The sequence below is a fragment of the Thermobia domestica genome, chromosome 17, assembly GCF_964235325.1.
Source record: "Thermobia domestica chromosome 17, izTheDome1.hap1.1, whole genome shotgun sequence".
Lineage (NCBI taxonomy): Eukaryota > Metazoa > Arthropoda > Insecta > Zygentoma > Lepismatidae > Thermobia > Thermobia domestica.
Window position 1 is genome coordinate 101,095,144 of NC_137470.1, and position 72,089 is coordinate 101,167,232.

Sequence of the window (72,089 nt, forward strand, 5' to 3'; positions counted from 1 at the left end):
TGTGGTTGACAATTACAACGGCTGATCTCTTTCTTCATCTTTCTACGGATTTCTCCCCGGATTTATACATTTCTTGGTTATCTTATTCTCTTTTGCGTATACCTGTTCCCCAACGTCATCGCTGGTTTGCTCAGTATTATCAGGCGATCTATATTTTTTTTTTGCTTTAACTACTGGTATGTTTATTTTTTGTATTTCTTGTTATTAGTTGCATTTTTCTAATTGTTATTATTGTAACTATTATGTAAGTGCTCAATAAATACTATTAAAAAGTGGTTAGCGTTGTGGTTTTTTAAACTTGTGATCCGAGTTCGAGTCTATCCTTCGCAGTTAACAACATTTTAAAACGTTTAATTTACAAGGCTGAGCTCCAGTTGGATGCTGCTAAATGAAAGATAATCTCCAGTGGAGAAATTCAGTGATGATGTAATCCTGAAAATAAAGAAAGAAAAATGAATGGAGAAAACGAGTTTCAGAGTTAATTCACTTAATGGTTCTATATTTGATATTAACCGTTAACTTCGTGCATTTTTAAATTGTTGTTTATTGACACTATATTCTCCTTTTTTGTCCTTGTGTCTCAATGTGTAAATTTTCACAAATATTATTCAAAACAAGAACATTCAGTTTTATTTACAACCTAAGGGAAAATACGCTTAGTACGAATAGGTTCTCCAACTCGTTTGAGTGTTATCGAACTTTGCATTTTTAATATTTACAAATAAATTACTGAATACCAATATTTAACAGTTTCAAAAGTCATTTAACGAATAATGAAATCGGACAAGCTCTTGTTTCGAAGTAATATTACGTATTAATCAGTGGTGCCGGAACGTATAAGCTCAGGCCCTATTAGACACCCAAAATTTTCATTGGAGGCCAGGCCCTTCCCCCTAATGGTCGACCCATGTTTTAGTTGATTTGCAGTTAGGACTATTGTTAATATTCTCAAAACTCAGCGCAAGGCTTTGTGTTTAGTTATAATAATAACCTAATGCATATACCGCATAATCTATCCGTATATTATTTGATACGCATATATGTATAGTCATTTGAAGTAAGTTAACTTATTTATAATCCCTCATTTGAGTTAATTATAAGATTATTTATGTTCCCCGACTGTTATCTTCTCATCGATGCTTCTGGTGTCCGTATACTTTTTTCTGGTATTGTGCTGTTTACTGTGAGTGCAAGTATCCAAAAACTCCCTCTGTCATTTCGTCAGCCAGCGTTTTTCCTCACTCCTGCACAAAAACACACTTTACGATTTGTTCTTTTAACAGATGTGGCAACTTCTTGCTGCCGTTCTATCTAATCTACCAGGCGTAAGTAATCTTGGAGCAGGCGTTAGTTGGGTTGCCTATCTCGCGGACTTTGTACATCAAGAATTCCTGTGGACCACTGTACACGTACTGTCCTATTTTAAGGTTCCATATGCAGCCTTCTTTTGCATTTCAAAACTACGAAATTAACTCAAATGCCACACAAATTGTTTCTTAGGAGGCAAGTTCCATTCATGGAAGATAGGCGCAGATTCCCTTATGACGGCTCAAGCCTTATGAGTATAAATACAGCATGTAGATATATGCCATAAAAACTACAATCGAACAAAACAAAATACCTGCTTTAGGTGACCAAGAAAAGCAAGAAATCCGATCTAGTCAAGGTAAATGGAACCTGGTGGTGCATGCAAGGGTGCATCTGAAGTGAGCAGGCGCGTAATAAAATGTAATGTACAAAAACACAATTAAATCTGTGCTAGGTGGCCACTAAAAGCATGAAGAGTAACAGAGTCAGGACAAGGCGAAACTAGTGGAACCACGCGGAGTGTCTGTAGGGAGGAGGCCCGTTAACAAAGGAGGTAAACAAATATAGTGTAAACATACTGTTTGAAATAATATTCCATAGTTCTTGTATAAATTATGTGTGACATCTCATTCCGTAGCCCAGTTTAACTTTCAGTTTAACGTCTCGCACTTACACTAAGGAAGACGATGATTAAGATATGTGACTCACGATGGAAGAATTGGTGTGATGAGAATATGGGATGAAACGAGGGTACCCGAAGAACCCACAGACACGATGTTATTCACCATAAACTTACTTAGCCGTGAATCGAATCAGGGACCCACGCACCTGAGGTGAGCGCTCTGCCAGTGAGCCACGATGCCTCTGCAGCTTAACATCAGGAAGGAATAACCACACAGTTCTCCTATGGTAATTCAACCGAAACCACCTTTAAAATTGTTATCCGTTTTTTTGCTTTTTCGACAATGCTTCACGATACTAATTGCATTTAGATTTGGGTGACAGTTTTGAGATGCGGAACCAAAACTGGCAAAAAAGGCTGATTTCCAGAAGTGGGTTGGTAGTGGTGACTATGACCTAATTTAACCTACCCTAACCTAACCTAATTTAACGTATTGAACCATACTAACCGCAAAGGTAAGTGGAAAGTTGTTGTAGCTGATACAAAACCTAACCTACACTATCCTACCCTAACCTAAACTAATTTAACGTATTGAACTATAAAACGATCAAATGTGAGTAGAAAATGGCAAAAAGTAGATGAGAAAGTTCGCCCCCATCCCTAAGTGGAAAGTTGTTGCAGCTGGTACAAAACCTAAATTAAATAATTTAACATATTGAACCATAAAACTGCCGAATCTGAGTACAATATCACAAAGGGTAGGTGAAAAAGCTGGTTCCCCATCGCTAAAAACATAAGCGCAGATTTGTGATATGCTGCAAAATGAAATATTGCAAAAACGGATACCAGTAGCGGATCTAGAAGCCAAAAACTGGGGGGAAAGTCATAACCCAGACTACAATAAGTAAACCATGAATTCATTAAAAACTTTCCAAAATATATAAATAATAGTGGCAGATGCATCAGATCGCTAGGCGCCTCATATTTTTGGATCTTCTTTTATTAACTTGAAAAAAATTACTTTATTTACTACTCTAGCATCTGCTGAATTTATTTCTTTTCAGTTTATATAAACTAGACAGTGGACTTACGAATTTCAGTTGTTTAATGCTAAACATTTGAAAGTTTTAACATGTACTTGTGAATACAAATCATTTTTGGTATACGAAGTAAATTTTGGCATACGTTATGAAAGTTTACTTGAACTAGATCATCTAACATTTTAAAAGTGTATATTAATTAAATAATATTAGTAAAAAGAAATTTCTGTGTTGACCATCTTAGTTTATATGTAAAAACGGTGTTACAACATCTCAGTTCGGCAAGCACCTAAGTGCTTGCCTAGTAGGGGAATGATGCGTGAGGTTTATTAATACCGTTTCTGGGGAAACTCCTGGGTGTTCCCTAGTTGGGTAACACCTAGGGGAGGAACTTAGGGGACATTCATAAATACAGGCCTAAACAGACAGTACAAGATTTTTCAAATATTATTGAATGCATACCTACCTCTTCGGATAACTCTGCCTCAAACAACTCCGAACAGGTACCGTCTAAATTATCATCTGTGTCATTTTTTGAGCATTCCTCAGACAAGCAACCTGTCCTCGATAGAGACACAGAATTGCCTACTATTTTCAGGTGAGTACCTCCCACCTGATTTTCCGCTGCATTATCATGCTTGTGAAACTGTGAGATGATATCTTTCAAACTAGTAGGCCCTTCTAAAGTAATTGTATGATCGCCAATAGAAGTAAGAGATTGAGTTGCATCTACAGTCTTTTCAAAATCCTGCAAAGAGAAATGAGAAAAGTGTCTGTTCATATATGTCTCTTGTAGAATAATTCGTTAATCCGAAAGTAACAAAGAAGTATGTGTGCAACATCCATTAAGGCAATGAGTCATAGAAGAAGTCAATTGACAAATTAAACAGAATCAACTATCACTTTTATTCACTTTCATGCCAGTTATTATCATTTCTTAAGCATGGAGCGCAATTGCTTCTTGGAATGAAATACTACTGTAAATAGAGATACATTGGGATGCGAAACTCAAGAACGAGATGGAATAAAGTAATACAAAATAATGCATAGTCACTGGAAGCTATTAAAAGCCGAGCAGTATGTTGACATAGGTCACACACTTGTGTAAAGGGGGCAAGGCGTTGCATAGCATGATGTCAGCGTGACCATAGCGCCTAATGGGTCTCCTTACACAAGACGAATCAGTTGAATGAAAAGGACGGGACCGTGTTATCAGTCAGAGAGTTAGTAAAGCGATTCTGGTCACGTCACTCACAACAATATTGACCGAAGACAACAGTTGGATGGCTTCATATGGGGGGAGATTGTCCAGAAACTGGAAGAAGGATGAAGTGAAACGAGTCTGGTCGATCATATTCAGGAGCGGCAATGGTCGATCATATTCAACTACAGCACAGGACAACCCAATATTGGGCAACAGGCAAGAAGGTACGGACATTAAACACCAGGTGAAATTGCAAACACATCTAAAAGAACTCCAAATCTTCCAATATCACGTTCTATAATGACACGTCGCATGACTTCAGTCTCTTTGCCCAACGGCTATTACGTTGTGTTCCGTGGACACCTGCACATTAGTGGCACCATCTGTGGTAGTGCCAAGAACATTAGGACTGGACCATGGAGTAGTGGGACCGCGTTCTTTCTCCAATGAGAGCACATTTATTTTGAATACTTATTTGGATGTACACTCCTCTGGCAAGAGGTGGAAAAAGGCAATAAACCCAGAAACATTTTCGAACATGGACATTTTGGTTATACTATGTTATTTTGTGGGGAGGCGTGTGTGTGTAATGTTGCATGGGCATACTGACCTCCCAATTCTTGAACGTGATACATTCACCGGGTAACGTTAGTGTAACGTTGTACTCCTTTTCTACGTGGTCTTCTCAGAGATGCAATCGGCCATAACTCTTCTTTATCAATAATAATGTGCAATCGCATCGAACAGAGCAGTTTGCGGAGCTTGTGGAACAAGATTATTTTTGGTGAATTGACTGACCTACCTATTATCCTGACTTTAACCCCACCGAGAACGTTTGTATATTATGGAAGAACGTCTTGCAGCACGTACAGATACATTAAAAATAATCCAGGGATTATTAACCCACTGGTGGAGGAATTAATCTCCATATCAAAACAACTCAGTGGCTCCAAGTATTGTAAAAATGAAAAAAAAATGAAATGAAATCTTTAAGGTTTACGTTCCACGGTTATGCCGGTTAGGCTAAAGGAGACGGTGATGAGAAGTGAATAAAATGGTTGAATGAAGAAAGTGGGAGGAAACGGAAGAACCCCGGGGAAACCCACGAGCACGGTGTTTGTCCACCACAAAGTCCACACGGCGCGAGCTGGGATCGAACCAGGGACCCCAAGCACCGGAGGTGAACGCTCTACCACAGAGTCACCGCGCCCCCTCCACGTATTGCAGTCGCAAATATTTTCATCTTTGGTGCGAGCGGTCCCATGTTTGACTTCCTGTGGGAACATTCGGTCGAGAAAATGTAAAGGCTTTTTTCAGGTCAGTCATGCTTTTTCATGGGATTTTCTCATTCGCACAGGAAGAGGTCGGGATGATACCTAACATAATAATCCCAGGCCGGGTACTTTATTCCACATTCCTTTCTTTCACCAATTCCCCAAGTAGTGTGATCGCTATAGGACATTCTCTCCCATATATGACGGATTAATATGGTCATAAAAGCAGGTAGGAAATGTAATTTCAAACCCTAACCCTACCCACAGCAACTTACTGCCAACTTTATAAGTTGCATGGGAGCATGTTGCAGGGCGTTTGTCGCTGTCCATGGTGATCACACACTTTTAAGGATAAGTTTACGCCTGGAATGCCAGTGAAGGTCATTTCAGTGTAAGTTATTACTTTTTATTCCTTCCTGCATTATAATGTGGCACTACTATCTATGTAAGGTGGAAGTTTTAACAATCTAGGCCATTTGAGAGTGATACAGCGTGCGAAAGCTACTTTTGTACTTAAGTTTTGCACTCCAGTGTATAAAACCAGTGCCTTACGTTGTTTAATGTTTTACTTTTATTTCCATGTTAAAATTTAGTGTACCTTTTCACCATCAAATCTATTTGAGACGTAGATCTATAGACAAATGTGAAATCGGAGCTACCATAATGCGTTCAATGCAGTGTCATTGGGAATCAAGCACGGAACCACCATTTTTTATTTACATTTTTCGAAAATAGCTTTGTTTTCTTTTATTACTCAATCCCTGAATTTTATATAATTTTCTATAAGCCTATTCATTTATTAAATTCGAGAACAATTCAATATAGAAGGACAAGTCAAAAAGTTCGTAGAATGTTGCTGTAGTTTTGGCATTTGTGGCGCAATTACAATAAATTTTGTACAGTACAGTCCATAAGTTGCCTAATTATGAATATGACGACTGTGAACAGGCCATAATAGTCAGTTTACGAGTAGTACACCTAAACATGTTGAGTGTATGGTGCATTGTCGCAGTTTGACTAACGCGCCACATGAAGTTTTTATGCAAGTTGGGGAAATCTGCTTCAGATCTACTTAATAGCCTTAAGGTCAGTTTACGGTGACAATGCTTTAATAAAAACAGCATCGGTACCTGTTTCGTCACCGCAGAAGGCATCAAAACCAATACGATTGTTGAATTTCGGAAGATGCCTAAAGAGGACTTTCGTCGGTGTTTCTACCAATCGCAGGAGTGGTAGAGCAAGTGTGTTCTAAAGGTGCCTACTTTGAAGGCGATTATGCAAATGTGTACATATATTGTGGTAATAGAGAGCTACAACAAAATTCCGGGAACTTTTTGGCTGCCCCTCGTAGACCACATTTACACGAACCATTAATATTATGGTCAGCAAATACTGCAAAAGGTCTTTAAAACTTTCTTTCTGGGTGCGTTGTATGTACCTACACATTAGTAAGTATCCGACGTTTTTAAAATCTCAAACCCTGTGCTAATTCTGGAAGGCCCGGGTTAACTCTGGGAGTACTATATAACCCCACAACTTCTAACTTTAATTAGTTTCTGCGATATAAATTTTTTAACCTCAAGTATTTATTATCATTACCTTTTTGAACAGCATTACATTTGTTACAATCACCGAAATACAGAAGAAAAATTATGCTAAATTGATATTTTCAAAATTCGTGGAGAACTGAAGAATGCACAATTTCTGCATTGCATGATTATTTCACGAAATTTCTTCGTTTCCTAATATGATGAAGTAATGTACAAAATTAGAAAAAATACAGAACTCAAGATCCAAGGGGTTATACACCACGATATTTGACATAAACATTAAGCTTTTCAAGGTTTGCCAACATTTCAAATTTGGTAAAATGGAAATATTTGGTTCAAATTTATTGACTATCGAATTGCAAGCTTCGACATAACTAAGGCCCGGATTTATATGTAAAAACATATTGTTTTCCAAACACGTACAAGCCCAAAACAAAGTTTAATATCCCAATTGAGAGTCTACTAGTGTAAATTACAAATTTTATTTCACATAAAAATACATATTTTCTGAATAAAGTTATGTAAATAAATGTTTTGGACATTTTCGTAATAAATTCATATTTAAAATAATTTTCCGTTATTTTATTCTAAATTTCACAACGATTTTTTAAAAATTTCTCTTGAAAGAAATTAACATAGGGAAAAGAATAGGCTACATAAATCTATCCATCGTATTTATAAGCAATTTCCTACCTGCAAAATCAGCGTCGCCATAAATTCTCCTTATCAAGGCTGGGATAACTTGTGCCAAATAAAGAGCTTCTAAAGGAGCGCTTTTACTAAAGTGAACAAGGTTGTGTCAAATGGGAAAAACTTGTTTCGCAAAATCGCCAAGTAGAATTTAACTTTTCAAAGAAACAAATTCCAATCTTTCATTTCCTCCAACACCAGTAATCACAAGGTGGGGTGCCTGGCTTAATGCAGTACTATGCTCATGTGGAGAAATTTGAAGCATTTACGTATCTGTAGTAACTAAACTAAAACCAGACGATGCTTCATCCATTGAAATTGTTTAAAATTTAGTAAGTGACACAGTGACAGTGTCTTGAATTATAATTTGGCTTTCATATCTGCCAATTTCGGTTTCTTGACTCACTCTATAAAGAAATTAGAAACTACGGGAGATTTATTGTGCACTTTCGTTAAAAAAAGCACAGGAAGTACAAGTGCATTGAAAGAAAGCTGAATGTTCTTTCTGTTTCGAAAGCTGAAGTCATAAGAAAAAAATAAAGATTTGTTTGAGAAAAACATTGGCTATAAAACCCTATGTAAAATATCTGAAGTATTGGAAGGTCAAAATACAAGTGAACTTGATGGTGTGAATATTCGTGATATGCTCCTTTTCAAATATTGTATGATGTGTAGAACGCTCCTTTTTTCAATATAAGGCATTATTCCGTGACAATAGGTATGACTTTTTGATATACAATTTGAAAAAGACGTTAGTTATTCACTGCGATGCCTATTCGATTTCGACATTTGATGAATAGGATCTATTGGTGAGTACCAGTATTTATTTTTCTTACGTTGGGTGTTTTCCCGTACGTTTCATTGTTATTTTCTGTTAAATATATTTGTTTTAATTTTTAGCAAATATCATCATTTTTAGCACATAAAAGATAAATATTTTACAGTTTTTATCAAATAAAAATCCGGGCCTAGACATAACAAATTTGGTAAGGGAAATAAGTACAGTGCTTATCTATAATAAAGATATGCTCAAATCAATGGACGATTTTATCCGCTATACAAAAAATTTACTACTTCCAACACTTCATTGTTGTTTTCCATTTCCACACAGTAAACCTTACTGCCCGCCCAACATCAATATCAAAAGGAACTGCATTAGAAACCCTATATAAAGAAATGTTTTCTGTCTCTTACCTGTCTACTCTTGGATAACACAGCAAAATAGCTTAATGAAGATATGTTCGTTGAGGACAAAACATATTCAAAAGCGTATGAAATATTGTTTATGTTTGTTGATAGCATGATGCCACACCACATAAGCCTCAGTTAAGATGTGAGAGGGTAGTTATGTTTTGGTTATCTCTTTTGTTATAGAATTCAGTAAGAAGCATGATTTGTCGTCAATATTGATCTAAACTGCACGTAGCCTTAGGAATCATAAACCTGAATATTTCATAACTAACTCTATGGTCTATGGAACCCGGAGGTTCAATGCCGCGTTCACAAAAGCTCTCCACTGACTTCTATCCTTAGCTAATTGGATCCAGTTCCTACTTTGTATTCCTATCTCTGCGAGATCCATCTTAACATTGTCCTCCCATCTGCGCCTAGGTCTTCCTAATGGTCGTTTTCCGATTGGTCTTCCAGTAAAGACTTTGAAAGCGTTTCTACTTTCTTCCATTCTAGCTACATGATCCGCCCACCTAAGCCTCCTAGACTTGACGACCGTAACAATGTTGGGATTTTAAAGGATGTTGACAGAAGAGAAATGCCTCGATAATTATTACAGTCATTTTTGTCATATTTCTTGGGGATTGGGACAATGATTGATACTTCCCACTCTTGTGGCAATTCTTCCTTGTTCCAGATAAGGAGAATGAGATTGTGTATCTTGTTCCACAATTTTTCGCCTCCAGCTAAAATTAACTCAGCCGGAATTTCATCTACACCCGGAGATTTGTGTTTCTTTAATTTCTTTATAGCGGTTTCCACTTCTATTCGGTTGGGTTCTGGAATATACGGTTCTGCGGTGTGTATCACCTTTTCTCCACGCACAGTAGTTTTTGGTTGCGTGTTAAGCAAATCATCAAAGAAATCTTTCCATCTATTTAAGATGCTATCCGTATCAGTGAGAACTGTACCGTCAGATTTATTTAATATATAAGCACGAGGTTGATAGCCTTTCTTAAATTCGTTGATTCCCTTATACATGTTTCGGATGTTTTTATTTTTACTATTATCTTCAAGTTCCTTAATTTTAGCTTTCAGAAAGTAGCGTTTCTTTGTTCTAAAAGTTTTGGAAGTTTCCCGCCTGATATCTGCGAAATTTTGCGTAGTTATTTCATAAACTTTCAAGAAATATAGTAAGTTACGCTCTTATTTTAAATATCGGATCATAATATTTTGAAGATATTTTTATTAAACACGTATTTACTATTCCTAAATATACTGTAGCAGCACTTTCAGATTTTATAATACGTGCTTTGAAAAGGCTATGGAAAGAGATTAAATTATTTAGACTATTTATTGCAGATGTGATAAAATAGATTTATCGAAAACGTTCTGTTGTCAAAGCAGCTCTTCAAATTTTTATTTCTAAGTCAGGAAACATTTAATGACTGGACATACGAGGGTTCAACTTGTAGGTGGAGACATCGAGATTTTGTTCTAAAAATTATCTCCTGTTAATTTTCTAAGCAATTATCATTGTATGGAAATGATGACAATTCTCTGCCTGTACATATTTCATATTCAGAAACCGAAACTGCATTAAATTATATAACCATATTCGGCTATATCTATATTGATTAAAACTAAAGTAAACCCCTGAAGTAACAGCACCTAATGAGCTAGGGAATACCGACCGATTTGTGGCACTCATTTCTTTGGAATTAGATGTGGTCAGCACATTGGCTCCTCTCACTATTATTCCTAGCTTTCTAAGCCAGAATTCGTTACTTTAATTTTTCAAGTAGCTTCTCAATTGTCATCACAATGCTGGGTAGACATCAACTTCCAACACCATTTGGTAAATACGTACAGTCATCCATCTTTCCTCTTCCAAGACCTGGCAATGTCTGACTTGGCTGATGTCATGAGAAGCAGCATTCCAATGGGACTAGAGCATTGCCTCATTTGACATCTCACGAGGAGCAGTATTCCAATGGGACTAGTGCATTGTCTCATTTGGCTGACTTCACGAGAAGCAGTATTGCAATGTGACTAGGACATTGACTTATTTGGCTGAGCTCACGAGAAGCAGTATTCCAATGGGACAAGGACATTGACTTATTTGGCTGAGCTCATTAGAAGCAGTGTTCCAACTTGACTAGGGCATTGGCTATTTATTTTTATTATTCTACATGAAATTGTGATTTTTCAAGCAACTTTAGTACATATTCACGTTTAAAGCAGTCTTGAATTTATTTCAATTGATCAACATACACACAAGGTCATACAACACATGAAAGTTAAAGACTAAAGATTTGGACACAAATGATATAGCGTGATTTCTTTTTTAAATACAAATCTAACCAGCAAGAAGTTGCTAAGGAATAAATTTAACTAACTTACCAGGCGTGTTGATTTAATGTTTGCAACATACATATGTATGGTGTAATATCTTTAATATAAAATTAATATGCTATTAGCTAATTGCTTTTGAAAAATAAACCTTACGAGTATCAGTATAAAAATTTTGTATTTGATTAGACAGTTTCCATGGACCTGTCTCTCGACTTCACGTTTACTCAATGCTGTTGACGTTAAAGCTTTTATAGGATCCAATTATAATTATAATGTGTTATCACTACTTTTAAATTATTACAATAACTAAATTATCTTCCTAAATATGTGCTACAGATATGGTACTTTGGAAACGATACCAATGTTATATTTAAATTTTTATGGCTGTGGGGGTTCTGTAGATTCAGAATATGATTTATCAAACCGATTCAACTATACGGTACTCTGACAGTAGTTAACTACAACTACAACATTAGTAGTTAACTACAACATTAAAGAAAAACACTGATTCTCTGGAGTCATGCTTGGCTATATCAAGCACGTTAATTTCTAAATGCTTATGATGGTCTAGAATCATTCTTGTATATAAAAAAATGCCTGCTTTGTTTTTATCATACCTCAAGTAAACAAATTAATTGCATTCACTCCTTAAAGTTTCCAGGGGTGGAACAAGGGCCGGGAAACCCGGGCAACTTCCTGGGGCGCCAGAGTGAGTGGAGTGCCAAAACGAGCCTCAAAAAATAAATTTTATAACGTGTTCTTCACTGACGTTTTGGTTTATGTTCTTGTAAAATAGCATCAATTATATTATATTTTCCATTCCACCATGGAAGAAGAGAGTTTCATAGTACAAGGGGGGCTGTATCGACAAATGGAAATATGGCATGTAGAAAAAAGGAGTAGACGGGGAGTTGGTATTGTTTATACCGGGCCATGTTTTTTGTGAACATTTCCCAGGCAATTAATGTTATTAGATTTTATATATGTTAGTCTTTTAAAGTGCTAGTGGAGGAAAAACAGTACATACAACACTTACTTTTAATTTCTTAGAAACGACATCGCCGCGCCAAACTGTCGCCTTTGTTAAAAGTAGTGTCAAGGAGATGTTATTGTTTCGCTATGTACAGTTCCTGCCAAATCATTCATTTCGGCAGTATTTGTGAAATCGAATATACTACTCTGCAACAACATAGGATGTGGTTACAAGCGGCACTACGAAAAAAAAATGATATACTAATAGTATAGTAATAAAATGTAAAATATAGGCTAGGACTGATGGGGCACCAAAAAATCACTTTGTCCAGGTGAAAAGTTTGCCTTGGTCCGGCCATGAAAGTTAATTACGACTTGATGGGTTAGAAATAACAAGAGCGCTATGTTTAGTTTTCATTTATGTAAATATATGTTGCTACAGAGAAATGAGAATATATCATGTTCTTGCTACGATATAATTAATTCGACATTGCAAGTGTATTTCCTGACTATTGACTTGGAAGAAGAGAGTTTCATAGTACTAGGGGGGGGGGCTGTATCGACAAATGGAAACTGTATCACTTGTCACTTTCCGATTAGAACTCTGCAATGATACATTCTTACCGTTATTTCACTATATCTATAGATTTTGGTCAAAAGGAGCAATTACTATACTGCGGGATAAATTTCACAAGTTATAGTATTAATTTTCATTGCGATATTTTTTTTATGTTTTTATTAGTGCGCCATCTCTAGTCCCGCAATACCACTATATAAGTTGCTGAAGTAGTTGATAGGTTTCCTGCTCTGGCTGTTAGGAAAATCTTGATGAGAAAGTAGATTCTCCCAAAACACAGTGAAACCGACCTTTCACACAAATGTAGCAAAAGTCAAAAAAGCATTTATTAACTATTGTCATAATTTGTGTCTTTGCGTCCATTTAATAATATATTAGTTATTAAATAAGAAATTAGTGACTCACATTCATGAGTTCCTCGAGTGCAGACGATAAGCAACTGTTCTCAGGAATACTTAATAGCGCTGGATCACCGATTTCTTGCTCGCTCCTCATTATGTCCATAGGTCTTTCCATATGATGATTGTCCATTCTAACGGCAGAGCCTATGAAGAAAGATAGAAACATCAATGAAAAATTATATATATATATATATATATATATATATATATATATATATATATATATATATATATATATATTTGCATATTGTTCAATCACGTGCTCAGATACTTAGAGTGCGTAAGAAGCTTTCGTATTATTTTTTTTAGTATTGACCTTGAAGAACCTATAAATGCCTTTCCATGGAGTCAGAAGTCCCCTTAACTCGGTGATGTTGATATAGAAATGACTTATGCGTTATTATCCCGATGTAAAATAGAAAGATTTATGTTGGTTTTACCTGAACAGCCATTAATCTGTTATACCACGGCGCAAATCCCACAACTGGTTCCGAATGTGGCATAATATCACGGCTAACTTTATGAACTATACAAAAAAGTATCTTTGGTACGTTATTATTAATAATGTTTTTGAGACCAAAGACAGATTTTCATAGTTTCAAACCATTCTGTTCATAAATATCGGAAGTCTTCTAGACTGATAAAACAATCTATATGGCGAACGTAAAATCGTATGTTACATTTGTAAATCCTGTAGTTTTTTGACTTAACGTACAGCAAACGTATAACTAAAAACGCATGTTTTATAATACTTTCTGTATAAGTGTTCCATCTATACGTACTTTTCGTATGAAACAATACAAACGGTCAGGATCTCACATGCAATTGGACGTATATATCATATAGCTGACGAAGATAACATACATACATATATGTAATATAAGGAAGACTTAGATATCAGACATCCCGCAACGGAATGATGTAACATCTAAGAGCAGTGCCTATGTAGCATACGGATAACGAATGCTCCGTACTGATTTCTCTAGTAAGCAAGAGGATTCCGTATATTTGTACAATATGCCACTGTCCGGAGAACAGATTTTTCTCGGTGTAGAACGGATTTGCCCGTCCGTCTGTCGAGAGATATCAGAACAAAGACAGTAAGGAATATCGAGAAGCTGTTTTCTGCCGTTGATTCAGTGTCTGAAGAATAGGTACCATGCCATCCGTTAACTCTACATTCAAACCGGAAGTTCTTCAATTTAGCCATTTCCTGTTTCAACGTTTAATGCAATAGATGAAAACGACACATACAAGAAGAAGCGGTTTTCTGGAAATAATTCAGCGTGTAAAGGCCTCATATCATGAACACTCGCAACAATCTACAGAAAGTGGTTCAAATTTACTATTACTTCCGGTTTCAATACCAATTTAAACTTTTATCATCATAGAACAAAACAGTAATATAGCGAGAACCGATATTTTGAAAGCGATTCAACGTTTTCAGACAAATATATCATGGTTATCCAAAATACCCTACCGAAGCCGTAAATTTACTATTACTTTCGCTTTCAATACCGTTTTCCGTACAATAGAAACAGTAAATGCTTTCAAGATGCACTATTTTGCAATTAATTCAACGTCCAAATAATATATTTCTCTTCTATATTCCCTTCTATTCAACCTGGAGTTAACCTTTTATTCAAACTGGAGTTGATTCCAATTAGCAATTTCCGATTTACGCATTGATCAACATACAACGAAAATAGTAAGAGAGAGCGAGATTTTTTCTTACAAACAATTCAGCGTCTCAAGACAACCTACCATCATAGACAGCAAATAATAGATTCCATTTCCTCAGTTAACCTTCTACTCAAACAGAAATAGGTTCAAATTAGCCATTTCTGGTTTGAACGTTTGTTTGTCATAGGGTGAAAACAGTAACAGATAGCAAGAAGGTGTTTTATCGTAACGATTTGGAGTCACAAGATAACATGAAACAATTATTGCGAACACTCTACCAGAAACGGAAAGTAATTCAAATTAACTATCAATACTTATTTCTATAGTTCAAAGACAGTAAGATGCATTAAGATACGGTTCTTTGCAATCAATTCAGCGTCCCAAGAAAATGTTCTATAGTTTCCATCAATGGCTATTCAAACCAGAAATGCCTGAAATTAATCGTGTCTGGTTTCAACGTTTATCGTTATAGTACAAAACGATAACAAACAGCGAGAAGCATCATTTTGTAAACAATTCACCTTCCAAAGACAACGTATCATGACTATCCTCCACATTACCAAAACCGGAATTGGTTCAATTTACTATTACTCCCGGTATCAATACCTTTCTAATGGCTGCCAACGTAGAACAAAACGGCAACCGATAGCAGGAAGCAGTTTTATGCAAAAAATTCAGCGTCTCAATACAACATAAAAGGTGTTTTTTTTTAAAGATGGAGAACTTTAAACTGGTAAGACTGTTTTCTGTGACAGCTGATATTATAGTTCTTGGTTATTTTTAGGTTAGTTTGGTTTGACAATCCATCACTAATAGACTCACGTTGAAGCAACGTTGTCAAATTGTGCAAATTTATTTAGAAAACCATGGTTCAATTCCACAACTTACCTGGCATTACATGTATTTTACGGTGTTCATAATCGTCCATCAGAGCGATTAATTGAAGAAACGATAAATCATTTTTGCACTACGTTTACACTAAATGATAAATACGTATCCCGAAAGACGTTGTACAGTGCAGACACAACAAGCAATTGGTGACGTGCATCGTAGTGTTGATGATGATCAAAATCTTTCAATTCGTCGTCGTGCTCAACAATTAAACTTATGTGCAGCCTCTTTATGAAAAATTTAAGGTAAACATCTTGGTTTGCGAGCTCACAAGATTTAACTGGTACAAAAATTGAAGCCATAGTGCGCACCACAATTAAGTTACTAAAAGAAACATTTGATGAACGAATAATGTCACAAAGTTAATCTGTTAACTGGCCACCTCGTTCGTGCGATTTCACGCCATTAGATTGTTTTCTCTGCAGATATGTAAAGTCGCACGTCTATGCCGAGAAACCAGAAACAATTGAGCACTTGGAAACCAACATTGGATACTGCCGAAATACAGCCTGATTTCTGTGAATATTAAGTGAAATTAGACCTCCGGTTTACGTTAAGTACGCGCCAGCCACGGTAGCTACAGGCCCTAAATCATATTCAAACATTAATACCATAAAATGATCTGTCAAATAAAGCCAATTTCATGGATATTTTAATCTTTTTTATTTATTTATTCCAACATGAAATTCTCCGCCTCTAAAACAAACATCTTTTGTAATGGTCATCCAGTACGCTTTATTTATAATGGAACTGGTTGACATTTGCTATTACTCCTAGTTGCAATACTGATTTCCTTAGATAAAAATGCTAAAAATAAAAGTATCAAAATTTTGTTTCTTGCAATCAATTCAGCTTCAGAAGAATGAATTTTATTCCCTCCGCTAATCCTATATTCAAAACGGAAGAAGTTCAAATTTTTTTATTATTTCGGTTTCAATGCTTATTTCCGCAGAGCAAAAATGGTAGAAGCTATCAGGATGTGGTCTTTTACAATTAATTCTGCGTCTCAACAACAGTTTTCATCTTTTCCGTTAAAACTCTATTCAAACCCTGAGTTAGGAAAGTGGTTAAAATTACCCATTACCAATTTGAACATTTATAAACATAGAAAGCAAACGGTAACAGATAGCGACAAGTGTTTTTTTACAAACGATGCAGTGTCTTATGTGAACATAAAATGACTATCGACAACACTCTGCCAAAACAGAAAATGATTCAAAATTACTATGACTTCCGGTTGCAATACTTGTTTCTATAGAGCAAAAACGGTAAGAGATATCGAGAGTTTTTTTCAATCGATTTGGATTGCCAAGAATAACCTCCATAATTTCCATTAACTCTCTGTAATTGCAGAAGTGTTTAAATTAAGCATTCCAGAATTTATCATTCCAGAAGTGGTTGAACATACTAATTAATCTGGTTTCAGATTTTCATAAGGCAAAAAATGTCAAAGATGTCGAGGAGTGTTTTTTTGTTTTTGTTTCGGAGATCGATTTAGAATCCCAAGGATACCCAAGGATCCCAAGGATCTACCTTTTCTCTTAACACGGAATTCAAATCGTAGGTGCTTCAAATTGACGATATTTCGTTTCAACATTTATCTCCATAGAAGAAAAAGACTACGTTATGGCAAGTAATGACTTTTTGATCTGGATTCAGCGACCGAACAGGTCGTTTTACTTTGTTACACCGAGTAGACATAGATGTATTATCTGTCACAAAATAAAACGCTTGTCTTTCATGAGATATTATTTTTGCCCCTTGAAGCAATGGAAGATATCAGAATATCGCTTCGTTTAATAATGTAATTGACCTTATCACAACTTTTAAAGCTATGGATTCTAGTAAAATAACAAAATATATTACGGTTGCAAATTCAATTGACACAATACATAAGACAATTAGTGTAAATGCAGAAAAAACAGAGAAACTGTTATATGGTCGGACATGAGATACAAAATTCACAAGCTCCATGTTTAAAGTTTACAACAAAAAGCAGGACATGAGTATACGGTGTAAGTAACGTTCTCACCTATCAATCAGCTGGTCCATGTTCGAATCTTCATCATTTTGTTTCGTCTAAGGGACAGCTATTTAATTTAGTATTCGAGTTTTAGGTATGGTTTCGTTCTTAGATTTTTATTTTTCTAAGATAATAGTATAAGGCTACTAGTACACTGAGAAAAAAAAATGTAGGTGGCATACTTAAAAACGTAGGTTACATTCGTAATTCCTGTAGTTTCTGGACTTAACGTACAAACGTATATAACATCCTGCAGCAAACGTATAACTGAAAAAGTATGTATTATACGTACTGTCTGCATAAGTGCAATGACGTCATTCGTGTGACGTCATCTGCAGTAACAAGTATATACGGAGGTGATATCTAGCTTTGTGACGTCAGGATCGTATGTAGCATGTCGGTTAATAATGACGACACTCACTGACTATCAGGACGGAGCATAATTTCAAGAAGTATGCAATATACGTTCTGTACGTATGTTTCTTGCGTTCAATCCCGAGACAGCATCTAAAATGTACTTGTGCCCCGTACGTACGACTAGATACAGTATACGTATTGTACGTATGTATTATACAGATTTTCCTTATGTCGCACACAGCTTGTCCCGATACAGCATACAGAATATCCGTATGCACCATACAGAGTGCACATATGTAGCTTATAGACTGTCTGCATGCAGCATATAGATTATACGTATGTCGCGTACAGGTTGGCCATATGTAATGTATGGATTGGATGTATGTAGCTTATAGATTGTCCATATGAAATATACGGATTTTACCTGTATCGCATACGTATTGCCTTGTTGTAATATATGGATTGAACATATTCAGGATCTATATTGTACGTATAGTGCACCATTATTGAAGTGCTACAACATACTGCAAAATGCATGATACATTCTTACTGTAATGTTGTCGCATATTGTTTTTCTCTGTATGGAAACAAAAATAGTTTAAAATATGGTTGATCTCCTTTGTGCCAATAATAATAAAATTAACAATACTACACTTTTCAAATCTTAGTTTGGAGCAGTGAAACTGTCAAAAGAAATGTATTTACCTGCAGGGTGTCCTGTAAGTTTGGGCTTCCTGCTAATTCGTTGGAAAGCTACTGCAAAGCCAAGTGTTGAAAAGTGACACAAGTGTTAATTTTAAAAGTATGGGCACAAAGAAGGTTAACCATATGTTAAACTATTTTCGTTTTCATACAGAGTAAATCAATATGTGATATATTACTGTAAGAATTTATCATATGGTTTGCAGTTAGTTAGTTGCAGCACTTCAATAATAATGCAAAATGCACAGCCATATACAATCCTATATTCAAACTCAAACAAGATTTACGTACAATCATTTATTAAGTTGTTATCATCCATTGCTTGTACGATATAAAGATTATTTTACCTCATTCTTTTCCTTAATAGTATCTTCTTCTAAAGTGCAGTTGTTACCACAAGAGGCCTGAATAGAATTTTCCAGAAATAACTTCTCTGTACATTTTAATTAACAGGTATGTTTTTTTTTATATCGCAATAATTAAAAGTATGCTGACAGCCGAAAACGTGTTCGCTCACAAGATGAACTCGCCATTAAAAATGCGACACCAAGAAGGAGACTGGGTAGCTGCACCAAAGTTCCCAGGCAGATACCTAATAGTAAGTGCAGAATATTCTTAAACGTCCGCTGTATTCGCTGTGACAACGTGGTGACAGCGGAGGCGTTGTGCAGCCATCGACTAAACATATTTATCCTTCCCTGCTCTAGACATTCTGCAAATTTGGACTTTCCGGGATGCATCCTTCTTAGTGCAACATTTTAAGCAACGAGTAGTTTAACAGTCTCATACATTGCTTAAAGAAAGAGCAATGATTCTCAGAATTACTCAGAAGATATATATGCAATAATTTAAAACGGTTATTTCAATCTTTGCAATTCAGAGCACGAAAAGAAGTATAGCTAAAGGAACACTGATTTTAGCCAGATAGTAAACTCAATCACACTCAGTACCATTAGTTGCTTGGTGTTATCCGTAAGTCAGAGATCATGGTATCTCATTTCGTGTAGATTTTTACATTTGTTTAATGCTAAAAATGTATTTTATCGCTAATTGAACCCAGTACCATATATATACCGACAGGACGTACCTTAGTCACAAGGTGACATGAGTGAAATACTAAACTATTCGATTGACACCTGCGGCCTTGTCAACCCTAGAGAAAGTTACAAAGTGATTAAGTAAATACGGAACATAGTTCATACAAAGTATAGCGATGTATGAAGTCTCCGTTTCATATGACTTGGATAAAGGACACATCTGAAATATCAACAAAGAAATATATAATGATTTCTCTGGATAATTTGAATTAGTCCAGAATTCGAACACATACGTTGGTTAGTGCAACCTTTTATATATATATATATACTTCTTTCTTCGGATTCCCAATAAAGTTGACTACTGAAAAGCTGAGTTATAGATTCTATATTAAAACAACACCTTCGCTAGACATGTTCAGTATACACATTGCCTTACATACAGAACAATACATTAGTTCTTAATGCATGTCTGAAATAATAGTGCTTCGTATAGAATTTTACTTCATCCAATCATAATAGCACAAAGATAAAAAATATTGCGAGGGATAATATTCTTATTACAGAGAAAAAGAGTTGAAATGACTTAACACTAACAAACATTTTCTTTAAACAGAGATAATATTTTATTCTAATTTATGGAAGAAAGAAATAATAATTTGTAGTACAGTATTTTTATTAGGGTTATATATTCGTACAAAAGAATGTAAATACAATTGGGTCTGTCTTCAGAAAGGACGTACTTTTAGCCACAACCTACACTGCTTCTTTTCACTGTCTTCCAAGCAGAATCCTGGTTTTGTTTTGATGCACGAAATACCTGAAACAAAAATCAGAAAATATTTAAAATATTAAATTCAGTGTGCTTAACTTGGTTGTACTTAACAATACAAAGTATCTTAACATTTTTGAGATTAAATGGACAAAATCTGTTCGGTCAGGTATGGACTTTTGGGTTGCACGTAGAAAAACGATGAAGTGTTTATTGATGCTGAACAACAACTCAAAATGTATTACTATTCAAAAGTAAGTGGGTACCCCAATGGTGTTCGAGGTACCATGGGGTATCTAATGTCTGTATTTTTTAGATATGTGGAAATGTATGTCTCTAAAATGTAGGGAACTGACATTTGTTTACCGAAAACCTCAACTCGGTAAGCCTTAGGGATATTGAGATATGGGAAAATAAAGAGCGACACCATAGAAGTGTGGGGTTTGCGTACTAGGTGGTGCAGTTTCGGAAACGTAATTACGAGGGCTTACAACAACCTCAAAAGTAGTTTCAATTAAATACACTACACACACGCCCTGATGGGGGTTTTCGGGTGTCATGATATTCGCAGAACTCTCATTTCTAAATATTCTAAAATATGTCTTAATAACGTTTTAAATAACGTTAGAGGTGTGTGTTTACCGAAACCGCAAGTCGGTACGCCTAACAGTTACCGAAATATGGTGAAATAAAAAGCGACACCATAGGTACGTGGAGCTTGCATATTAGACAGTACAATTTAGAAAATTAATTAAAATATGACTATCAAGATATTGTCAAATAAAGAGAGGATCCATACAGTTATGGGGTTTTCGTGTTAGGTGGTAAAATTTCCGAAACCGGTCATGGAAAGTTAATAAGCATCAGTATCAATTTCATCTTAAAATAATTAGGTATTTCCATGGAGTTTAAGAACATCATGGGGTCTACCAAGATTAAATTTTAAAAGTTTTGGAAAATATATTTTGACATTTGTAAAGAGTATTAGAAATATGTATTTACCTAAAACTTCCAGCTAGTACATCTAGCAGCTAGAGAGACACCATACACCATCTTGAAATTTCAGAAAACAATTATTGATCCTAACAAAAGTTAAATAAGATGGTACTTATATGGGTTAAGTGAGTACCTCAGACTCGTCAGTACAATTTCGATCGAAAGATTAATTCAGCTCTAAATTTTCTTTGGACAATTCCAAGCGTTCATCGAGCTCTGAAATAAAGTGAACATTTTTTTTCAATATCTAATATAGCAAGCGAGATATAAGGAATTATGTATTTTATGACGTCGTAAAAATAGAGACCCACATGGATTTGTACTTTTGAGTATTTGCTGTAAGAAGAAGACATTTCAGAAAACAACCGTATATACCTTAATAGACAATTAAATGGGCGGGGGCACAGTGGCTTAGTGGTAGAGTGCTTACCTCTGGTGTATTGGGTTCTTGGTTCGATCCACGGCCAAGTCAGTTTGTAGTGAACATCGTATTCGTGGGTTTTCTCGGGGTACTCTCTTTCCTCCCACCTTTGCATTCCATCAATTCTGTCAACAACATTCACTTGCTTTAATCATAATCTCCCTGAGACTAAAATGCATAATCGTGGGTCGCTACACTGAAATATTTCCTTTTATTTAATTTTAAAATTAAATAGGGAGTTAAGTATGATCGTATTTCTATGGGTTAAGTGAATACTCCAATAGTTTCTGCAAAAAAAAAAAAAAAAAAAAAGATTAGTTAAATACCCTACCACTAAGCTACTGTGTCCTCGCCCACTGAATTGTCTATTAAGGTATATACAGTAGTTTTCTGATTTTTTTTCTTATAGGAAAGACCCAAAAGTACAAATCCATAAAGATCTCTATTTTTACGTCATAAAATATATAATTCCTTATATCTTAGTTACTATCTTAGATATTGACAGCGAATTTTCATTCTTTTGCACAGCTCGATGAACCCTTGGAATTGCCTGAAGAAAACCTAGGACTGAACTAATCTTTCGATCGAAATTGTACTGAGGTACTGATTTAACCCATAGAAGTACCATCTTATTTAATTTTGTTGCGACCAATAATTGTTTCCGAAATTTCAAGCTTTTATTTCACAGTGTTTCTCCAGATGTTAGATGTACTAGCTGGAAGTTTTGGGTAAATACATATTTCAAATACTGTTTACAAATGTCAGATTATATTTTCAAAAGCTTTTAAAATTTAATTTTGGTAGACTCCATGATGTTCTAACACCCCATGAAGATATCTAATTACTTTAAGATGAAATTGCTACTGGTGTTTATTAACTTTCCATGACCGATTTCGGAAATTTTAGCATCTAACACGAAAACCCCTTAACTGTGTTGGTCCTCCCTTTATTTGACAACATCTTGATAGCCGTTAGTCATATTTTAATTCAATTTCCGAATTGTAGCGTCAAGTATGCAAGCCCCACATACCTATAGTTTATTCCCCCCCCCCAAAAAAAATCAGTTCTTTACATTTTAGAGACATGTATTTCCATATATCTAAAATGCAGAAATTAGGTACCGCATTGGAACCCCATTGGAGTACTCACTTACTTTTGCATAGCAAGGTAAAAACGCCAGTGGTTCTCACTTTAAGTTTGAAAACATACTATTTTGTCTCTTCTCTGAGCGTCGTGAATCTGTCGGAGCTGTACCATAGTTGGAAAGACTCACTGATCCTTCCTATAGTGGCCATGTAGTCAGAATTCAAAAAGGAGTAGCCCTTGAAGGAAAAACAATATTTTAAAATCCTTGCACCAGTAGTCGTCACCTTAAAATCAAAATGTTCCAGTAGTAGTCAGGATTTTCTACCAGTGTTCATCACTCAAATAACTTGACAATTTATTCAAAAACGCACTGTGTATCAGTTTAGGGTTGAGAATACAATATAAAGTAGTAAGCTTAATAACTTTGCATCACTTTTAGCACTCAAGAAAGAAAATAAAAACGTTTTTACATACTTTTTAAAGCAATTTCAGAAAGAAAAATGTTAACTGAATTCAAAAGTTAACTGTATATCACTTCCACGTTAAGAGTACAATATTAAATACTATGTTTAATAACTATACGTCACTTTAAACTCTCGAGAATGAACATAAACGTTTGTACATACATTTTAAAAACAATCTGAGAAACAAAATAAGTTAACTGAATTCAAAATTTAATTATACATCACCTTAAGCTTAAGAATACACTATAAAATGCTGAGATTAATAAAAAATGAAATCATTAAGTTTAACGTCCCACGGTTATGCCGGTTAGGATAAGGAGACGGTGATAATGAGAAATGAGTGAAATGGTGGAATGAAGAAAGTGGGAGGAAACGGGAGAACCCCGAGAAAACCCACGAGCAAGGTGTTTGTCCACCACAAAGTCCACACGGCGCGAGTTGGGATCGAACCAGGGACCCCAAGCACCGGAGGTGAACGCTCTACCACTGAGCCACCGCCCCCCCTGAGATTAATAACAATGCATTACTGAAGAATGAAAACAAAAATGTTTTAGCTACCTATATTGTATTTACATGTTATTTCTCATTAACATTTTTTTTGATAACTCATGATCAAGTCTAGGGATGCGCAAGAGAAAAGATTTGAGGTTGTCTCCTCTCGAAAAGGTGCCGCGAAAGTTGTCTCGTCTCGAAAACTGGATCCGTTTCTATTGGAAAAGCTCTATCTTGTCTCGAATTTCGTTGTCTCGTCTTGTCTCGTGCGCATCCCTAATCAGGTCCATAGCCAAAAACTTCATTTCGGAGGGTGCTCGATAGGGCTTTGGGATATCCGAATTTAGATATAGATAATCGATGTCGACAAACTATCGAAACTTGTTCGAAATATCGAAAAATACAGCAATATCGAAATATAAACAATATCAAAAATCGAAAATATAGAAATATGAAAGAGATCAAAAATATGGATATATCGAACAAAAATGGATATATGATCTTGGAATACGATTTGGTGGAATAATGAGGGAGAAAAATAATCATTGATTAAATATTAAATTGAAAAGAAATAAGAGCCTGACGCTCAAATACTTATCTATCCGGCACCCATCTTGATCCCCATAAAATATCATGAAGTGCTTCATTGATTCTAAACCCAATAATAGTAATTTAACAATAAACACAATATATAATTTACTACGCACCTTGAAATGTAGAAATTAATGATTGCAATCCCCAGCTTTCCAATAGACCTTTGATTTCTCCAAATGAAGATTCGGATATCTTGTTTCTTCTCAAGCAATAATGGGTTACAATAATCAGTTGCAGTCCAAAGCCAAGTCACTAAGTTAAGCATAAATATAAAAGAATTCATTAGTTAGATGCATACAAAATCCTACGCATGTAAATCCGAATCTACTTGTATTAAATTGTAAATTTAAACAAACTAAATTATACTACAGTTATAGTGACATCAAACATACATTAAATAAGGTATACAGGGTGTCTCAAAAGTCCCTGACATAGGGTAACTCTGTTATTATCAGAGTTACAACAGAATGTAGGAGGGAAAAGCATATCCAATTATGAAGTTTTCAATCTAAAGTGAAGGAATTTTTAAAATCGGATGACCCGTTTGCGCTGTACACTCTCTATGCGCCCAATGTGAAATGAAAATGCAACGTTGCCATTTACCTGGACCCACAACAGAAGTGAGTGAAGTTACTGTCTTTTACGCTAACATGTCGATGGCCAGCCCCCGTTTCAAACAGTAACTTCATTCACTTATGTCGTGGGTCCAGGTAAATGACAACGTTGCATTTTCATTTAAAATTGGGTGCATAAAGAGTATACAGCACATTAATCTTGTCCGATTTTTTAAAAAAGTGTTCACTTTAGATTGAAAACGTCATATTTCGAGATGTTTTTCCTCTTACATTTTGTCGTAACTCTGATAATAACAGAGTTACCCTATGTCAGGGAACGTTTGAGACATCCTGTATACATCATAAGAAGTTCCTTTCTAAATTCTACACGGATGTGGTTTCATTGAATGTGAGGTGGGTGATACACATTAGGCCTTTTGGGAGTACGTCACACGGACGACCGTAATTTTGTGTTCAAAATTTTTATGAACTGGTGGGATATGTGATACATATGGCCACGGGCTAGAATTTTCTCAGTATGTCAAATATGCAATCAGATTTCATGCAGCTTAATTTGGTGAAAAGCTATTGCCAATTGATCGTTACATTTACCTCTTTCTTGCAGATGTTGAACCATGCCGTTAGCACGTGAGGAATGGATCGAAATAATCAAACTGTGGGGCGGGAGGAGTATATGTGCAGTGGTTGCCGATTGCAGAGTCATCCACAATGTGACTCTGTGTCACATGTTTCAGTGTCACAGTAATTAACTAAATTTGAGAAGACGGGCACATTCGTGAACATACATCGTAGCGGTTCAAACTCGCGGGACCTTGTTCCTTCCCCATTTTGAACCGGTACATGAAAATGCCATTTACTCCATGTTTGCCTGCGCCGATTTTGAAAATTCCTTCAGTAATCGATTTCTCCCGTTGAGTACTACAAGAACCAGTTAAAATCTCGCGGGCCCTTTATTCTTCCCCATTTTGAACCGGTACATGAAAGTGCGATTTTTTCATGCTTGCCTGCGCCGATTTTGAAAATTCCTTCACTAGTCGATTTCTCTCGACGAGTACTACAAGAATCAGTTAAAATATCGCGGTCCTTTTTTCTTCCCATTTTGAACCGGTACCTGAAAATGCGATTTTCTTCATGTTTGCCTGTGCCGATTTTGAAAATTCTTTCAGTAATCTATTTCTGTCGTCGAGTACTACAAGAATCAGTTAAAATCTCGCGGGCCCTTTTTTCTTCCCCATTTTGAACCGGTACATGAAAATGCGATTTTCTTCATGCTTGCCTGCGCCGATTTTGAACATTCCTTCACTAATCGATTTCTCTCGTCGAGTACTACAAGAATCAGTTAAAATCTCGCGGGCCCTTTTTTCTTCCCCATTTTGAACCGGTACATGAAAATGCAATTTTCTTCATGCTTGCCTGCGCCGATTTTGAAAATTCCTTCACTAGTCGATTTCTCTCGACGAGTACTACAAGAATCAGTTAAAATCTCGCGGGCCCTTTTTTCTTCCCATTTTGAACCGGTACCTGAAAATGCGATTTTCTTCATGTTTGCCTGTGCCGATTTTGAAAATTCTTTCAGTAATCTATTTCTGTCGTCGAGTACTACAAGAATCAGTTAAAATCTCGCGGGCCCTTTTTTCTTCCCCATTTTGAACCGGTACATGAAAGTGCGATTTTCTCATGCTTGCCTGCGCCGATTTTGATAATTCCTTCACTAGTCGATTTCTCCCGTTGAGTACTACAAGAACCAGTTAAAATCTCGCGGGCCTTTATTCTTCCCCATTTTGAACCGGTACATGAAAGTGCGATTTTTTTCATGCTTGCCTGCGCCGATTTTGAAAATTCCTTCACTAGTCGATTTCTCTCGACGAGTACTACAAGAATCAGTTAAAATCTCGCGGTCCTTTTTTCTTCCCATTTTGAACCGGTACCTGAAAATGCGATTTTCTTCATGTTTGCCTGTGCCGATTTTGAAAATTCTTTCAGTAATCTATTTCTGTCGTCGAGTACTACAAGAATCAGTTAAAATCTCGCGGGCCCTTTTTTCTTCCCCATTTTGAACCGGTACATGAAAGTGGGATTTTTTTTCATGCTTGCCTGCGCCGATTTTGAACATTCCTTCACTAATCGATTTCTCTCGTCGAGTACTACAAGAATCAGTTAAAATCTCGCGGGCCCTTTTTTCTTCCCCAAGCCAATATTTTTTTGTATATTTTGAATGTATTCAAGTATGGAACAAAAGTATTATATAATTCCCTTAGTAGGCTTCTCAACTTAATATTTTTCAACTTAAATTTTATTTATTTTAATTATTTATTTTCTTTTGACTCAATATTTAATTGCAATCGTTCATTGGGGAGAAGGGTGGCCATTCTCAAATATATAAATATAGTATTCTTAAAATTTATGTGTTCTCGTACTATTAGTTTCTTCCACTAGACCTGGAAATTGCAAAATTAATACCTGGAAAACCTGCAAAATTCAGGGAAATTGAGTTCCATATTTATGTATGAACACTGCTATTTACATTTTTTTTTCGAATAGGGAGAACTGTACGAAAGGGTGGTTTGAGAATAGTATAACAGTAGGTTTCTGGGAGTGTTGTTCGAAATGAAATCTTTAAGTTTTACGTCCCACTATTATGCTGGCTAGGCTCAAGATGACGGGGTGTTGTTTGGTGGGGGTCAATGTTGCCAATTTTGGGTAAAGTCGCTAAATAAGGGGAATTCGACCTCAACGATAGCGTAGGGTGACCGTAAAATTTTCAGTTAAAAACGGGACAGGTTCTTGCAACACTAGACTTTTAGATCTACCTTTGTTCTTATCAGTGCCTTGATATCAGAGTTCCGCCTCTCTCTCTTCGTTACAGAGCGGGTACTTATGAAAAAGGAAAGACACGTTGAAGTTTGTTTAACACACAACCAACTGCTAAAACCTCTGCTGCCTTTCGAGCAGTACTGCGAACTATAGAGTATGTTTAATATAGGGATTTTCAGTTCAATTTTTGCCGCTTTGTTATTATTAATACTTTTAAAAGGAGTAAAGGTACTGGGTTTGTTATTTACTGCTTTCATTTACATAAAACGGGACGAATACTACTTTTTTCCATCTACTGACGGGACGGCCGCGACACGCCCCTAAAACGGGACTGTCCCGGTCAAAACGGGACGTATGGTCGCCCTACGATAGCGACAAAAAAAATTTCCGATTGGAGACTTTTTTGGGTGATTTTTAAATGACGATTTACCTACTTACACATTTAGCGACTTTTTGCTGCAAACAAAATGTTCATCTGTAGAGAAGCATTATTAGTTCAAAACAGTTTTTACGTTCTTTTTTTCTGTTTGTTTGTTTTAATCAGCGCAAGTGATGAAGAGTTTGGAAATACAGCGTACTCACTACTCCACAATCCTGCATTGTTATGTTACCCTTGCCCTCTAACGAAGAATAACTACAAACTTGATGTCCTTTAGTTCGCAGAGTTTCCGTTGAGAGACACACGTAATACATCATTACCGATAGCAACAAGATTAGCTATAGATGCGTGAATAAAGGCGAAGAAGGTGTTTGTTATATTTGTCCTCTGGGGTCTTTTAATTATTCTGCACTTTTTCTTTTACAAAAAATTGCTTAACGTAAGTACTGTAGTGTTAATTATTTCGGAACTATTTTGACCACAACATGAACAAAAGTACCCGAAACAACCTGAAATGATCCCTGAATTAAAGGATTGGTTGCGCCCTGTTTACAAAGATGTGAATAGAACCAGCGGCGCAAATCTGTCTTCAACATTGGGGGGGGGGGAGAGGGTAAGACCGTTACCATACTTTTTTTGGCGATGTCCAAAATACTTATGAAGTTGAAAAACAATGTTGTGGAGGATCAGAGTTGTCTTTAGCGTTAGGAGGCTGCAGATTTGAGGCTTATTCTGGGGGACATCTATTTTATCTCACGTTCCTTTGTAGCAATCGGACAAAAATCATCAAATTTCTCCCAAAAAACACATTTCAAATCGGATTATTTGGGAGAAGTCCCCCTCAGTTCCAAGATTGGAGGGGACATGTATCCGTCATCCCCCCCCCCCGGGATTTGCGCCAGTGAGTAGAACATATTGTTTAGTTTACATCTACAACTTTTACAATGCTTATAGACAATGAATTTCTCGATTATTTCTTATAGCGACTTTTCACCCAAAATTGGAGTCGTCACCTCTCGTTTCGCAAACTTATTGCCAACATTTTAGAAACTAGTTGCGGGGAGAGCTACAATGGATGATTCCAAGTTATTTCGTCGCTTCCGCTGTGAACCTAAGTACAAGATTCCAAAAGTCACATTTTTTTGGTTCCAAACAATATGTCTGCTGGGTGAAAGCATAGACTGGAATGTGTTGCCTTTCCTACCTTATCTTTAATCCCATAGTAGCTTCTTTCCCAAAGTTAAAAAAATGCAATTCTTCCTTTCTTAATAGTACTTATTACCCAAAGTATTACGTAAGCATTGTATGTTACTTATGTAGCTCACAGAGCCGCAGCTATGGGTGAGCAAGCAAAGCACGTGTCCTGGGCGCGTGGTTGGAGGGGCGCCTAAAAGAGAGGTTATATATTAGTACTTTTCCTGGCGGTATTTAATACTTTTCATCAGAGTGCGAAATCATGAAATCAAAGTGAGAGGAAAAAATGAAATGAAATCTTTGAGTTTTACGTCCCACGGTTATGCCGGTTAGGCTAAAGGAGACGGTGATTATGAGAAATGAATGAAATGGTGGAATGAAGTAAGTGGGAGGAAACGGGAGAACCCCGAGAAAACCCACGCACACGGTGTTTGTCCACCACAAGGTTCACTTGGCGGGGCTAGGATCGAATCCGTGACCCCAAGCACCAGAGGTGAACGCTCTACCACTGAGCCACCGCGGCCCTAAAAGTGAGAGGAGACTGAAGGAATGAAGAGAGAGAGAGAGAGAGAGAGAGAGAAGAGAGAGAGACAGAGAGAGAGAGAGAGAGAGAGAGAGAAGAAAACGCTCGCACTTTTACACTTCAAAGTAAATTAAGTCATTTATTTTTTCTGTCCCCCTCCTCCCCCTCCCGTAAGTTCTACTGTCAAAGTAAATAGCTAAAAACACTCCCAGGCCAGAACCGCATCTACGTTGGAAATTTGATCGAGATCGGTCGGTCGGTGCAAGAGATTAAGAAAACATGAAATGAAACCTTTGAGTTTTACGTCCCACAGTTATGCCGGTTAGGCTAAGGGAGACGTTGATGATGAGCAATGAATTAAATGGTGGAATGAAGTAAATGGGAGGAAATGGGAGAACCCCGAGAAAACCCACGCACACGGTGTTTGTCCACCACAAGGTTCACTTGGCGGGGCTAGGATCGAATCCGTGACCCCAAGCACCAGAGGTGAACGCTCTACCACTGAGCCACCGCGGCCCTAAAAGTGAGAGGAGACTGAAGGAGTGAAGAGAGAGAGAGAGAGAGAGAGAGAAGAGAGAGAGACAGAGAGAGAGAGAGAGAGAGAGAGAGAGAGAAGAAAACGCTCGCACTTTTACACTTCAAAGTAAATTAAGTCATTTATTTTTTCTGTCCCCCTCCTCCCCCTCCCCTAAGTTCTACTGTCAAAGTAAATAGCTAAAAACACTCCCAGGCCAGAACCGCATCTACGTTGGAAATTTGATTGAGATCGGTCGGTCGGTGCAAGAGATTAAGAAAAAATGAAATGAAACCTTTGAGTTTTACGTCCCACAGTTATGCCGGTTAGGCTAAGGGAGACGTTGATGATGAGCAGTGAATTAAATGGTGGAATGAAGTAAATGGGAGGAAATGGGAGAACCCCGAGAAAACCCACGCACACGGTGTTTGTCCACCACAAGGTTCACTTGGCGGGGCTAGGATCGAATCCGTGACCCCAAGCACCAGAGGTGAACGCTCTACCACTGAGCCACCGCGGCCCTAAAAGTGAGAGGAGACTGGAGGAGTGAAGAGAGAGAGAGAGAGAGAGAGAGAGAGAGAGAGAGAGAGAGAGAGAGAGAGAGAGAGAGAAGAAAACGCTCGCACTTTTACACTTCAAAGTAAATTAAGTCATTTATTTTTTCTGTCCCCCTCCTCCCCCTCCCCTAAGTTCTACTGTCAAAGTAAATAGCTAAAAACACTCCCAAGCCAGAACCGCATCTACGTTGGAAATTTGATCGAGATCGGTCGGTCGGTGCAAGAGATTAAGAAAAAATGAAATGAAACCTTTGAGTTTTACGTCCCACAGTTATGCCGGTTAGGCTAAGGGAGACGCTGATGATGAGCAATGAATTAAATGGTGGAATGAAGTAAATGGGAGGAAATGGGAGAACCCCGAGAAAACCCACGCACACGGTGTTTGTCCACCACAAGGTTCACTTGGCGGGGCTAGGATCGAATCCGGGACCCCAAGCACCAGAGGTGAACGCTCTACCACTGAGCCACCGCGGCCCCCGGCCGGGAATCGAACCCGGGTGTCCCACGCCAAAGGCGTGTTCACTAACCACTTAGCCACGAGGGAGCTCATCTGTGAGGCAGTGTAAACCCCCCAAAAAAGAAAGAAAATAAACGCACACTGGATGTTTGCGCAACTGAGGATCAAAACATTCTCAATGGAGTATGAGAAATAGTAAACGTCAATCAATGTGTGCTTTTGCTTATTCATTACTTCGTTAATACTTAATTCCTTCTAGAAATAGTGAAACAATACTATGAAGAAACACTAATTAAACTAATAACAATTACGTTGTATTTCTTACCATACCGTTTTTACCACCCATAGAATTTCAACCTAGGACTATACTGCATTAGTCACGCCGTAACGAAAGCTGAAATTCAAAGACCTGGCACTCGTAACTGTTGAAGCTGTGTTGTAGCTACCTGTATATCACGCGGCCTGCGTTGGTACTCCTCAACATAAATACGTCACAGCCCAAAGCCAGGAAACATCACAAACAGAAGACAGGGGCACAAGCAGTGCCTGACACTTCACGAACTCAAACCCACCAAGACTCAACTCAACATGACCTTCAATTACGTTCTAGAAACCAAACCAATGCTAAGGCACAAACTCACCAACTTCCTATATGAAAACACAAGAAAAAAATCTAACGTTTTGGTTCCAAAGTGATGACATAACAATAATATTAAAAAGGTTTTAATTTTCAGTAACCCAAACATTAATTAACTAGGGAACATAACAAAGCAAAAATAAATAAATAAAAATAAATAAAATTAAAAAATAAAAACCTGACAAGTAAGCTCTCCCTGACTACTTTTTTTTTTAATTTCAGTGAGGCTGTAAAATATGTCAATATCTTCGTAATATATATATATATATATATATATATATATATATATATATATATATATATATATATATATATATATATTTCATTATAAACAAGTTCTTTAAACAAAAGAAAGCTCTGAGAGCGCTTACCTCTGACGCGGTAGGTCCCTGGTTCGATTCCTGCTCCCGACAAATAGGCTTTTGGTGAACACTGTAGGTGTGGTTATTCTTAAGACTTTCCAGTTTCCTTACATTTTCTTGATTCCACCATTATCATGTATCTCATCGTCACCTTCTCTCTTACATTGATGTACAATCATGGGGCGTTAAACTAAAAGAAAAAAAATCTTGCAAATATCCTAGTAAAAATGAGTTTTCTAAACTACACTAGTGGCCCCGCGTAGCGTAGTCGCTAACGCTCTCGCCTTCGGTGCGAACGGTCCCGGGTTCGATCCCGGTGGGGGAACTCGGTCGAAAAAGTATCAAAAGATTTTAAGTCCAGCCATCCTGAATGAGGTTTCCTTGGCTTTTCCTCATTCACAGCAGGCAAATGCCGGAGCGGTACCTAACATATAGGTCCCAGGCCGTTTTCTTCCTTCCCAAATCCAAAAATGAAAATGAAATCTTTGAGTTTTACGTCCCACGGTTATGCCGGTTAGGCTAAAGGAGACGGTGATGATGAGTAATGTATGAAATGGTGGAATGAAGAAAGTGGGAGGAAACGGGAGAACCCCGAGAAAACCCACGCACACGGTGTTTGTCCACCACAAAGTTCACTTGGCGGGAGCTGGGATCGAATCCGGGACCCCAAGCACCAGAGGTGAACGCTCTACCACTGAGCCACCGCAGCCCCATTTTTCCCCAATCCATTCTTCCCTTCCTTTCCCCGGATAGTGTGATCACCGAGGGAAGTCATCCCTCATATGCGACGGGCTAACAAGGCCATTGATGCCGAAAGCCCAGAAATCTAAATCCTAAATCTTCACTACACAAGGGAATTTTCGCGCTGAAAACGGTTTATTAGCAATTATGTTAAGCAGCCCTGTAGTAAATCTGCACCAAGTAATAAATCGTCACATATAAAACGGAATGAATAAACACATAACATTCATTTTGCTACCTTGAAATGTAAAATTTTTCAAAACATTAATATTCAAAGATTTCTCAAAATTCAGATTCACCCATTCCATTCTCCTCAATCATTAACGAGTTACAATAGTAAGAATTGTAGTCATAAACTATATTACTTACTTAGTACTATATTAAAGCAAGTTACACTAAAAGAATATGTAATTAATGGATATTTAACTAAACTAATAGTTAACTATTGTACTTATCCAGGCTTTTGTTTCCTTCCTCTGTTCTTTTCCGTTTGTGAACAACCTCGTTTCGCAAGCAAAAGACGGTAGTTCAATGACGTCAGCCATGGCGAAAGAAAGAGGTGTCTATAGGCGGCCTGGATCTCACACACAGATGGACGTATTTAACATATAGCTGAAGTATTTAACATACGTATACGTATGTAAAATACGGAAGATTGTTAGATGCCAGACATCCTGCAGCGACATGATGTAATATCTAAGCGGGTAAAAGGCAGTACCTATGTAGTATATGGATAAAGTACGCTCCGTACAGATTTCCTTAGTAAACATAACGAATCCTTGTATTTGTACAATATACCGCTGTCCGGATAATGGATTTTTCTCAGTGTACTTGTATGATCCTAGATTAAAAGTAAGTATGTTTTAAAGTTCGTTCCATTAAAAATGTAGAAATAAACTTACAACCGAAACAAATTACACTCTTAGTTGAAACAAAAGTAACTAATTTCTTCCAACTGACTTTGCATGAAACGGAGTTAAGAAATGTGTACCAACTGACTTAATCAGCAATAATGTCCACGCGACCGTCTATCTGTTTCACCAACTCTCGTAAAACTTACTTGACTTTAATGAAACTTGGTATATGCCTTCCTCCAATCTTTGAAGATAACCTTATTGCTTGATGTTGGTAGAATCTATAAAGAATAAGGGAGTAAGAGGGAACAAAATCCTTCATACTTCAGGGCATTCTAATCATCCCCAATGGTTGCAGTTGAACCAATGAAGGATAAATTGGTGAAGGGTGTAATTCTCCAAACCTTGAAGTTTCATTATTGAATTAATATGATTCTAAGGAAATATTTTTGATAACAACAATGATTCGATTTTGATGCAATGAGGCGTAATCTTTCTTTTAGGCTTTTCAATCACCCCGGTCCATGGGGCTAAAGTTCGTCAAAAATTTAAGGGTGAATCCCCAATGAAATATATACCTATATATTTGATTTTGTAGCACATAGCGCATATTCCCTTTGAGGTTTTCAATGGTCTCCCTTGAACACAGTTCAAGTCAGTAAAAAGTAAGGTCCGGCATTACCGATCCAGCCACTTCCTCTCAATTATACAATCACATCCAAAATCTCTAGTAATGTGAGACAACTTCCCATCATTAGCAGTACGATCAATAATTTAGACGTTTTTAGCGGTAGTTAAATCTAAAAAGCCAAAGGTAACCAGGTGTTCCGTTTAGCTGCTGTCCTGTTTTGTTTATTCTCAAATGGAGCTACTAAATGTCCCGTTTTAAGCAAAAAGAAACATAGTGTCTCGTAAGTGTTATTTAAAATGTTAATGATTATAGCAATTATACTATATCTCATTAAAATGACTGTGTATACGGTTACTTTTTATAATAATATTCATTAAGAATGTTTAGGACATACAGCTTTTCCCGTTGGACTCGTGACTAGTACATTTGAGTTCCGTGCATGCAATCTCGTGTTCAGTTCCCGGGGGACAACACTAAAAGTTAATTTTACAATCATTAATAATCCGTCTTATCTACCCTAAAGGCATAATCATGGGACATTAAACGAAAAAAGTTTCATTTGGTATTAGTTTAGGCCATGCTTAGACCTCTTAAATACTCTTCATTGCTTGAAACTTTTTAGTGTGTTGTGTGTATATCTTGTAACCTAAAACATTGCTGGCGCTCAAAGCAATCTAGGAATTAGGGGTTGATAAATTCAACGGATTCATATGCTTCTCGGTTTTGCAAGCAATTAGTCCAGTCACTTTAAAATATTTCCTAGTCTTAGGCTTCTTTGCTGACACAATTACACCATAGATGAAATGCCAAACTGAATGAATATTTCTGACAGTGTGTATTAAAGATCAGAGTAAGATTTCGAATTTTGTTTATTTATTAAATTATTTTCATTATTGTCGGTGCTGCTAGTTTTATTTTAGTAAAGAAATAAGTTATTATTTACATATACAAGTATAATTATACGTTTTCCCTTTTTGAAAAAAAAATATGTATGACAAGCGTGGATTTTCTTAGTTGTAGTAGAGAACAACCACCTGTTTGGTGAACCACCACTGAACGCTGCAGAGCGAGAGAGAAAAGCAATGTTACCTCAAGCATTCTTTGAAGAGCGTCTTATCTTGACTTAACAGTGAACTGGACACACTTTTTTCTTAACAAAATGTTTATCGGTGAAAAATTGATCTGTGTGTGAAAACATAAAGAGAAGAGGAAAGAAAAAAATATATTGCACTCTTATTAGATCTTTCAGTATGTTGAAGGAACAAATCATGTTCACTATTTAATGAGAATATCATTAATAACCTAGTGTTCTTACCGAGTGGAAAGACATTATATATTCTGGAGATTTGTACTCTATTTGGGAATACTCATGTCACATTGGAAAGAAATGTTACATTTTACGGAATCAATCCTATAAAGATATTGATTCCTGGTGAGGGCTCATTTGTTTCAAGATCCCAAATTAAGCTGTAGGTGATAGGGATGCCAAACTTCCAATAAACCAACTCATCAGTCTTAGAGTTCGTAAGTTTTAGGGAAGATGATTGGTATGTGACTTGTGTAAGATCAAAATTAATCTAGAAATCATGTATGGAGCAATTTTCATGTAAACCCAAAACACTGGTGACCAAACAATGTCTGCGGTCGGTTATATTTTAATGGATGCTAAGTATATCATGCATGCTGAATCCAAAAATAATGTTAGTTTTGCCAAATTGGCTCTAGGTGTTGAGATAGTGGGAATCAATATAGATGTATCGTGAATGAAATATGACATGTATGTCACTACTATGTGGTAAAAGTTGTGAAATCATAGATATAATTTTGTGCCGAATTTGATTCATCATTAATAGTGTTTGCCTTAGTTTGTAAATGCTCTCATTTCTGTTACTAAATGAAGCTTGTTTCTTCATTTCTTTCAGTGCTTGATTCACGAAGAGGCACGATGGCCCTGACATCCGTAAACTTATACATGATGAGAAATTTGTTACTGTCATGAACGATACGTAAGCCGCTGCATGATGCAGTTTCGTTTCTGTAGCGAAGAGCTTCTTCGGGAACCACAAATCAAATAACTACATGGAACTAGTACGAAATACACTGTATGCTTATAGTTTGAGAAAGATAGGTGTTAACCTTATCACTATGACCTGGGGTCCACGCAGACCCCAGGCACTTTTAATTAGGCACCATTTTGTACAAATCGTACTTCGGTTGCTCATGGCCAGTGACATCTCATCAAAATGTTTCTAATACGCTGCAAGCTTTTCATAGTGTACATGTTAACGAGTGTTTTGTTTTTCCACCTTCTAGTTTTAATGTCATATTCCTGTGACCTGGGTTCCGAGCAGACCCCAGATATATTAAATGTACAATTCGCTTTGTAAATGTTAATTTGTGCATGTGCTGTATGTTTGAAAGCTTCTCCACTTTATCAACATGTAGCACCACATTCTGAGTGTACATTACTTCAACAATGTCGCTAGCTTCTCTGTTTGTTTGTGTTTTACCAACAGGCCTCAGGGCAATCTAGGTACTTATAATTTCAATATTTGGCACCACTTGTTTGATTGTTGAGTTTGTGGTTGTTCGCCAAGAAGTAACTACCTCTCCTACAGTGCCCCTGAAGTGATTTCAATGTTGTCTTAACCACACTTAAATGCAAAGGTAGAAAAAGAATAGATTCATTGTGTGTTGTGTTCTTCGGTTGCAAAATATCAGGACAAAAGGCTGTTTCAATAGAAGAAGCTAAGCGTATATTATATAAAAGTGACAGTGAAGATGATGCAGAATTTGGTAGCTGCGACGAATCCTCCGAAATCGAAGAGAGTGTAAGGGATGAAACAGAAGACTTGAACTATGAATATAATCAAGAATCTGACAGTAGTATAATGAAACTAGTGACTCGTCTCTGACCAACCATCTACTAGTCGTAAACGGGTTTGACATTATAACGTTTTGAATCAAGATCATATTTTTGAATTGTGGTTAGGGCGTAAGTGGACTACTCAAGAACATAATTCAACAAAAATACTGCAGAACGTAATATTTTGCGATAAAAAAGAGGATTAGTAGGTGATGCGAAGAATGTCTCTGAAAACTGTAGTACTCTAAAACTGTTCATAACACATGAAATGGTAAATCTCATTGTTCTAGAGACAAATCGAAGGGCTAAACAAGTGGTAACGAACTGGAATATATCGCGTCTTGCCAATGAAAAGAAATGGACGAAAACGGATGAAATAGAAATATACGCTTTTATTGGAATATTGTTACTTGGTGGAGTTTACAAAACCGATAATGAAAGTGTTGAAAAAATGTGGTCAATGTACAGTGGAAGGATAATATTTCGTGGTGCAATGTCAATGGAGCTGTTCCATCATTTGCTTCGTTTCTGTCGTTCCGACAATGAAGCGACAAGAAGACAGAGACTAAAGACAAACTGGCTGCCTGCAGCGATGTTTGAAAAATACTTCGCACCCTCGATAACCTATCGAAGTATTACAAGCCTGTAAGTGACCTGACCATTGATGAACAGTTGGTAGCATTTTGCGGACGATGTGGGTTTAAACAATACATACCTATCAACCTAGGAAAATACGGAATAAAAATATCCTGGTACTGTGACGCAGAAAACTAATTTCCTTTGTCTGTAGAAGTGTATGTCGGAAGAAATCCTGATGCTACATGTGAGCGGGAGGAAGTGAGATTGCATGATATGAATAAATTACCAAAATAATTAATATGCAAAAATGCAAATGTGGGAGGAATCTTTATATGAATACTGACAATTACTTTAATTAAATGCAACCTCCAGCCACAAAGTTAATTTACTAAAATTAGTTCAGTCGGTAGAGTCTTAAGTTGAATAAAATTAAAATTTTGAAAAGTAAAATAAGATTCCTGTTAGGCATGAAACTCTAATTTACAGGTTAACTATGGTTTTAACACCCATCCTGTATGCGAAAGATACCCATAATACTTTCATAGTATTTACGATCCATTGATAGACCCAGCTTCTGGCCTGAAAAGGAAACAAGATAGACAAAAGGGTAACACATTACCTTGCGGCCATACTGCAAACAAGAATAGAAGTCAAAATTCCAGTGGTAATCCTTTTTAATGCACCACTTCAATAATTCCAGAAGCACAAAATATTGTAATATTACAGGAGCACTCGCGCGCGCGGTCTCGCTATGAGACCTGAGAAAAAAAAATATATTTCCTTTTAAAAATTTCTTTGTCACACTTTTGAGCTCTCAATTTTAATCGTTCGTGCACGTTTATGGTTATTGCGCCGCGCTCTTCTTACTTGCAGTGTCTCTGCTTTCACTACGGTATACACTTCCTGGTAGGGTTTCTTCCGATGTTGGGGACCATGCTCCTTTCTCTCTTGTCGTGCTGCTAGGCTCTTTCTACCGTCATCTTTACTCTGACATTGGATTTCTGCTACACCAATGGCGGTTCAACGGGGTAGTCCTTTGTGCGATAAAACTAGCGAATAGGTTTATATGTGAAGAAAGTTCTCACTAGACTGTCATCATATGACACACTGGCGTTATCTTGCACTAAACCCGCCTACTTAATACAAGTAAAAAGGCTCAGTTCTTGTATTAAACGGTATTCAAATAAGCTATGCTATAAGATAGCATCGGACACTGCCTAAAATCAGGCATCGAGTTTGTGTTCAACAATGCTGTTACTAGCTTTAGTCTTCACTGTAAGTAACGTTAACAGGTGATACGGCGTGTGACGTAAAACGGCAAAAGTTAATACTTGTGCGAAGCACTTCACAAAATATATGGTAAAGCATTGTCTCTTCCCACTAGTAACTTTTAATACATGTTGCACTTTGTCTGATATCACCTCGTAGACTTTTCGTAAAACGCACTTTTGTAAATGATAGCGCTACCTCCTACGCTCTCATTCCACCAAGAGAATATTAGTTCGGCGTAAACGAAGAATTACCGGAGGTAAATTACCTATTAATGCTCATTTCCAAGCACACACGCACTAAGTATATGTTTGTAACTAAAGCACTGTTATTTCGAACACATAGCTGAATGCTACAAAGTTTCAAGTAACTAACGGTTAAACAAGACTCCGAATTTCGTGTTCGATGTTCACTATATCGCGATTCAAGAGGAACTGTCTTTTCTGGTTGTCCCCTGTAATGTTATATTCACTTCAAGGTTCATTGTTCGCTCCAGTTTTTGGGTTGGGCCAATCCACTATAGCCCGCTTCCCTGGAATAGGGGTGAAAGGTACATCCCTCACTTGTAAGCTTCCAGTGACCTAGATAATTCGATATACAACACTTTTTCATATTCTTTTGCACGTTGTAGTTCACTCCAATAACATCGTTGATAGTCACTATGAGTGTTTGATAGCTTATTTATTAAGCTTCAGTTTAGTATATTACACTCACTCACACTGTGCTGTATTTACTAGAAATATTAAAATAAACACCAAAATTATTCAAACTTGGTCACTTGACATGTTTACTTACACGACTTGACAGGTGGTACCACCTAGTGGCGACACCCGTAACTGTTTGTACAAGTGACATTGAATATTGTAAATTACTGAAACTGATGCATTGAAGGATTGTGCTTATTAGTTGATTACTTATGTTAATTAAACAATTTAAATAAGCTACACCAAATGCAAACAAATTAAATAAAACCTAAACAAAGCTGTCGTAGCCTGACACATCATAATAAGCATTATAAAGCTGTTTTGAGAGTTCGCTTCTCTCTTGTAACAGTATTGCATCTCGTCTAGGTTTTAAAAAAAACTGAGGTTTGTGTTTAGTCTCTCTGAATACCTTCCACAACCATCAACTAGGCCTAAAACTGCCATTAGTACAAGCCATTTGTAATAAACAACATATATATCGAGCTAAACATATCTAAAACTACGGGAACACCCAGAAAGTTTATTTACATAACATAACACATATTATTATAACCAATCATATATCAGCGGAGCAGACGACAACTATCTTTTGACAGAGACATCTAGCGGATGTCACGGAACAATTACAAACAGCGTTCTAGACAACTACCACTATAACTCAAGTGGACTCGTCCATAATTTTGAAATTGTCAACTTCCCTTTCTCTGACTGTGTTCCGTTGACCAAGGGACGCTTCAAGAGTCCAACATGCTAAAAATGGGTGTGTCTTAAAAAATAACACCTCTTTGTATCCTGCATTCTCTCATCGATACGCTAAAAATTTTATGACTTTTAAAGCATTGTATTTGTGGGCACTGTGTCTCGGTAGTGATAGTGTATGCTCCTACCTATAACAACACTAAGAAATGAGACTAGCTATCCATCTAAGCAAAACCTGAAGCTCATAGGTATTCTATCCTTATAAAGATGGTTACCTTGAGTCCAATATCTTCCACGACGTGGGAGTCCAAGGCTCCGTTAGGAACACATGCTTTCTTTAAGTTTTTTTTGTGTGTGTGAGGCCTTCGCTGCCTCTCTGCCAGCAAACTAGCGTATCTAAACTATAGAATTTTCTCTCTTCTTCGAAATCAATATTAATTGATATCAAAATATCATTGCTTCACTCTGAAGTCCCGTCCTGTTGTTAGTTAATATTCAGTTACATAACAAAATAAACAATATATATACATAAAAATACAAATAAAAGTTATATGCTACCGCTGATACGTATGTAAATATCAATAAACTTTATATGCAGATCCCTAATTAACTGGTAATGATATTCATAAATTCACGCAAAAATTAAATATGTAAATCATCTTAAGACACAGTTCATGTGACGTTCACATTATTCCCCTCCTAAGGAAATGCAACTGTTAATCGCTTAATCGTTGCATTTTCTCAGAAGAGGTGCCAATATACTTTACGTAAATCACATACATATTCCGTATATACTAAACTTTACACAAAATTTTCCCTAAATAGATCAGTATACTCTAACAATAATAAAATAGTAAACTAATCACTAATATCATATAAAAATAATCCCTAACATGTCATAATCACTTTATAACTTATCATTTTATACGAGATTCATCTCTCTACATTATATCATTATTCCCTTGTAGTATTACCCTCCGCGCAACAACTCTCTTAAACGCCAGACGTAAGGAGGTGCGTCTGTGAGTGTATACTTCTTCCGCTCTCCATCCTGTATGACGCGCTGTGTTTACCTCCTGCTTCTCCTACGTCATCAGGTCAGCTGGGTCCTGAGGAGGCGTGGCTTCACGCTGCACGTATTTCTTCAGGTGAAACACATTTCTCTTCATTAACACTTCTCTAGTCTCAGGATCACCGAGAACGCACACATTATTCTGCGCTGTGGAGAGTGTGATATAAGGTCCCGTGTATAAGAGAAGCATTTTTTTCGTTATGCCAGAGAAAGCGTCAGACTTGGGAAAAGCTCTCACCAGTACCAAATCTCCAACCTCGAAACGCGCTGGCTCGCGACGTTTATCGAAGGCCTTCTTTCTTCGCTGTGCTGACTTCTTCAGATTACTTGCTGCTAGCTCGACATAATATTGCAACGATTTGTGTCTCTCAACTTCTGGGATCTCGAATAATCTCGCCAATTCTCTAGATGGTGATTCTCCCAGGTGCACTTGATATGGACTTAAACCAGTCGACAGATGTACGCTTGAGTTGAGACACTTTTCGATTTTCTCAAGATGTTTGGGCCATTCCTTGTGCTTGTCATGGCACAATTTTCGTAACATTCTCACTGTCGATTTCACACCCACCTCAGCCATATTTCCTTGGGGATAGTACGGAGTACTATAGATGGGCTTAAGGTTTAAGTCCGAGAGTTCCTTCTTCCACTTGGCACTTGAAAACTGTGTCCCATTATCTGTCAATATGATCTCGGCAGACGGACACAGTTTCAGGAACTCCTTCAGCTTCTTTAACGCTGTATCTGTGGTTGCCCTTCTGCACGCATACAGTCCTATCTACTTGGAGAAAGCATCCACGCATACAAGGATGTACGACACGTTGCCTACCCCCACAGGGAGAGGCCCCAACCAGTCCAAGCATACCATGTACCCAGGGCGGCGCACTAAAACAGGGTTCAGTGGTCCCGAACGATACATGTGAGGGGGGATGCTTTCTGGCACAAACCACAGGAAGCTGAGAACTTCTTTATGGCACTCCTCATCTTCGGCCATACAAAATATTCAGTCAACATTGGTACAAGTTTGCTAGCAGACAGATGTCCTCGCTCATTGTGGTAATATTCCAACAATGGCTGCACAAGCACTTCCGGTATGCAAATCCGTAGACCGGAACGGTCACGTTTACATAGCCGTCCATTTGAGAGCAAGTACTGGTGGTTCTCGCTGGCTGTTTTCCCTGAGTTTTCCTGGTTCTGCAGCTTTCTCTTGACGTCTCCAAATACAGGGTCAGAAGTTTGCAGCTCTGGCAACACTGCAATCAGTTCCCTTAACAGACTCGGAATGTGTGTCAGTATTGTCATAAGTGATTCATTCAACACTAATTTCTTTGCTTTATCAAATTGAATCCCTGTATTTGGTGGGTACCTGGAATGGTAGTCACTTAAATTATCCTTAGACTTCACATACTCGAACTCGAATGAAAGCATGTTCAAAGTTAGTACCCAACGCATCAGACGCTGTGACGTAAGCCTACATAACAGCAGAAAACGTATCGATTGATGGTCGCTGCGAATTTTGAAGTGATTGCCTACCAAATAGTGCTTAAACTTGCACACGCCATCAATTACACCAGCCATCTCTTTCTCTGAAATTCCATAATTACGTTCTGCTGCATTGAAGATGCGTGACGTCATTCCTATTACACGGACCTCGCCATTGTCGTCAAGTTGGTAAAGATGCGACGAACAACTTACATCGGAAGCATCGCATTCCAAAATAAGTTGTCTGTCAGGGAGCGGCTTCTTCAGCACTACTTTCTCTCTGAAGACTTCACGTATCTTTTGAAACGCTACGTCATGACATGGCAACCATTGAAATTTCACTCCCTTCTTTAACAACTGAAACAATGGATATAATATTTCTGAATACTGCGTACTGAATATTCTGTAGAATTGACAGTACCCAATAAAACTTCTCAATTCTTTCACATTTCTAGGTTTACGAAATTCCATAACCTTCTCCAGTTTCTCCTGCGACTTCTCAATTCCAGCAGGCGAGAGGTCATAACCAAGAATTGATATTCTACGCCGTGCAAATTGGCACTTTTTCAATCTTAAAGTGAGGCCGCCTACTTTTAATTTTCCCAAGACAATATCAAGATGGCGCAAATGTTCATCAAAAGAAAATGACGATATGGTTACATCATCAACATAATGGCCACAAAATTCACGACACTCATCCCCGAGAATGGAATTGATCGCACGCACACATGAAGCCAAAGTTTGCTTGGTCCCAAATGGTAGCTTCTTAAATACGTATGTAATTCCGTCGTGAAGGAAACCTAAATATTTCTTGCTGTTTTCTTCGACTAAAATTTGCTGAAATGAATCGACTGCATCCAAACTCGAAAACCAACGCCTTTCACATAAATCTTGCAATGTACACAGTGCCGGGATTGGTTGATCGAATTCTGAGCGCGTAATAGCACCGAGCTTACGCGCATCCAAGCAAGTTCTCAAGGTCCCATTCTTCTTCGGAACAATTACCAGTGGGCTAAGATAAGAAGTGGGATGTTTCTTTATAATACCCCACGCCAACCAACGATTTATGGTATTAGTTACAGCCGTTCTGTGTCGCAGAGGGTAAGGATACATCCTAGTCTTCATGGGTCGGTCATCGGTCACTTCTATGGAATGGCAGTAGTTTCTAATGGTACCGGGCTCCTCGTCAGATATGGCTCGATGTTTGTAGAGCACGTCGTACAACTTTTGCTTTTCATCCCCACTCAAATCCGTATACTTTTCGACATGATCTCTGATATCGTCGGGTGTAACCTGGGTTCGAACCTTCGCCCATTCCTGTGGCGAGTAAACAACATTCGCAAGTTCGGCTGCAGTTGGGAACTTCCCATCGTCCAACTGGCTGCGCAGGGTAGCCAACTCTCGCTGGTGGCCTCCACCTGCTGACGCTCGCTCGAACTGCTCTGTAGTCAGCGGTCCTCTTCTCGACACGCACATACTACTAAGTGTGGGATTCTTACAATCAACCACGTCCTCTTCGAACTCCCAGGATAATTTTCTTATGAAAAGGTCTTCTTCCTCTACTTCAATGTCTCGAAAAGAAACTTCTATATGGTGGGGGTGATTAAGCAAAAGGACGTTTCTCTCATAGTCTAAAATCGCCCTACTTTCTACAAAGAACTGTGAACCCAAAATGAGTTCACGGTTCAGCCCTTTCACTATTATTGCCGAAGTATAGTACTCCTTATCTGCAATAATAAGTTCTAACAATACTTGGCCGATGATCGACGCCACGGCGCGACCGAACGCTGAACTGACTCGAATGTTCGCAGACTTGATGAACGCTGGTGGGGGGTCTCGCTTACGTATTTCTTCCCAACATTGCAGTGAGATCGCGGATATGCTAGCTCCAGTATCCAATAAAGCCAGAATTTTACTATTAAATAGACCTACTTCTACCTCGGGAAGTGTTACTAAATTATTACTGGGTAGCTTTTCGGTTGAACTTTCCAACAAGTCTCTAAAGATCGCATTCGTCTCGTCAAACAACTTTCTGTTTATTTTAATTTTGTCCCCATTTCTCTGTAATAACATAATTTCAGGGTGACGAATGTCGTTATTTCCTTCACGATCGAAATGTGTGGTGCGAATTATACGTCTACAAGTTTCACAATCCCCATTCTCAAGTGTCTCTACAGTCTTTACAAGTGTCTCACTACTTTCTTCTTTTTCTTCTTCTAAAACATTGTTATACTCAATAACACAATTACGCATATTCTCAGAAATAGATTTCGCCGGTTGAACCTGAATATCCAGTACGCAAGTATTCAAGTCACCGCTCTGAGAACATGCGGACAGTTCTCAGCAGCGTTGACTAGTTCCTGGGCTATTCGCACGCGAGTTCCCTCGAGACGAGACTTGTCTCGAGGACTGTTCAGTCCTTTCGTTATGAACTCGGAGCTCATTCACCTCCGCCGCATAGTCACTGTTACGATTGTTATTGCGTGGTTGTGTGTTGCCACGACCCCTATTCCTTCCACGTCTTTGCCCTCGATTGTTCTGATTTCTCGTTCGAGAATCTCCAGTGTCACGAGACTGACCACTGGAATTTCTCGAACGCCAATTGCCATTATTATTATTACTTCTATTACCATTGCCTCTTCTTGTACCCCTATTGTGATAAGGCCCATTGTCCCTGTGGAACCTTCTGTCTCTAGTGGGGTTACTCGGCCTACTGTTTCGTGGGGGGGAAGATCGTCCTGTATCTTCTTCTTCTTCCTCTACGGTGAGTGTATTTATTCCCCTCCTATTATTGTTACTTGGTGGCTGGTACGTGGACTGTAGCTCACCAACAATACTTAATAACTCATCTATAGAGCGAGGCTTCGATGAAACGATACATCTATAGATTGAGAATGGCAATTGACGTGGCAAAACTCTCAAAAGTACTTGAGGGGGTAAAGGGGGGTCGAGAATACTGTTGGTGTGTAGTAACTCCAACAAGTATTCTGTCGGTTTCTTGTTTCCCCGTGTCTCAAAACGTGACGTCAAAATGGAGGCGCGGAGATTAGCAAGTTTTTCTTCGCTGAGATAGGCGTCCTTGAAATGCCCAACAAGATCCTGATATGTGTTGCATTTCTTTAAAGTCACCTGCACCCACTGACGTGAGATGCCACGAAAGCAGTGGGAGGAAAATGCCAGCCGTCTCTCCTCTGGTACACCCGTTAAGTCAAAATAATTCTCTAGCTCTACCAGAAAATTGTGGGCTTGCACCTCCGATTCGCCTCCTGTAAAAACAGGAAGAGACAGATCTCGGTGTAGTAGCCCTAATGCCGACGCTACCTGGCAAGTAGCCACACTACCATTGCTACTACTGACGTTGTTGATGTTTTGAGGGGAGGGGCAGCCTGCTCGTCTGAGTTCTCACGCCTGGGAAGCTCAGGGAACTGTCCCGCATGGCTCGGTCCAGCGACCGGCGTGTCGACTATCTCATGCGAGACAGAGGCTGTGTTTTGACAGCTGGAACCGTTTTCTCTCACCGTCTCCTTTAACAGTTCCAGCTGTTCCTCCCATCTCAGTTCTGCTCTACGTAACTTCGATTGCAAATGACCCACTGAACTATCCACTGTTGCCTTCACTCTGTCTATTTCGCTAGAAACGGCGGCTACATTTTCCCCCACTCTCTCCATGTCACCACGTAAATGGCTGACATCCCGAGAGACCTGAGCGAGGTCTGAACCAAGGACCTCAGAAATCTCGCCTATCTTGTTCTCAGTATGTACCTCCAATTCACTGATCCTATTTTCGGTTGCCTCAACTGATGACTTTAATTCTTGGCAGGATGCTGCGATCTTGGATTCCAGAGCTTCCGCTGAGGAATCAATCCTTGCCTCTAGCTCAGTCACATTCTGAAGCATCTCATGCCGGAAACTGGCAGTGATCTGCTTTCCGACAGCCTCCAACCTATCTAGCATCGCTCTGCTAGCGTTCTCTTGCCTACTTGCTAATTCCGATAACGTTCTCTCATTTGTTTTTTCTTGATTTTCTAATTTGTTCGAAATTTCCAAAAGTGACTTTTCGTGTTTACTTGATAATTCTAAAAGTGATTTCTCCTGTTTCCCTGAAATCTCTGAAATTTCTAATAATGTTCTTTCTTGCTTCTTTTCTTGAGTTTCTAACTTGCCTGCTATTTCCTTTAACATACTGAACAGTGACGCGAGACACGGGTCAGTAACAGATGTGACTTGCGCTGAGGTGCTAGGAACCGGTTCCCTAACCTTCTCCGATTCATTAGCCCTTTCACTATTAACGGTGCCTTCTCCAGGCGGAACTACTTCCTGGAGAGAGGTGTTTACATTGTCTACAGCATCGCTCACGGTGTCCTGAGACTCCGATGGAAATTCCATTACTTGCGCAAATTGTTCGTCAATTATGTTGTCGCCTACAAAGCCTTCCATCGCCTTAGCTTGCCTACGCGTTATTACCATCAAAGTAATTATGAACTCTACATAAACAACTATGTGCTCTAATATGCCTGATCTGAATTTACTAAATATTATTCCCCTCCAAAAGGTTTAGCAATTTTCAATACACTTCAAAATAATAAATGCATATGACACACAAAATAATTACACACATAAATGGTAAACTTTCTGGATGGCAGCGCGACAACCTGAAAGAAAAACATCTACTGACACCCGCGTCTGGCTTGTACTAAATTATCGTAAAAACGTTGGGTATCTTTCCTTTCTTGTGGCAACATATTTTACTGAACAGAAAAATGAAAAAGAAAAACAAGACTTTAATTTAATTCTCTTGCCACAAGATTTAATACTGGAAACAAAATTTAGCAAGGGACATTTCTATAAAACATACATCCAGGATGGTGTGTGTGCCGAGCCCCACGCGCACGGCAGCCAAGTTCTTTGTTAGCGGGAGGAAGTGAGATTGCATGATATGAATAAATTACCAAAATAATTAATATGCAAAAATGCAAATGTGGGAGGAATCTTTATATGAATACTGACAATTATTTTAATTAAATGCAACCTCCAGCCACAAAGTTAATTTACTAAAATTAGTTCAATCGGTAGAGTCTTAAGTTGAATAAAATTAAAATTTTGAAAAGTAAAATAAGATTCCTGTTAGGCATGAAACTCTAATTTACAGGTTAACTATGGTTTTAACACCCATCCTGTATGCGAAAGATACCCATAATACTTTCATAGTATTTACGATCCATTGATAGACCCAGCTTCTGGCCTGAAAAGGAAACAAGATAGACAAAAGGGTAACACATTACCTTGCGGCCATACTGCAAACAAGAATAGAAGTCAAAATTCCAGTGGTAATCCTTTTTAATGCACCACTTCAATAATTCCAGAAGCACAAAATATTGTAATATTACAGGAGCACTCGCGCGCGCGGTCTCGCTATGAGACCTGAGAAAAAAAAATATATTTCCTTTTAAAAATTTCTTTGTCACACTTTTGAGCTCTCAATTTTAATCGTTCGTGCACGTTTATGGTTATTGCGCCGCGCTCTTCTTACTTGCAGTGTCTCTGCTTTCACTACGGTATACACTTCCTGGTAGGGTTTCTTCCGATGTTGGGGACCATGCTCCTTTCTCTCTTGTCGTGCTGCTAGGCTCTTTCTACCGTCATCTTTCCTCTGACATTGGATTTCTGCTACACTAATGGCGGTTCAACGGGGTAGTCCTTTGTGCGATAAAACTAGCGAATAGGTTTATATGTGAAGAAAGTTCTCACTAGACTGTCATCATATGACACACTGGCGTTATCTTGCACTAAACCCGCCTACTTAATACAAGTAAAAAGGCTCAGTTCTTGTATTAAACGGTATTCAAATAAGCTATGCCATAAGATAGCATCGGACACTGCCTAAAATCAGGCATCGAGTTTGTGTTCAACAATGCTGTTACTAGCTTTAGTCTTCACTGTAAGTAACGTTAACAGGTGATACGGCGTGTGACGTAAAACGGCAAAAGTTAATACTTGTGCGAAGCACTTCACAAAATATATGGTAAAGCATTGTCTCTTCCCACTAGTAACTTTTAATACATGTTGCACTTTGTCTGATATCACCTCGTAGACTTTTCGTAAAACGCACTTTTGTAAATGATAGCGCTACCTCCTACGCTCTCATTCCACCAAGAGAATATTAGTTCGGCGTAAACGAAGAATTACCGGAGGTAAATTACCTATTAATGCTCATTTCCAAGCACACACGCACTAAGTATATGTTTGTAACTAAAGCACTGTTATTTCGAACACATAGCTGAATGCTACAAAGTTTCAAGTAACTAACGGTTAAACAAGACTCCGAATTTCGTGTTCGATGTTCACTATATCGCGATTCAAGAGGAACTGTCTTTTCTGGTTGTCCCCTGTAATGTTATATTCACTTCAAGGTTCATTGTTCGCTCCAGTTTTTGGGTTGGGCCAATCCACTATAGCCCGCTTCCCTGGAATAGGGGTGAAAGGTACATCCCTCACTTGTAAGCTTCCAGTGACCTAGATAATTCGATATACAACACTTTTTCATATTCTTTTGCACGTTGTAGTTCACTCCAATAACATCGTTGATAGTCACTATGAGTGTTTGATAGCTTATTTATTAAGCTTCAGTTTAGTATATTACACTCACTCACACTGTGCTGTATTTACTAGAAATATTAAAATAAACACCAAAATTATTCAAACTTGGTCACTTGACATGTTTACTTACACAACTTGACAGGTGGTACCACCTAGTGGCGACACCCGTAACTGTTTGTACAAGTGACATTGAATATTGTAAATTACTGAAACTGATGCATTGAAGGATTGTGCTTATTAGTTGATTACTTATGTTAATTAAACAATTTAAATAAGCTACACCAAATGCAAACAAATTAAATAAAACCTAAACAAAGCTGTCGTAGCCTGACACATCATAATAAGCATTATAAAGCTGTTTTGAGAGTTCGCTTCTCTCTTGTAACAGTATTGCATCTCGTCTAGGTTTTAAAAAAACTGAGGTTTGTGTTTAGTCTCTCTGAATACCTTCCACAACCATCAACTAGGCCTAAAACTGCCATTAGTACAAGCCATTTGTAATAAACAACATATATATCGAGCTAAACATATCTAAAACTACGGGAACACCCAGAAAGTTTATTTACATAACATAACACATATTATTATAACCAATCATATATCAGCGGAGCAGACGACAACTATCTTTTGACAGAGACATCTAGCGGATGTCACGGAACAATTACAAACAGCGTTCTAGACAACTACCACTATAACTCAAGTGGACTCGTCCATAATTTTGAAATTGTCAACTTCCCTTTCTCTGACTGTGTTCCGTTGACCAAGGGACGCTTCAAGAGTCCAACATGCTAAAAATGGGTGTGTCTTAAAAAATAACACCTCTTTGTATCCTGCATTCTCTCATCGATACGCTAAAAATTTTATGACTTTTAAAGCATTGTATTTGTGGGCACTGTGTCTCGGTAGTGATAGTGTATGCTCCTACCTATAACAACACTAAGAAATGAGACTAGCTATCCATCTAAGCAAAACCTGAAGCTCATAGGTATTCTATCCTTATAAAGATGGTTACCTTGATTCCAATATCTTCCACGACGTGGGAGTCCAAGGCTCCGTTAGGAACACATGCTTTCTTTAAGTTTTTTTTTGTGTGTGTGTGAGGCCTTCGCTGCCTCTCTGCCAGCAAACTAGCGTATCTAAACTATAGAATTTTCTCTCTTCTTCGAAATCAATATTAATTGATATCAAAATATCATTGCTTCACTCTGAAGTCCCGTCCTGTTGTTAGTTAATATTCAGTTACATAACAAAATAAACAATATATATACATAAAAATACAAATAAAAGTTATATGCTACCGCTGATACGTATGTAAATATCAATAAACTTTATATGCAGATCCCTAATTAACTGGTAATGATATTCATAAATTCACGCAAAAATTAAATATGTAAATCATCTTAAGACACAGTTCATGTGACGTTCACATACAGTTGAAAAAAATATATATATTGGATCTTGTAAAGCAATGGTTGATCCTTGGAAAAACAAAGGACGCAACATCACCATGGATAACTTCTTCACCAGTGCTGAGCTACCTGAAGATCTACTAGCTCTAAAAACAACTGTAGTTAGAAATATTCGGCATCATCAAAAAGAAGTACCAAAAAAGCTTTCGAGAGATCCCAAACGTGAAAAGAAGTCTTCAATCTCTTGTTTCGATCTTGAACTAACTCTGGTTAGTTATGTTCTTAAGAAAGGAAAGGCAGTTGTTTTGCTCTCTTCCATGCATCACGACAAAGCGATAAATGAAGAGAAAGACAAGAAACCCGAGATTATTATTTATTACAATGCCACAAAATCTGGTGTATACAACCTTGACCATTTATGCAGCTTGTATTCATGTAAACGAAAGATTAACCGCTGGCCAAGAGCGTCATTTCAGATTTTGCTTGGGGGGGACAAGACCCTTTGATATAAGTAAAATTACGCATTTTTCTCTGATTCGGTTGACAAAATCTACATACATCTCAAACTCAGGGAGGGCAAATGCCCCTCTCTAAATGACGCCCCTGCTATGATATTATGGTTCAACATGCTGGACTGTGCAGCGGTAGCAGTATACCTAATTTGGATTTTAAAATTTCCAGATTTGGATCTTGGAAAGCGACACAGGCGTTGTCTGTTTCCGAAAGAATTTGGAAGGAAGATGGTCAATGAGCGGATTCAACGAAGACTTCAGAACCCACAATCTTTGCAGTCTGGAGTTCGTCTATCACTTAAATCTCTAGGGGGTGGAAATTCCAAAATCACAAGCTGCAACTGCTGAAACTAGGAGTCAAGAGAAGCCAAAAAAGATGCGTTGCCAACTGTGTTCACGTTCCTTGAATAGGAAGGTGAAGACAAAATGCAAGTGTTGCCTCATTCCTTGATGTCCGAAACACCACCACATAATATGTAAAAATTGCGTAGGAAACATATAAAACGTGTAAAATAAATGATGTTAAACTTAGTGAATACTAGTAGTAAGTAAAAATGAAATGAAATGAAATCTTTAAGTTTTACGTCCCACAGTTATGCCGGTTAGGCTAAAGCAGACGGTGAAGATGAGAAATGAATGAAATGGTGGAATGAAGAAAGTGGGAGGAAACGGGAGAACCCCGAGAAAACCCACGCACACGGTGTTTGTCCACCACAAAGTTCACTTGGCGGGAGCAGGGTTTGAACCCGGAACCCCAAGCACCAGAGGTGAACGCTCTACCACTGAGCCACCGCGGCCCCAGTAGTAGTAAGTAATTTAGGTTAACATATGGCGTATTTAGTATATGCTGAAACCTATTGTAATAATGTTATTTAGAAAATACTGATAGTCATGGGTTAAGTTAGCATACGGACATTTAGAAAATGCTGAAACCTATATGATAAAATGATACGTAAGTGAATACTGTTAGTCAGTAGTTTAGACTAAGTTATGGCACATTAAGAACATTTTGAAAACAATTTAAAAATAACGTTATGCATCTCAGTTTTATTTTGATTTATTAAATTTGTATGAATATTTTGTAATCTCAATAAAAATAATAAAACGAAATATAAATTTCAATAATAAAATGCATAATAAGAATTTAGTACTAGATCAGTAAACTTGCTAAAAGCATAACATTTCAAACATGCAATTCATAGGAAATCTACTTATTAAAAGATGGGGTCCGACGGACCCCAGGTCATAATGGGGCGTATTATAAGAGGACATAGTGATAGGGTTAATATGAGTATCAAGTTACATTACTTCCGGGGCCGCGGTGGCTCAGTAGTAGAGCGTTCACCTCTGGTGCTTGGGGTCCCGGGTTCGATCCCAGCCCCCGCCAAGTGAACTTTGTGGTGGACAAACACCGTGTGCGTGGGTTTTTTCGGGGTTCTCCCGTTTCCTCTCACTTTCCTCATTCCACCATTTTATGCATTACTCATCATCACCGTCTCCTTTAGCCTAACCGGCATAACCGTGGGACGTAAAACTCAAAGATTTCATTTCATTTTTACATTACCTCCGTGGTCACTTGAGCAGATTTCCCGATAACCTTGGCAATTACAGGGAGGAACGCGGTGAGCAGTTCCATCAAGACCCGAAAGTGATGAAATAAAGATATCAAGACCTGTGGGATACTCACATGGTGAGTGATTACCGCTGGACCCTACAGAGTGATTGCCCTCCTGATGAACGCAGACGAAAATCCAGCAAAATGAGCTTTTGTATGTGTTAAATTTATTCTTGTGTTACATGCAATCAGGTGCATATTCTTTTTTTGTCTTACTCTTCATGATCTATGCATATTTCCATGTGATTTAATGTACTTTGACACAAATGAAATGATATTTGATATACGGCTACGTGCACACATCATATGTCTCTATATCTAGTGTTTGTATTCCTATAGAGACTGTTCATGCAGATAAACTAGAGCCAATCTAGGATAACTGCTGTAATATTCGTAATTTGAATGGTAAATTTAACCTGATTTCACAGAAAGTACTGCGGCCACAAAAGTTGTGTTCACCAATGAAATATATCAAAGTTACAAATCTGGATATAAAAATTAATCTCTCACAATCATTGTGACCCAGAATTAAAGTTCGGACTTTTAGCTTTCTAATATTATGTCTCTAGGTTCCTAATATGGTCTCAAAAGACCCTTAAATATATTCTAAAAATCATAAACTAGGATATACAATTCCTTTTAAAATATTGGCTGGGAAAGTCCGTCAGACACGAACTAGTTGACCCGTTCTTTGAACGAGAAGAATAAGTTTATGGAAATATTATTTGCGAAATATTTAAATCTCTTCTCTAAATAGAATACCATTTCAATCAAAATGTAATGATAAAGATCCAAGTGAATCCAAGTGCTAACTATGTTCAAGATTCATTTTAAACTATTAAAACATTACGTCACAGCCAGTTTATGAACACAGAATAGGAAATTATGAAATTGTAGCAGTAACCCCCTTTCTCATCTAGAGACGCAATTTTTGAAAACGGTGGAGCACGTGGTCACGTATTTGTAATGAGGAGTTTATATGCCGAGTTTCATGATCCTATGAAAAGTGGTTTTGGAAATGTCTATTTATTGAAATACAGCTTTAATCATCGTTTCTCCATTTAGGAGATGCATTGTAATAAAAGTAACATGATAAAAGTACGGTCCAAGTTAACTAAGAAATGATCAGCTGGAGCCCGCTGGCAAACTTGGACACTATTTCGGTAAAGGCAATCTGTGCCTAAATAACAAAAAGGGTGAAAGAGAACAGGGAGCAGTTAAGGGGGTTGAAGTGAAATTTAATGTTGAAACTTAATAAGAAACAGATTTTGAAGCAACCGTAATATATCCTTACCAGATGGAGCGCAGCTTAACACCCTACACACAAGTAAGAAATACCCAACCGATTGGGGTAAATAATCTGTTAATCATGTGTTCAAACCCAATAAAGAGGTACTTTTCTCGTTCTTGTGCATCAAATTTTGCTTCTCAATAATTTCCAGTGCTAATCTTCAAACCCTTATTACTTCTCTCCTCGTGTTCACTTCTACTTGAAATTTATTTAGCCATAGTTGATCCTCCTCTAAATTGCATCCAAAGTTTGTCAAAGTTCCAGCGGACGTCGGCTAAGCATTTTTTAAAGTATTAAATGTTTCAAATAGTCCGCTCAAACGGGTTATTCGTTTTCCCATTATGATCAAACAGACTATCACAATGTCACTTTTACATATTGACCACGTATTTGGAACTTACCTCCTTTCCCATTAAAAGCGGATATTTGAAAACGATGGAAGATGTGCTCACTTATTTTAAAATAAGGTGTTTATACACCTAGTTTAACTTCTTCCTCTTATGACGTATATGTTAATGAATGTAACATTATGAAACCAGACTGGAGCCAAATGCTAAACACAGTATAGTTGAAAACAAATGATTTCAAGTGGCTAATCCGCTTTGCTGTGATGGCAAGACTTACAAAGTCCATGTCATCATTCTTAGGTGTTGAACAAAACTTATAGAAATTGACTCTCTTCTCCAATTAATACCGAAATTTCAAAAAAAAGGGGGAAAACACTTGGATACCTGCCCACTCGTATTTAATAAGGATTTTATATAGTAAGTTTCATCTTACTAAAGTGAAATACTCTATTTATTACATATATGTTTAAACCCTCTCTCCTCTATTAGGAAACACATTTTAATAAAAAATGACGTGACAATAACCCAGTTTGAGGTAGATGATAGCTATGTTGAAAACTTAATATCTAACACTTCATCCATTTTCCGTTATGTTAGACAAAGTCTTTATCATTTGTATAATACAGTCATAGATTAATAGTGTTGGTGCTTGCTTTCTTGAATGTGTAAGTTATTTATTGATATCAAATAAGAGTTGTTATATTTAATGTGGTGAACAACATATATTAGAGCACAGAAACGCGAGTTTTTGACAGCTAAAAGTGGAGAACTTGAAGATGATATTAAAAATAAAAGCATTAGGGACATGTATAAGAGGATCAACGAATTTAAGCCTACCAACCACGTGCTTATATTTAAAGAGAGCATACGGAACAGTTCTCACTGATACAGATAGCATCTTAAATAGGTTAAAGATTTCTTTGACAATTTGCTTAACACACAGGCACTTTAACTCTTTAACACTTTTTTTCCATATACTTTTCTCAACTTTCTCGGATTTAGTTGAGTATTTTTCTCAACACCTATTTCATATTGAAAATTTTACATGTAATAATTTACCACTAGCATCTAACTTGAAAAGTGTTTCGAATAAAAAAGGAAAATTAAAATGACTATACCCAATATCACGTTTAGATTGCTTATCTTCCAAACATATATTTTTTTTATCGAAACAGTACACTCTTATTTCTTTGTAAATTATTTGCTATTACAGCAACTTGGATCCTTTTGGTCATGAGTTTTATCCACGTCACTCAAGTCGAAATTGCTTTTAGGAGCTGATCTCACCCTGATAGATCCAGCAACCTAAACAAAACTAGCTATTCGGACGGAGTCGATGGCCCGGAAGTAGCTGAAATATCACCTCTACAGCACTTTAATCTACCAAGTCTTGAAATATAATTTTACATTTATTCGTCTCCTCATACTAAAAGAAATGCAGAAGTTTTGGACACTAACTACTCAAAAAAGGTTTTAACAAAACACTGTTCGGGCTTAGCGATATTTCTTATATTCTCCATACATTGTCCTATTCTCCCCTATCACAAAATCATATAATATATCTATTCTGTAAATCTCACGCGTTTACACTCTTATAGAACTTGTAGTTATCTTTCAGTGCAATATTTTGACACACACAGACGCGCATATCAAAAGAGAAAGGAAATTATAAATTTAGTGAGAAGAGAAGCCAGAATGATGTTGCTAGAATTATATATAAAAATTAAATGAACGTTAGTCAAAAATTAGTTTAACATCCTACGTTCAATCTTTCAGGCTCAGGAGACTGGCGATCAATAACAGGGAATCATTGTTAAAGTTTCAATGATTTTCTAACGGGAAACGAGCCCTAGACTACATATGCCAAAGGCACACACGCTAGCCACTAGACCAGCAAGAAAGGGCAGAACCATATTTACAATATCATACAAATTCTCCGTGTGTATAATTATAATTCGTCGTGTACAGGTCTGTTCAAATCATAACGAGTCACGAGCCTGACTGATTCCAGGTTATTAAATTCATGATCAGCTTCATCCGTACTTCCTAATACCAAATATAATAAAACGTTTGTTCTAATCCCTTCAGGTAAGAACTAACTGCGGTCAGATACTCTTTTCTAGAATCGGAGTTCAATTTCCGACAGGAGTTCATGTGGCTTGAATCCCACGATAAGCTCTAGGTCCATGTCTCATATGACAATATCGCTGAACTCTCATTAACTACTATAAGTAATAACATATATCCTAGAAAGGGCTCTGCAGACCATTTTTTTTTAAAATAATAATATTGTATGCATATCAAACAGAACAAAGATTTATATATAATAATAAACATTCTGTAAAACCTTCAGAAATATTCAAAAACCTTTTTTTAAGTTTGATGTAGGAGCTTCCATCAAAAATAGGTTCTAGCAGGAGAAGTGTGTTATTTTTTGGCATTATTAAATTTCATCAGCGTCTACATTTGCTAATGAAATGTTGATGTTACTTTTCTTCCTGAAATATATGCAAAGAAACAAATATCTCTTGACCTTAGGGATGCGCACGAGTCGAGTCGAGACATAATTTTCCTGAGAAAATTCGAGTCGAGACACAGCTCTTCCAATAGAAAAATATACGTTTTTCGAGTCGAGACATCACTTTTACAGCACATTTTCGAGACGAGACAGCCTCAAATCTTGTCTCGTGCGCATCCCTACTTGACCTAAAATCTGGCTTGTAGCAATAATGCAATTAGTTATGTCGATTTATAGACAAATCAGGAAATAGGAGATGGTTCAATGAACCACTCCCTGGATTTATCGCTAGTTTAATCATTTGTAATGACAATTTTGTAACTATGGGATTTCAAAATTGTGCTGAGTTCTTCAAGATTTAAATGTCATAACACATTTCAGATTTTGTCGGGAACTGAATTCAATTTGTATATTTCAATGTGAAGTGTCACTATATATTCAAGAAACTTGTTTTTCAGCATATAAGGTAAATATTCTTGCTAATTTTCAACACCTTGCACTTCATTGTAGTTTATTTCATTGTAAATCATATCTTACTTTATTACCGAATTGTTCATTATCTTTGACATTTTCAAGTATAAGTGTATTCATTGTTTTAATTTACTTATCCAACGAAATGTAATGGCATAGTAACATTTTGAACTATGCTCTCTGTTTTGTGTAGAACTAAATATAAGTATTTTATATCTAAAGAAAAAAATGATTTTAGTTATTTTAGATCTAGAAATAAAGATGATGCTAGGCAGTGTGCTGACCACACGCAGAATACCTGAAATCCATCTCGTTGACTATAGTTGTAAATGGATTACAATTGAAGAGAATACAATTTAGTATTCAGTTCTAAACTTATTCATAGTTTTTATTAATAGTAAAATCTAGAAAGGTCTTTACACTTATGGAATTCTAGTTCATCTTCTTCGCTTGACAACAACAATAACAAAAATTGCAGAATGTCTGATAAATTAAAGTTGTAATCATATATTTCTTTTAGCTGTTCTACCTCATCAAAGACAAAATATAAGCAAAGCACAACGAGGATTCGAGCACGGGTTGTCTGGGTGGGAGGTCTGTGCGGACCTAATGAACTACGGAGTAACGTAGCAGTCATATACTCGGTAAATATATCGCTAATAGTCGTAAGTTTCAAGCTGCGAAAGAGCGTAGTTTTTTCTCCTTTTTATTAAGTTTTACGATATTTCTAAAGTGTCTTGTGTGAAATAGAAAGAGACAGACAATTCATTTAGCTATTTGGATAAAGATTTGTCGCTTATAACATTCAGAAAAAATAGTTATATTGTGAAATGGTACAAAGATACGCTACTGGTTTCTTTCTCATACTAAGGTTCTAAAGATACTATTCCGCGAAAAGCATAATCCGCGAAAAGCATGTATTTTCTTTTGTGACAGATAATACTACTTCAAGTTTGAATATTTAATTCGCATAGTTTGGAAATCTTAGTCTCACGCTGTGAAAAGATACTCACTTTTTTAGCTTTGGTATTGGTATTGACAACTCGTATAATACATGCCATTAACTTAACACTCTTAGTTATAGATTACAAACTTGTAGCAATATAACACATATCTGGCAGAAGTTGTGTGAATTGTTAACAAAATATACCGCCTTTATCCTTTGTCCTTAAGTGCCACTAATTTAATCGTTTATCCTGATTTTAACTATTATGCTACTACTAAGAACAATTCTGTTATTGGTTCGTCGTTCAGTCAATGATGTTTTAACAATGCCAAGTTCTTGCCATCCCGACAACAACCTTGTGTACAGTGAGCCACATAAATTCTTGAGGTACAAACTCCGTGAGTTAGGAAACCTAGCTAAAGAACACTCCGAGATTAATTACGCCAGGTAGAGTAACTAGAAAAGCAACATGAAGTTGTTCCCACCTGTTAAAAGAACAAATCGTAAAGAGCGTTTCTGTGCAGAAGTGGAGCGAAACGTTGGCTGATGAAATGACAAAAGGGAGTCTTTGGATACTTGTACTCACAATAATTTTTGTTTGTATGATACACATGTAAAATTATACACAGTCATTTTTAAAATATACGGATACCAGAGACTCCGATGAGAAGCTAACAGTCGGGGGACTTAGTTAGTCTTATAATTAACTCGAATGCGGATTATATAAAAAAGTTTACTTAGTTCAAATAACTATATATATCCACGTATGAAAGAATATACGGATAGATTATGAGGTATATATGATGGGTTATTTTTTTTAACAAACTCAAAGCTTTGAGCTGAGTTTTGAAACTATTAACAGTAGTCCTACCTGGAAATCAATTAAAAGTATGGATGGATCATTTGGGGGGGGGGGAACAACCCAACCCCAATGGAAATTTTGGGGGTCTAACAGGATGTGAGCTCCTAGGTTCCGGCGCTACTGATTGATACGTAATACTACTTCGAAAGAAGGAATTGTTGATTTCATTATTCATTAAATGATTTTTGAAAATGCTAACTACTGATAATTTATTTGTAAATATTAAAAATGCAAAATTCGATAACACCCAGACGAGATGGAGAACTTATCTGTATTCAAGTATTCCCCGTTATGTTGCAAATATAACTGATGTTTCATGATTTGTATAGTATTTGTGAAAATTTACGCATTGAGACACAAAAAGAAAGAGGGAGAATATAGTGTCAATAAATAACAACTTTAAAATGCACAAAATTAACGGATAATATCAAATATAGAACCATTAAGGAATTAACTCTGTAACTAGTTTTCTCCATTCATTTTTCTTCCTTTATTTTCAGGATTACATCATCACTAAATTTCTCCACTGGAGATTGCCTTTCATTGAGCAGTATCCAACTGGAGCTCAGCATTGTAAATGAAACAATGTAAAAATATGAAGGTCGAAAAGGAGAATCAAACCCGAACTTCGGGATTAAGAAAGCACAACTCTAACAACTCATCTAAAGCGGTACTTGCTCTCGGTTAACTAAATAAAGAGTCTTTTCAGTTCGGTCAAAACAGTTGCTTGTTAATAGTCAAATTGATTGGCAAACACCATTAGTATGTAATTGAGGGCTCGGAGGGCATTTACTAAATTATCAACATTACAGCTTTCTTTTTAAAACGAAATATAGAACTTCTTTATTTTGAATCAAATACGGCACGTATATTATACTCGTACCAAATTTCACATAATTAAGTCCACACGTTAAGCGGGTTTCCATATTCAGACTCATAACTATGAAAACATTTATGATCTCTCCAACCCCAATCATTTCACAGATTCAAACTGTAGTATATAAGTTATTAGGACGTAAAATCGAATGTAATTTATACGAAAAAGACTTTTATACATTGCAAGACCTGTAACGTCCAAATATCCACCACAAACTCATAGTCTTAAAGACATAACCAAACGCGAGTGTGGAGCAGGAAACCACTTTTTACAAAAGTCAAAAGAGGCGCTGTTAAGGCATGTGAAATGGTGTAGCGGTTTGAGTAAATAGTCTGTCAATCAGAAGTTTATGTGTACAAACCCTGTAAGAAGTATTCGTTTTTTAAAGTGTGTTCCTATTTTCATCAGAGGACTGAGAACCTTTCTTTGAATGAGTCATTGGCAACTACTTTTCTTTCAAATTCGATTAGAACGGAACATTATATGAATTGCAAATCTAAAATCCATAGCTGAAAACAAAATATTAAGTATGTTCAATATTTCATTTTATTATCCTTTGATTTGTAACGAAAAGGTATTTATAACCATTGGCGATTTCAGAAGATTCTTCCCGGAGGATGGTCAATATATAAAGTACGGAAAATAGCTAAAACACTATTAGTCCAATTTGAGCATTATCGAAGATATGGCCCGAAGGGGGAAATTTATTTAGGTCGACACTGTCTCAAATTATCCCTTAGATCACCCCCTGAAGTCATCACTGTTTCAAATGTTTTCTTAACAAATAAAATATTACATTCATTTCTCGTTCTACGTTTTGAAATGATAAAATCATAACTTAAAGAGAATTATAATACGTAAAAGAATAAAGAATTATAGAAGTAAAGAAGGAAATATTATCGTGTGTATTATATCGATACTACACATAAAATAAACGAATACGTGTTTTTATTTTCTTTTTCTGCGGAAAATCGGTTTTAGAGGGCAAAAGTAACCACCCAAAATTTTGCAAGTTGACTCCCGAAAGGCAAAACCAAGTGACCCGAAGTGAACGAAATTGTGCACAGATATCGTAGATGTAAAATGAGGGAATAAATGTTTCGTGTTTTACTAAAAAACGGTTAAGTGAATCATGAACCCCCTCCAAACGTTTTATAACGAAATATAAGAAGTCAGAATAACAGTATGTCAGTTGTGTGGAAATAACATGAAGAATTGCACGAAACTGTATGTAGGGAAAATACGCAAAAAAATAAATAAATAAATAAATAAATAAAATAAACGAACATTTTTATTTTCTGCGGGAAAACGGTTTTAGGGTGCAAAAGCTCCCACTCAAAATTGTGAAAGTTGATGCCCGGGAATCAAGAACAAGTGCACCGAAGTTAATGAAATTGTGCACAGATATTGTAGGCGTAAAATGAGGAAACACGTGTTTCGTATTTTCCTAGAAAAAAACGGTTGGGTGGACTCCTCCAAACCGGTTTTGATCTTACCTTGACCCAAACTTTCAAAAAATATATACATCACCCCCACTTTGTAGGTTAAAGTTCAAGTACATCCCAGATAAGTGCGGCTCAACTACTAATTCCTTCTTATTCCAAATGGAGGAACATCCTGGCATGTCATGTTTTAGGGCATGTTTGTATTGTCATGTTGGTTGTCTAACTATGAGACATACAGTGAAACAATTCCCCAGGAGGAAAGAGATATCATTTCTTATCATTCCAACCTCCACTTATTTTATTTTTTCATTGTTCATGCATCAGTAATTACACCAAATTAGCAATAACAGTTGAAAAGCCAAATATACTGAAGAACATTTCTTGAAATCATGACTATAGACACGAAAGAAAGAAAACAATATGAAAAAGGAAGGATTAATTACTCTCCTAGTAAAAGAAAAAAGGTTGAATTCAATATATATAAACAATGCACAAAAGCAATAAATGTAGTAGTGAATAACACCAAAATAACTTAACGTATGAACATAGAAAAATAAGTGATAATAATAATAATAATAATAATAATAATAATAATAATAATAATAATAATAATAATAATAATAATAATAATAATAATGACGATGATGAAAATAGTCACTCCAGGAAATGTAATGTCGTAAAGCTATGGGCAAAAAGCTATTAAAATAATGCTGTTATTCAACAAATGAATTCACTGAAAGTGCCATAAAAATCAAAACACAAGGGGAGGTGATATAAAAGTTAAAATAGGATAGCCTCGTCAAGAAGAGGTGAGAAGCGGTGCACATAGACGATACTATAAGCCAAAGAACTATGCAATATTTGATAACATGGAAAAAAGTTTAAAATAAGGGGAAGGGAATATAAGCGACTTTAAAAGTGATATGTTTTTTGACATATCAAGCCTAATTAGCGCATAAATGACAGAGATGGCAACACCATAAGGCACAGCTCTAGCAGTAGCGGTAGGAGTGATGGCTGTTTTTGACATTTACGATACTCGTAAAATGGCGACGCTCTCATTACAAGAACAGCTTGTAATTATTTGTTTTATCCATTTGTGTGGTGAGACACTGTTTGAAATTCATCGCCAGTTGAGTGAGACATGTGATGATGGTATCATGGACCATACCATGTCTAATGTGCATTCGTGGGAATGATAAATCAAAGAAGGCAGAAAGTCATGTTGACAACAAACCAAAACAATCTCGGCCTCACACAAGCCGCTCTGACGAAAGTGTGCACAAGATCCCACAGAAATGGCAACTTTGGAGGCGATGTGTTCAACATTCATTCGGCGATCATCCAAACAATTTTCTCCACTCGTTCCATCATGTCATCAGACTGGCCTGTGAGAGATCGAAGTTGTCTTGGTTAGCTGTTACACAACGTTCTGACTTATTTGAACTATCGCACCCACGAACGCACATTAGACACATCCATGACACTATCATCACATGTCTCACTCAACTGACGATAAATTTCAAGCGGTGCCGCATTACACAAATGAAGGAAACGACGAGTCTCGTAAGAAGCCAGATTACCACGACGACTGGAAATACGAGTCTGGCGCCTAGATAAGGTAAGGCCAAAACACTCAGGCCTCTGGATTAGACTGGATTTATACTATTGTGACGTCTGATTTGAGGAACTGATGCTTAGATGAGCAGAAACATTTTTGAGCACTGATCATTATTATCAGGACAATTTTTTTGCTCCTCGGCTTATGTATCAGTGTAAGGTTTTGTTGTCAGTTTAGTGTTGTTTTTTTGTTTGTTTGTTTGTTTGTTTTTTAAACATCAGCATATGGAACTAAAAGAAGGGTAGACACACGTCAAATGACACTTACCAATTCAAATTCAAAATTCATGCAAATGTAACAAATATTCGATTTGAAGTTTAGGGATGCACGCGAGACGCGAGAAGTCGCGTCTCGTCTCGCATTTGCGAGACGAGACACGAGACGAGAGTGAAAATTTTTGCGAGACGCGAGACGAGACTAAACCATGCGAGACGAGGCGCTAGACGAGACTCGGTTAAGTATCGCACGAGAAGTCTCGCGAGACTTCTCGCAGTCTCGCAACATTTATGAATTAAATTTAATTGTGTGTTTAGTAATTTTATATTTATTGAGTTTTCTAAGTTGAGCGTTAATGCCTCCAGGAACAAAAAAAGTGATTGGGGCAATAGACATTTTATGAGATTTATTATTATTCAAGGTTGATTTTCAGAATTAAAAACTTCTTTATTTTATAAACATCATTATAAAAGGAAAGCTTTGTAAATTGGAAATTTATTACAACATCGATTTAGGACTTCATTTTGCGACACAAACACATACACGCGGGCGCGCACGAATACATGAACTTCTGTTTTTGGTCTGAAACGCGAATAAGACTCCCTATTGCTGCGAAATGTGATATTTCTGTTGTTTCTGTCTTTTTCACATTACTACTAGCGATTAATGTTGGAGGATGGCGAGTAAATCCCCTCTCGTCAAAGTTTATCCCCGGCCCGGCTCGCAGAAATAACATGATATTTTTACATGGAATAAGTATTTTCTTTCTATATATTTATCAAAAACATCCCCCTCTAGTTCGGAAGTTTAATTCAAACACTGGTTTGGTAGGATGGCTCTATAGGTTTGGTGGGAGATGGTAGGAATGGCCCTATATCTGTCAGTAATTTTATTTTCTAGATCTGGCAACACTATATAAGTTGAAAGCGAAAGTTGATAAAATGCGATAATGCAACATTGCTACAAGCGCGAACGAACCGAAAGAATTGGGTCGTATTGTGTTGTGAGGAGTTTTTTGTTGTCTACTGCAAGTGCTTTTGGTGGTATAAAAACATATTTATAATGGAAAATCACCCTTCAAGGAAATGACCAAAACGTGCAAATGTTGATAGTGGTGACGATATTTTAGAAGAACCAAATATTGCTGGAGACATCTAAGCTGGAAAACAATGTTGGATCCAGCAACAATTTATGCTGGTTTTGCTGTAAATTATGCTATTAACTTGACGAAAATTAATGGTCCGGCAATCAAATTCCAGCACAACATTTCTTTTAATTTGGAGCGGAGGGGACACAAGTTCGGATATCATGTTGAACTCTAGGCTCCGTCTCCTTAGGATGTTATGAACATTCATCCCATGGAAAGCAATGGCAAACCACCATGGTTTCACCTTGCCAAGGGACTTTTAAATCAAATACCTGCCTTCTGACAGAATATCACATCATCATTGATTAACAGCCATAGAATAACACATTGCAAAATTTGAACCCAGAATATATGCGAGACTGCAAGACCATGCGAGAAAGTCTCGCGCGAGACGCGAGATGAGACTCAAAATTTTATGTGAGATGCGAGACGAGACTTCACATTTGCGAGACGAGACGAGACGCAAGACGAGACAATTATTTGAGGCTGCGAGACGAGACGAGACTTTTCCATTTCTCGGCTCGTCTCGTCTCGCATGCATCCCGAGAACATTGAAGTTAAGTACAACTTTTATTGGTACTGTTTAGTGGAATTGTTACCAATTTGATTCAAGCATATTATATTTCACTTACATGAATGAAAAAAGTACAACTAGTAAATGTAAACTAATACACACAAAGAACACAAAACTGCTTATTAATGATATTCAAAGAAGTTGATTTCAATCTGAACCCCCAGAATAAGACTGTCGTATCTTTTAATAGGTTGTAAATTGTTATCAAATTTTGATATGCAATAGTTGCCGTTTCTAGGTTCTTAAGAAACATTTTCTCTATAATACTACACACATTGATATAATGTTACAATTCTCAAATAAACTAATTAACTAACTAACGCTATGGCCTATGGAACCCGGAGGTTTAATGCTACATTCAGAAAGGTTCCCATTGACTTCAATTATTACCCAACTGGATCCACTTTTTACTTTGTATTCCTATTTCTAAGAGATCCATCTTAATATTGTCCTCCCATCTGCGCCTAGATCTTCCTCATGGACGTTTCCCGATTGGATTTCCAGTTAAAACGTTGGAAGCGTTCCTACTTTCTTTCATTCTGGGTATATGATCACCCCACCTGATTCTCCTAGACTTAATGATCCTAACAATGTTTGGTGATTAAAATAAAATATGCAGTTCCTCGTTATGAAGTTTTCGCCATTCCCTATTTCCGTTCATCTTGGGTAGAAATATTCATTTCAGGAGTTTATTCTCAAATACTTTCAGTTTGCATTCTTCCTCAGAGAAAGACATCATGTTTCGCAACCATACAGTACAACAGGCATCATTACCGTTTTATATATTGTAAGCTTCAAATTCCTCGACAGAATTCGCAACGACTAAATATTTTGAAGTGAATAATGATTCTTCCCCAGTGAATGACTCTGTTTTCAGTAGAGATGCAAAAAAGCCGGCTTTTTTGAATCGATGGTTTTTTTCACATAAAAAGCCGGCTTTTTTGGGAAAAAAACGAGAATTTTGGAAATTTTGGCTTTTTTCATTTTCATGATTTTTCTATCTAAATAGCTTTCTGATAGTATATTCTATAGTTAGATAAGAATTCCATGACCTAAATACAATATTTCTTTCTGAAATTCACCATCAAGATGAATGGAGCACATGTTTTACAAATTAAAGCTAACATGAAGAATGTAGTATTTGAGGGCAATTTTAGAGGCTACCGTCAAATGGGGTGAATAGAAACATGGGGGTGAATAGAAACAAAACTCCCAGATTAGTTTTGGATTTATCTGGACGATAAATTAATCAAGAAAACTGAAATTTCTTAACATAGTCTTATACGGCTAAAGTGTCCAGGGCAGAGACAAAATGTTTTACTGAGTTGGGAACACTGAGGTAGACGGCAGTATCATTAATGTGTTACTGAAATCTTACACGGTATTTAGCGCTCCTTAAACTTTCTTGGTAAGTATGACATTTTCATATTTGTTGCATTTGAACATATGCCTATTTTGTAGTTTGTTGTTTCATTTACTGACGTTCATAGTAAAAGTTTTCCTTTTGTAAATTATTTTTAATCAAAATTTAACTTTACTGGGTTATTGTTATGATTTTTAATTAGTGGGGTGAATAGAAACACTTCTTGGGAAATTCTTGAAATTCCTCAAGGAGTGGAAAATTCTTGAGGAGCAGAAAAAAGGACCTGATAGGAATGTATCAACCATCTCTAAGAACAAATTTCCAAGTCTTCTGAAAAAAAAAAAAAAAAAGTGTGAAACTGAAGCAGGAAAATATTAGTGCTGGATTTGAAAAGTGTGGAATTTTTTCCCTTTGTCGAGACCAAATACTGAGGATGTTGCCAAGAAAAGACAATGAACGAGAAGAAACAGAACAGCAAAAGTCATCTCAGACTGTAAACCGTTCCCTTATGGATCTTCTCAGGAGCATGAGAGAAAATGAAAAAATTAAATAAGGGAAGAAGAGAGTACGAATAGATGTTTCTGGTAAGAGTTTTGGTTTGTTTTCTGAAAATGATACATTTTCATCAAATCACAACGAAACTCAACCTACCTTTGTATTGTCGGAAGAGGAGAAAGACAACACTCCAGAAGACAACATTCCAGACGATCACGAAGTAGATGATGGTTTTCTAAAGCTGGTGATTTTGCTGTGGTAAAATGAGAAGCTAAAACTCGATGAGACTATTCAGCACCCAAGTGCGAAAATGGGAACATGATGCATATGTGGGAGTGTTTTATAAGAGAGCACATAAACAATGAAATTTTCAGAACGAAACTGTTGGGTTTTATTAGGAGTTCGTCAGCACGCTTTAAGTATATGATAACTTTCGGGCCCCTTCGTGGCTAAGCGGTTAGCGTACGCGCTTTTGGCGTGGGAGACCCGGGTTCGATTCCCGGCGGGAGCTCATGTAGTTCTGATTCTACGTTAAAACAGTAGGTCCAAGTCTCATATAGCCTCGCTGCTGAACGGGACGTAAACCTCAAAATCAACTCAACTCATGATAAGTTTCCCTGTTGATTTCAGTGGTTTAAATCTTATTCAAATATCATCAAAACTATATGGTCGTTTATACCTATATTGTGCATTGTATTGTTTTATAAGTTTGTAACTTATGTAATACTGGTCTTATTGAACTAATATCTTGCAGGTATCAAATAAATAGTTCGTTTCAACAAATACGCTGTTTCTTTTTTACCTTTCCAATAGTATAAAAGAAAAAACAATGAAAATAAAGTAATTGTTTCTATTCACCCCATGGGTAGGAGTGAATAGAAACATTAAGAACAATCAAGGTGAAGAAAAGTGGAATTGATAAATTAATATGACGTTTACTGAAATTCATTAGCATATTAAGACCTTTCTTTTGGAATAATCTGATACGCGAAATCTTTAACATTACCAGACTTATATTCTCATATAGCCAAAAATGTGTTTCTATTCACCCCATTTGACGGTATTTATCGACATTTTTTTCTTCTCTAGATCATTTTAGTTTGTCATCCGTGTTTCATTTCTAAGAGCTTTTAGTACTCTAGCTTTTAGCGCAAAAATTAGACTTGCCCGTTTTTCTATTTATCCGTCAAAGCGTACGTTTTTCAATATATCGTCAAACCGTACTTCCACATTTCTGTTATACTGTAGCTGTGAAGTGATTTACCAATAATTTTCCGGACACAACCTTGAATACCAATTTATACAAATAATCAGTAGCGGTTTTAGAAAAGTACTTTAGGGGGGGTTCTGATTGTTTCGTTTCCTAAAAAGTCCTAATTTTATTTGGGAGGTGTTTGAAGTTTATGAGTACAGGCATAACTAATATTTCGTTTCGTTTATATGTTTAGCAATAATCTTCCGGATACAACCTTAAAAATCATTTTATACTGAGAATCAGTGGCGGATTTAGAAAAGTATTTTGGGAAGGGATTTTCTTACTAATGTTTAGTTTTTCTAAACATTCGTAATTTTTATTTGACGGGAGCTTAAAGTTTATGAGTAAAGGCATAACTCATATATATTTCGTTTGTTGTAGACATTCCGTAACTTTGGGGAACGGGCTTCAGACCGAAAGACCGCCCCCCTAACCTTCGTAAAACCGTCACTGCTGGTAATTAGTAATAATAATTAAAAACAATAAGAAAGGAAGTCGGCCAACTCACAGTACACGCACTATTTCTACATTCACAGATGGAATGAAGAAAAGCTTTGTCAGAATGGTCGAATGCTGGTTGAATCCCGGACTTCCCGATAGAAGCGCAAAAACTAATCACTCAGTCATGTTTGTTGTGCAGTTGTATTTAGCTTAACTTAAATATATTCCGTAGTCTTTTTGGGGGGGGGGAGTTCCGTAATGATATGTTGAATCCCTCTTGTTAAAAATTCAGAAAACTTGAGGATTGGGTAAACTGTGATGGTGGTTCTATAAAACTTAACTGTAGAATTTCAAGAATATACAGAACCAAAAGCTCTAGATGTGCAGTCTTTAAGTGTATCATATAAATCTAAGTATTTCTCTTATGTTTTATTTTATTTGGTCTAGGAATTAATTCGTGCGGGTGGACAAGAGATGGCGCAACGAACGGAGCGTCCCACAGTTCCGTGTATCCACACATGTGTTGCAAACCCCTGTCATCGCGTATCGTTCGTATTATAGGGCAGTGGATTAAAGCGTCAACAACACCAGTTTGTAGTTAAGTGAACATGGCGCAATTTGTGCCTGATAAAGTGTTTTTGCGGGGTGTCCTGCTGCATTACTTTAACATGCAGAAAAGTGCGACTGAAAGTCATCGTATTTTGGTGGAAGTGTATGGTGACCATGCTCTAGCTGAGCGAACGTGTCAGAAGTGGTTTGCACGGTTTAGAAGTGGTGATTTCGGCTTGGCAGACCAAGAGCGAGCTGGACAGCCAAAAAAATTTCAAGACGAAGAATTGACAGCATTGCTCGAGCAGGATTCGTGTCAAACGCAGGAACAACTTGCAGCAGCATTAGGCGTTGATCAAACAACAGTCTCCAAACGCTTGAAAGCCATGGGAATGATTCAAAAGATGTCACATTGGGTTCCACATGAATTGAAAGACAGAGACGTTGAAAGACGAAAAACCATTTGCGAATTGCTGCTTCAACGACAGAGCAGAAAGGGGTTTCTGCATCGAATTATTACGGGTGATGAGAAGTGGATCCATTACGAGAACCCTAAACGAAAAAAGGCCTGGGTGAAACCAGGTGAACCAGGTCCATCACAACCAAAACGAGATATTCACTGTGCAAAGGTTATGCTGTGCATATGGTGGGATATGAAAGGTGTGGTGTACTATGAGCTGCTGCAACCGGGTGAAACTATGAATGGAGAACGTTATCGACGACAATTAATGCGTTTGAAGCAAGCTCTGGCCAGAACACGACCAGAATGGGAGAACAGACATGATAAACTTATTGTTCAACATGATAACGCTCGCCCACATGTCGCAAAACCGGTGAAAACCTATTTAGAAAATGTCGGATGGGAAGTTTTACCCCACCCGCCGTATTCACCAGACGTTGCTCCTTCGGACTACTACTTGTTCGATTGCATGAACAACGATTTGATTGGACAGCGGTTTACTTCTTCAGAAGATATCGAAACATGGGTCTCTGAGTGGATCGCTTCCAAGGATGAGGACTTCTTTCGCCACGGAATCCGTACATTGCCTGACAGATGGGCGAAAGTGGTGGCTAGCGATGGACAATATTTTTCTTAAGGTATTTATGTATTTTGTGTTTGTACTACAGCTTCAATGTGTGCGTACCAACCGCACGAATTAATTCCTAGACCAAATAATTTTATTTTGTTTCAAAAAGAGGGTATGGAATATTTTGAAGTAAAAATACTACATACTATTTTGCTAGTTATTTGTGTATTCTTTAAAAAGAAGTGTTTACTTTTGGGGTTGGCTGGTTTACACCAACTTTTTTTTTAATAACTGGTTTAAACCAAAAAAATAAAAAGAATGAAAAATGCGAATCGTGTGAACTTCATGGTGACGTTTCCAGATATCAAACCACCTGCAATAGTTTTATTTCCCTTTCACCTTTTAATCAAGGTGTCCCATGTTCAATTCTCGGTCGAACCACAACACTTCTTTCATGCGTAAACCAAGTAGCGGTTCGGATGTCAGTTTAAACGAAAGTCTTCTCCTTGATAACCTTGGTATTTCGTAAGGATGTTAAGCCTAAACATACGAAACGAAACCAAATTGTATATTTCTGCATGCCTAAATGCCTGTTGTTTTATAAAGAAACCAAGATTGCTTAAATATATTGATAGAAATTGGCAAAATTTATCGATTGCCTACGTAGCTTCCAACATTAGCTTCGATTGGATTTTCAATGGTATCTACGCATGGGCGGCGATTAGGGGGGCAAAGGGGGGCAGTTGCCTCCCACTTTTTTGAGATGACCCATTAATGTATATAGTTTAATTTGGAAATATTAAGTTTTTGCATGTATTAATGGTTCATAGAATAAAAATTGTGCCATAAAATATTTGCCGTCCCGTGAGTACGTATTGGTTGTCTTCCGGTTCAGTTAAGAAAGCTACAGGAATTGCGTTTTAATTG